General features: G+C 36.8%; 1 protein-coding gene across 2 annotated transcripts; it reads right to left on the bottom strand.

Moving 5' to 3' along the window:
* Positions 1-24,647: 24,647 nt before the first annotated feature.
* lhx1a (LIM homeobox 1a) lies at positions 24,648-57,509 on the bottom strand. 2 transcript variants are annotated; one of them, XM_061926010.1, is made up of 5 exons: positions 57,092-57,509; positions 53,302-53,525; positions 49,066-49,349; positions 30,995-31,160; positions 24,648-25,948 (listed from the first exon to the last, which is right to left on the bottom strand). In XM_061926010.1, exons 1-5 carry the CDS (start codon positions 57,259-57,261, stop codon positions 25,569-25,571), a joined length of 1,224 nt encoding a protein of 407 aa, XP_061781994.1. In that variant the 5' UTR covers positions 57,262-57,509; the 3' UTR covers positions 24,648-25,568. The 2 variants fall into 2 exon arrangements, with proteins under 2 accessions (XP_061781994.1, XP_061781995.1); XM_061926011.1 differs by having other exon boundaries at positions 24,648-25,837.
* Positions 57,510-62,500: the final 4,991 nt, after the last annotated feature.

The following is a 62,500-nucleotide window of genomic DNA, read 5'->3' as shown; positions in this document are numbered from 1 at the left end:
CGATTTTCTCTAAAATCCCGAAATTTCCAGGAAGTTCCCATTGAAATGAATGGGATATTTTTCCAAGTTGCACAATTCCCACATTTTTCAAGCTATTGAAAGCATTCCAACATCAACACATTCCACTCATCCTGGACATTCTAACTAACACTTTCCCAACTTCCAGACCGAATTCCAGTTTTCCTGGAACTTCAAACTCTTCAACATTGAAACTATTCCTACATTCATACTACATTCTGTCAGCATTTCACTTCCACTTCAGCATTGGAGCATTCACACATCATCTAGTTATTATCATTTTTATTATTCTACATCTTTCCTCATGTTGTCCACCAGATGGCAGCACAAAGTCTTCCTGCATCATAAACTTATGAAGATGATCACGTGACCATCATCCATCACTTTCATAACAATACAACACATCAAAAGTCATTTAACAAATGACCTGAAGAAAAAGGTGTTGTCTTAATAAAACATCTCATTAATAATACCAATAAAAACAGTTCAACAATCAAAGTGTTCATAAAACAACAAAAAAGTGCCCCGAGCCACACTTTGAACACCCGCACTACAATTAAGTTGACTACTGAATATTTGTCAACATATTTTCTGCACCTTGTAAAAAGACTTTTGCATAAAGTACATTTATTTTGTGTATCTTAGTTATGATCCCAGATGATGAAAATTCAATAATAGCAAAAACTGCCATGATTAGAAAAATGTAAAAGTGCGGTCGTACTTTCCTTCTGCAGTTTTCACTTTGGATGTGAGCTTCTTTGGTTTCAAGTGAGGACCTCCTCTTTTGTAGGTTCACACCTTGTCCACATCCATCACAGGCTTGGATGCCATGGACCGGCTGGGGGAGGGAAGGATGGATGACAGAAGGATGGATGCGAGAAGGATGGAGGACAGAAGGATGAAGACAGAAGGATGGATGACGGAAGGATTGAGGATGGCAGGATGGATGACTGGAGGATGGAAGGATGGATGACAGAATGATGGAAGATGGAAGGATGGATGGCAGAAGGATGAAGACAGAAGGATGGATGACAGAAGGATGGAGGATGGCAGTATGGATGACTGGAGGATGGAATGATGGATGACAGAATGATGGAGGATGGAAGGATGGATGACAGAAGGATGGAGAATGGAAGGACAAAGGACAGAAGAATGAGGACAGAATGATGGATGAGAGAAGTATGGATGAGAGAAGGATGGAGGACAGTAGGATGGATGAGAGAAGGATGGATGAGAGAAGAATGGATGAGAGAAGGTTGGAGGAAAGAAGGATGAAGACAGAAGGATGGATAACAGAAGGATGGATGACAGAAGGATGGATGGATGGAGGACAGAAGAATGGATGAGAGAAGGATGGATGAGAGGAGGATGGAGGACAGAAGGATGGAGGAAGAAAGGATGGATGACAGAAAGATGGAGAATGGAAGGACGGAGGACAGAAGAATAAGGACAGAATGATGGATGAAAGAAGTATGGATGAGAGAAGGATGGAGGACAGAAGGATGGACGAGATAAGGATGGATGAGAGAAGGATGGAGGAAAGAAGGATGAAGACAGAAGGATGGATAACAGAAGGATGGATGACAGAAGGATGGAAGGATGGAGGACAGAAGAATGGATGAGAGAAGGATGGATGAGAGGAGGGTGGAGGACAGAAGGATGGAGGAAGAAAGGATGGATGACAGAAGGATGGAGAATGGAAGGACAGAGGACAGAAGAATGAGGACAGAATGATGGATGAGAGAAGGATGGAGGACAGAAGGATGGATGAGATAAGGATGGATGAGAGAAGGATGGAGGAAAGAAGGATGAAGACAGAAGGATGGATGCGAGAAGGATGGAGAACAGAAGGATGAAGACAGAAGGATGGATGACAGAAGGATGGAGGATGGCAGGATGGATGACTGGAGGATGGAAGGATGGATGACAGAATGATGGAGGATGGAAGGATGGATGACAGAAGGATGGAGAATGGAAGGACGGAGGACAGAAGAATGAGGACAGAATGATGGATGAGAGAAGTATGGATGAGAGAAGGATGGAGGACATAAGGATGCATGAGAGAAGGATGGATGAGAGAAGGATGGAGGACAGAAGGATGCATGAGAGAAGGATGGATGAGAGAAGGATGGAGGAAAGAAGGATGAAGACAGAAGGATGGATGACAGAAGGATGGAAGGATGGAGGACAGAAGAATGGATGAGAGAAGGATGGATGAGAGGAGGATGGAGGACAGAAGGATGGAGGAAGAAAGGATGGATGACAGAAGGATGGAGAATGGAAGGACGGAGGACAGAAGAATGAGGACAGAATGATGGATGAGAGAAGTATGGATGAGAGAAGGATGGAGGACAGAAGGATGGATGAGAGAAGTATGGATGAGAGAAGGATGGAGGACAGAAGGATGCATGAGAGAAGGATGGATGAGAGAAGGATGGAGGAAAGAAGGATGAAGACAGAAGGATGGATGAGAGAAGGATGGATGACAGAAGGATGGAAGGATGGAGGACAGAAGAATGGATGAGAGAAGGATGGATGAGAGGAGGATGGAGGACAGAAGGATGGAGGAAGAAAGGATGGATGACAGAAGGATGGAGAATGGAAGGACGGAGGACAGAAGAATGAGGACAGAATGATGGATGAGAGAAGGATGGATGAGAGAAGGATGGAGGACAGAAGGATGGATGAGAGAAGTATGGATGAGAGAAGGATGGAGGACAGAAGGATGGATGAGAGAAGGATGGAGGAAAGAAGGATGAGGACAGAAGGATGGATAACAGAAGGATGGATGACAGAAGGATGGAAGGATGGAGGACAGAAGAATGGATGAGAGAAGGATGGATGAGAGGAGGATGGATGAGAGAAGGATGGATGAGAGAAGGATAGAGGAAAGAAGGATGAAGACAGAAGGATGGATAACAGAAGGATGGATGACAGAAGGATGGAAGGATGGAGGACAGAAGAATGGATGAGAGAAGGATGGATGAGAGAAGGATGGAGGAAAGAAGGACAGAAGGATGGATGAGAGAAGTATGGATGAGAGAAGGATGGAGGACAGAAGGATGCATGAGAGAAGGATGGATGAGAGAAGGATAGAGGAAAGAAGGATGAAGACAGAAGGATGGATAACAGAAGGATGGATGACAGAAGGATGGAAGGGTGGAGGACAGAAGAATGGATGAGAGAATAATGGATGAGAGAAGGATGGAGGAAAGAAGGACAGAATGATGGATGAGAGAAGTATGGATGAGAGAAGGATGAAGGACAGAAGGATGGATGAGAGAAGTATGGATGAGAGAAGGATGGAGGACAGAAGGATGCATGAGAGAAGGATGGATGAGAGAAGGATAGAGGAAAGAAGGATGAAGACAGAAGGATGGATAACAGAAGGATGGATGACAGAAGGATGGAAGGGTGGAGGACAGAAGAATGGATGAGAGAAGGATGGATGAGAGGAGGATGGAGGACAGAAGGATGGAGGAAGAAAGGATGGATGACAGAAGGATGGAGAATGGAAGGACGGAGGACAGAAGGATGGATGAGAGAAGTATGGATGAGAGAAGGATGGAGGACAGAAGGATGCATGAGAGAAGGATGAATGAGAGAAGGATAGAGGAAAGAAGGATGAAGACAGAAGGATGGATAACAGAAGGATGGATGACAGAAGGATGGAAGGATGTAGGACAGAAGAATGGATGAGAGAAGGAGGGATGAGAGGAGGATGGAGGACAGAAGGATGGAGGAAGAAAGGATGGATGACAGAAGGATGGAGAATGGAAGGACGGAGGACAGAAGGATGGATGAGAGAAGGATGGATGAGAGAAGGATGGATGAGAGAAGGATGGAGGGCAGAAGGATGCATGAGAGAAGGATGGATGAGAGAAGGATGGATGAGAGGAGGATGGAGGACAGAAGGATGGAGGAAGAAAGGGTGGATGAGATGAGGATGGATGAGAGAAGGATGGAGGATGAAAGGATGGATGAGAGGAAAATGGAGGACAGAAGGATGGAGGACAGAAGGATGGAGTATGAAAGGATGGATGACAGGAGGATGGAGGATGAAAGGATGGATGAGATGAGGCTGATGACAGAAGGATGGAGGACAGAAGGATGGAGGAGAGAAGGATGGATGAGAGAAGGAAGGATGATGTGGAGATGAGAGGAACATGATTGAATTCTGCACGTACTTCTACCTCTCGTGTTGGTTAATGAGCAAGGCAGCACAGAAGTGGACGGTTAAAAAGTATATACTCAAGTTGGTACTTTTCTGTGTACTCAAGTCTGTCAGTACTACCAAGTATGATTGATTGAAGTATCTCATCTTTGTCATATTCATTTGCAGACCATAAACACTTGGCGGGTAAACAAGCAGAAAAGACTCAGCCTTACTTTGCCATTAGATTTCTACAAGCTATTAATATCAATAATCATCATAAAAATAGACACACGCGTAAGAATAATATAACTGCTGCACTTTTCAACAACAACAACAACAACAACAACAAAATAGAATATGTAAATGTGACTGTGATGTTACTTTTGGTTCAAGTTGTCTATTTGTCGTATTACAATGACATTACGAGGAGAATATGTTGACGAAAACATTTCATTAGAGACAACAAAAGATGTTTTGGTTCAGATTTGTCATTCCAAAGTAGATTGAAGGTAAAACAAATAAAATAATGATCTTCTCCAAAGAACAAAAGTTAAATTTGATGTGTGGAAATGTTTGCTGACTCATCACAATGAAGCTTGTTATTCTTTATGAGTCAAACTTATGGATGGTTGGAGATGGAACTTTCAGGAAGAGTCAGAAATGGAATAAGGAACAACTGCTTACATTTCGGTGCTGATGTGGATCACCGTCGCCATGGTAACAGGTAGCAATGACTTTAACATCATGGAGGACACATCTACTCTATTACTCAGCAAACTGATATCGCTCTTTTGAGGAAAAAATTAAAAATTATATATATATATATATATGTATATAGTTATATAATTATTTGCAGTTTTAGTTTAGTTGCCCTTTTTAATATAACTTTCATATCTGGAAGTTCAATTAGGTTTTAATGTAATTAATAATACTTTAAAAGAGCAATACATTAAATATCACCAATTATGTTATAATATTTTTTAATTGTTGTATATACTCTACTGTAATTTCCCATTACACATAATAATAATAATAATAATAATACAATTAAAAATCTATTATTATCATTAAGAAAAACACATATTGAAATGTTGAAAATAATATAAATAATGTACATATTAATGAATATAATATTATTAAATATAACATAATAATGATATTGATATTTAAAACAACATGAGGATAATTACATTTTTTCCCAAGAATATATTCTATTTTTTAAATTATTGTATATACTCAACTGTAATTTGCCATTACACATAATAATAATAATAAAATGTAAAAAATATATATATATTATTATCATTATTAAGAAAAACACATATTGAAATGTTGAAAATAACAAAATAAGATAATAATAATAATACAAATAATGTACATATTAGCCCTGCGATGAGGTGACGACTTGTCCAGGGTGTACACCGCCTTCCGCCCGATTGTAGCTGAGATAGGCTCCAGCGCCCCTCGCAACCCCAAAAGGGAATAAGCGGTAGAAAATGGATGGATGGATATTATAATATTATTATTATTGTTGTTATTATTACTATTATTATTATTATTATTATTAATGTTGTTGTTATTGTTATAATAATTGTCAGTATTGTTATTATTATTATTGTATACTCATTGATAGGTGGAGGTGCGAGGGCTCACATGTTAGCATATGTAATGTTTAGCGCCTGCAAATGGTAGTGATATTGTCACACGTCGCCGTGGCAACAGCGTCCTGCGGTGTGAAAGGTTAATAACGTGGACCGCAGGGACAAAGTTTGAGTGACGGCAACATTTGTTTTAATCAACTCCTTTAGTTGCACTTTTCATTGCAATTAACCTCCAATTAACCTGAGCGCCAGCACGCCTCCACCTGAGCATCTGGTTCTGGATGGGGGGGGCGGTACAAGGGTCAGCTGGGGTCAAAGGATCAAGGACAAAATGTGGTCACGTGACCAGCAACAACTTCCTGTTTCATTTTGTCTGATGAAGAACAAAATCCTCTTAACTTTTGTATGTAATAACATATGTCTCTTACACACACACACACACACTACTAATTATGTACATCAGTGTGTGAATGGGTGAATGTGGAAATAGTGTCAAAGCGCGTTGAGTTCCTTAAAAAGGTAGAAAAGTGCTACACAAGTACGACCCATTTACCATTTAATAATACAGTTCTATAAATGTGATGTTTACTACTAATAGGATATATGTGTTGTTTACTAATAATACACATCAATACTTTGTTGACTATAATAAAATAATGACATAGTAAATAAAACAAATACAATTGAGGATGGATGACAGAAGGGTGAGGACGGAAGGATGGATGAGAGAAGGATGGAGGACAGAAGAATGAAGATCGGAAGGATGAAGAGTAAAAGGATGGAGAATGGAAGGATGGAGGGTGGAAGGATGGAGGATGAAAGGATGAATACAGAAAGATGGATGAGAGAAGAATGGAGATTAGAACAATGGAGGATGGAGGATGGAAGGATGGATGAGAAGAGGATGGAGGACAGGAGGATGGAGGACAGAAGGATTGATGATGGAAGATGGATGAGAGAAGGATGGAGGATGAAAGGATGGATGAGAGAAGGGTGGAAGAGAGAAGGATGGATGAGAGAAGAATGGATGAGAGAAAGATGGATGATAGAAGATGGATAAGAGAAGGATGGATGATGGAAGATGGATGAGAGAAGGATGGAGGATGAAAGGATGGATGAGAGAAGGGTGGATGAGAGAAGGATGGATGAGAGAAGGGTGGATGAGAGAAGGATGGATGAGAGAAGGATGGATGATGGAAGATGGATGAGAGAAGGATGGATGATGGAAGATGGATGAGAGAAGGATGGAGGATGAAAGGATGGATGAGAGAAGGATGGAGCACAGAAGGATGGATGACAGAAGGATGGATGATGAAAGGATGGATGAGAGAAGGATGGATGATGTGTAGATGAGAGGAACATGTTCAGTGCAGACTGATTGAATTCTGCACATTCAGGCTGACTTAGGCCCCGCCCACACTGTACAAGTCAAAGCTGACTCAGGCCCCGCCCACACTGTACAAGTTAAGGCTGACTCAGGCCCCGCCCACACTGTACAAGTCAAAGCTGACTCAGGCCCCGCCCACACTGTAATCCCCATGTAGAAAGTATAAATATGTAAGTAGAGATGGACTTTGACGTGAGGATTAAGAAGGAACATTTCATCCACACACACACACACACACACACACACACACACACACACACACACACACACACACACACACACACACACACACACACACACACACACACACACACACACACGGAGAGAGACAGTGTAAAGCCGACTTAGAGGAGGAGAGACATGGCAGTAGGAGGGCATCATTGTCCTCACTTCCTACTTGCAGACGTGACATATTTGCATAATTATAATAATAATAATTCTTGCAGATATGACATATTTGCATAATTCCAACACTTGTGCTGCATGAAGGAAGAAAAAGTCAGAGCTGAAAATGAAACATGCTAACACGCTAACATCTGATCTGCTCTCATGTTGACTTGGAGAAATAAAACTAATTGCCTTTTTTTTTCAACAAGCAGTCAAGTTGTCACGTGGTGGAAATGATCAATTAAATCCTTTTCAACTTATATTCAATAGAATAGACTGCAAAGACAACATATTTCATGTTCACACTGAGAAAAAAAATTTTCAAGGTAAAAAATGATTTTCAAGATACAAAAAAATTTTCAAGGTAATATTTTTTTCAAGGTAAAAAATGATTTTCAAGGTACAAAAAAATTTTCAAGGTAAAAATCATAGAGCTCGAAGACCTCTATGAAGAACACTAACAAAGGACCCAGATTTCCCTCGCCCGGACGCGGGTCACCGGGGCCCCCCTCTGGAGCCAGGCCCGGAGGTGGGGCACGATGGCGAGCGCCTGGTGGTCGGGCCTGTCCCCATGGGGCCCGGCCGGGCACAGCCCGAAGAGGCAACGTGGGTCCCCCCTCCAATGGGCTCACCACCCATAGCAGGGGCCATAGAGGTCGGGTGCGATGTGAGCTGGGCGGCAGCCGAGGGCAGGGCACTTGGCGGTCCGATCCTCGGCTACATAAGCTAGCTCTTGGGACGTGGAACGTCACCTCGCTGGGGAGGGAGGAGCCTGAGCTAGTGCGTGAGGTGGAGAAGTTCCGGCTAGATATAGTCGGACTCACTTCGACGCACAGCAAGGGCTCTGGAACCACTTCTCTTGAGAGGGGCTGGACTCTCTTCCACTCTGGCGTTGCCGGCAGTGAGAGGCGACGGGCTGGGGTGGCAATTCTTGTTGCCCCTTGGCTCAAAGCCTGCACGTTGGAGTTCAACCCGGTGGACGAGAGGGTAGCTTCCCTCCGCCTTCGGGTGGGGGGACGGGTCCTGACTGTTGTTTGCGTTTACGCGCCAAACAGCAGCTCAGAGTACCCACCCTTTTTGGATTCACTCGAGGGAGTAATGGAGAGTGCTCCCCCGGGTGATTCCCTCGTTCTACTGGGGGACTTCAACGCTCATGTTGGCAGCGACAGTGAAACCTGGAGAGGTGTGATTGGGAAGAATGGCCGCCCGGATCTGAACCCGAGTGGTGTTCTGTTATTGGACTTTTGTGCTCGCCACAGATTGTCGATAACAAACACCATGTTCAAACATAAGGGTGTCCATATGTGCACTTGGCACCAGGACACCCTAGGCCGCAGTTCCATGATCGACTTTGTAGTTGTGTCATCGGATTTGCGGTCTCATGTTTTGGACACTCGGGTGAAGAGAGGGGCAGAGCTTTCAACCGATCACCACCTTGTGGTGAGTTGGCTGCGATGGTGGGGGAGGATGCCGGACAGACCTGGCAGGCCCAAACGCATTGTGAGGGTTTGCTGGGAACGCCTGGCAGAGTCTCCTGTCAGAGAGACTTTCAATTCCCACCTCCGGAAGAACGTTGAAAATGTCACGAGGGAGGCGCTGGACATTGAGTCCGAGTGGACGATGTTCCGTGCCTCTGTTGTCGAGGCGGCCGATTGGAGCTGTGGCCGCAAGGTGGTTGGTGCCTGTCGTGGCGGTAATCCTAGAACCCGTTGGTGGACGCCGGCGGTGAGGGATGCCGTCAGGCTGAAGAAGGAGTCCTATCGGGTTCTTTTGGCTCATGGGACTCCTGAGGCAGCAGACAGGTACCGACAGGCCAAGCGGTGTGCGGCTTCAGCGGTCGCGGAGGCAAAAACTCGGACATGGGAGGAGTTCGGGGAGGCCATGGAAAAAGACTTCCGGACGGCTTCGAAGCAATTCTGGACTACCATCCGCCGCCTCAGGAAGGGGAAGCAGTGCAGTGTCAACACCGTGTATGGTGGGGATGGTGCTCTGCTGACCTCGACTGCGGATGTTGTGGATCGGTGGAGAGAATACTTCGAAGACCTCCTCAATCCTACCAGCACGTCTTCCTATGAGGAAGCAGGGCCTGTGGAATCTGTGGTGGGCTCTCCTATTTCTGGGGCTGAGGTTGCCGAGGTAGTTAAAAAGCTCCTCGGTGGCAAGGTCCCGGGGGTGGATGAGATCCGCCCGGAGTTCCTTAAGGCTCTGGATGTTGTGGGGCTGTCTTGGTTGACAAGACTCTGCAACATCGCGTGGACATCGGGGGCGGTACCTCTGGATTGGCAGACCGGGGTGGTTGTTCCTCTCTTTAAGAAGGGGAACCGGAGGATGTGTTCCAACTATCGTGGGATCACACTCCTCAGCCTTCCCGGTAAGGTCTATTCAGGTGTACTGGAGAGGAGGCTACGCCGGATAGTCGAACCTCGGATTCAGGAGGAACAGTGTGGTTTTCGTCCTGGTCGTGGAACTGTGGACCAGCTCTATACTCTCGGCAGGGTCCTTGAGGGTGCATGGGAGTTTGCCCAACCAGTCTACATGTGCTTTGTGGACTTGGAGAAGGCATTCGACCGTGTACCCCGGGAAGTCCTGTGGGGAGTGCTCAGAGAGTATGGGGTAACGGACTGTCTTATTGTGGCAGTCCGCTCCCTGTATGATCAGTGTCAGAGCTTGGTCCGCATTGCCGGCAATAAGTCGGACACGTTTCCAGTGAGGGTTGGACTCCGCCAAGGCTGCCCTTTGTCACCCATTCTGTTCATAACCTTTATGGACAGAATTTCTAGGTGCAGTCAAGGCGTTGAGGGTATCTGGTTTGGTGGCTGCAGGATTAGGTCTCTGCTATTTGCAGATGATGTGGTCCTGATGGCTTCCTCCGGCCAAGATCTTCAACTCTCACTGGATCGGTTCGCAGCCGAGTGTGAAGCGACTGGGATGGGAATCAGCACCTCCAAGTCCGAGTCCATGGTTCTCTCCCGGAAAAGGGTGGAGTGCCATCTCCGGGTTGGGGAGGAGATCTTTCCCCAAGTGGAGGAGTTCAAGTACCTCGGAGTCTTGTTCACGAGTGGGGGAAGAGTGGATCGTGAGATCGACAGGCGGATCGGTGCGGCGTCTTCAGTAATGCGGACGCTGTATCGATCCGTTGTGGTGAAGAAGGAGCTGAGCCGGAAGGCAAAGCTCTCGATTTACCGGTCGATCTACGTTCCCATCCTCACCTATGGTCATGAGCTTTGGGTCATGACCGAAAGGACAAGATCACGGGTACAAGCGGCCGAAATGAGTTTCCTCCGCCGAGTGGCGGGGCTCTCCCTTAGAGATAGGGTGAGAAGCTCTGTCATCCGGGGGGAGCTCAAAGTAAAGCCGCTGCTCCTCCACATGGAGAGGAGCCAGATGAGGTGGTTCGGGCATCTGGTCAGGATGCCACCCGAACGCCTCCCTAGGAAGGTGTTTCGGGCACGTCCGACCGGTAGGAGGCCACGGGGAAGACCCAGGACACGCTGGGAAGACTATCTCTCCCGGCTGGCCTGGGAACGCCTCGGGATCCCCCGGGAGGAGCTGGATGAAGTGGCTGGGGAGAGGGAAGTCTGGGCTTCCCTGCTTAAGCTGCTGCCCCCGCGACCCGACCTCGGATAAGCGGAAGAAGATGGATGGATGGATGGATGGATGGATTTTTTTTTCAAGGAAAAATTTTTTTTTCAAGGTAAAAAATGATTTTCAAGGTAGAAAAAAATTTTCAAGGTAAAATTTTTTTTTCAAGGTAAAATTTTTTTTTCAAGGTAAAAAATTATTTTCAAGGTACAAAAAAATTTTCAAGGTAAAATTTTTTTTCAAGGTAAAATTTTTTTTTCAAGGTAAAAAATGATTTTCAAATTTTTTTAATTTTTAAAAAATGTTTTTAATTTTTTTTATTTTTTTTAATTTGTAAATTTTTTTAAAACAATTTAAAACAATTTTAAATGTTTTTAATTTTTTTTAAACAATTTTAACAATTAACATTTTTTTTAGGGTTAGGGTTAGGGTTAGGGTTAAGATTAGGGTTAGGGTTAGGGTTAGGGTTAGGGTTAGGGTTAGGGTTAGGGTAACATTTTTTTTTTAAAAGTTAAAAAAAGTTAAAAAAGTTAAAAAAAGTTTACAAAAATTTTTAAATTTTTTTTTTTTAAATTTAAAAAATTTAAAAAATTTAAAAAATTTAAAAAATTTAAAAAAAAATTTAATTTTTTTTTTAAAAAATTTAAAAAATGTAAAAAAATTTAAAATATTTTTTAAATATATGTCCTCTATATTAAATATGTCCTCTATATTAAATATATGTCCTCTATATTAAATATGTCCTCTATATTAAATATGTCCTCTATATTAAATATGTCCTGTATAGTAAATATATGTCCTCTATACTAAATATATGTCCACTATATCAAATATATGTCCACTATATTAAATATATGTCCTCTATATTAAATATATGTCCTCTATATTAAATATGTCCTATATATTAAATATATGTCCTCTATATTAAATATATGTCCACTATATTAAATATATGTCCTCTATATTAAATATATGTCCACTATATTAAATATGTCCTCTATATTAAATATATGTCCACTATATTAAATATATGTCCTCTGTATTAAATATATGTCCACTATATTAAATATATGTCCACTAGATTAAATATGTCCTCTATATTAAATATGTCCACTATATTAAATATATGTCCACTATATTAAATATGTCCTCTATATTAAATATGTCCACTATATTAAATATATATCCACTATATTAAATATATGTCCTCTATATTAAATATGTCCACTATATTAAATATATGTCCACTATATTAAATATGTCCACTATATTAAATATATGTCCACTATATTAAATATATGTCCTCTATATTAAATATATGTCCACTATATTAAATATATGTCCTCTATATTAAATATATGTCCTCTATATTAAATATGTCCTCTATATTAAATATGTCCACTATATTAAATATATGTCCACTATATTAAATATGTCCTCTATATTAAATATGTCCACTATATTAAATATATGTCCACTATATTAAATATGTCCTCTATATTAAATATATGTCCTCTACATTAAATATGTCCACTATATTAAATATATGTCCACTATATTAAATATAGGTCCTCTATATTAAATATATGTCCTCTATATTAAATATATGTCCTCTATATTAAATATATGTCCACTATATTAAATATATGTCCACTATATTAAATATATGTCCTCTATATTAAATATATGTCCTCTATATTAAATATGTCCACTATATTAAATATATGTCCTCTATATAAAATATGTCCACTATATTAAATATATGTCCTCTATATTAAATATGTCCACTATATTAGATATATGTCCACTATATTAAATATATGTCCTCTATATTAAATATATGTCCTCTATATTGAATATATGTCCTCTATATTAAATATGTCCACTATATTAAATATATGTCCTCTATATTAAATATGTCCACTATATTAAGTATATGTCCTCTATATTAAATATGTCCACTATATTAAATATATGTCCACTATATTAAATATATGTCCACTATATTAAATATATGTCCTCTATATTAAATATGTCCACTATATTAAATATATGTCCTCTATATTAAATATGTCCACTATATTAGATATATGTCCACTATATTAAATATATGTCCTCTATATTAAATATATGTCCTCTATATTGAATATATGTCCTCTATATTAAATATGTCCACTATATTAAATATATGTCCTCTATATTAAATATGTCCACTATATTAAGTATATGTCCTCTATATTAAATATGTCCACTATATTAAATATATGTCCACTATATTAAATATATGTCCTCTATATTAAATATGTCCACTATATTAAATATATGTCCACTATATTAAATATATGTCCTCTATATTAAATATGTCCACTATATTAGATATATGTCCACTATATTAAATATATGTCCTCTATATTAAATATATGTCCTCTATATTGAATATATGTCCTCTATATTAAATATGTCCACTATATTAAATATATGTCCTCTATATTAAATATGTCCACTATATTAAGTATATGTCCTCTATATTAAATATGTCCACTATATTAAATATATGTCCTCTATATTAAATAAATCCACTATATTAGATATATGTCCACTATATTAAATATATGTCCTCTATATTAAATATATGTCCTCTATATTGAATATATGTCCTCTATATTAAATATGTCCACTATATTAAATATATGTCCTCTATATTAAATATGTCCACTATATTAAGTATATGTCCTCTATATTAAATATGTCCACTATATTAAATATATGTCCACTATATTAAATATATGTCCTCTATATTAAATATGTCCACTATATTAAATATATGTCCACTATATTAAATATATGTCCTCTATATTAAATATGTCCACTATATTAGATATATGTCCACTATATTAAATATATGTCCTCTATATTAAATATATGTCCTCTATATTGAATATATGTCCTCTATATTAAATATGTCCACTATATTAAATATATGTCCTCTATATTAAATATGTCCACTATATTAAGTATATGTCCTCTATATTAAATATGTCCACTATATTAAATATATGTCCACTATATTAAATATATGTCCTCTATATTAAATATGTCCACTATATTAAATATATGTCCACTATATTAAATATATGTCCTCTATATTAAATATATGTCCTCTATATTAAATATATGTCCTCTATATTAAATATATGTCCACTATATTAAATATATGTCCTCTATATTGAATATATGTCCTCTATATTAAATATGTCCACTATATTAAATATATGTCCTCTATATTAAATATGTCCACTATATTAAGTATATGTCCTCTATATTAAATATGTCCACTATATTAAATATATGTCCACTATATTAAATATATGTCCTCTATATTAAATATGTCCACTATATTAAATATATGTCCACTATATTAAATATGTCCACTATATTAGATATATGTCCACTATATTAAATATATGTCCTCTATATTAAATATGTCCACTATATTAGATATATGTCCACTATATTAAATATATGTCCTCTATATTAAATATATGTCCTCTATATTGAATATATGTCCTCTATATTAAATATGTCCACTATATTAAATATATGTCCTCTATATTAAATATGTCCACTATATTAAGTATATGTCCTCTATATTAAATATGTCCACTATATTAAATATATGTCCTCTATATTAAATATGTCCACTATATTAAATATATGTCCACTATATTAAATATATGTCCTCTATATTAAATATATGTCCTCTATATTAAATATATGTCCACTATATTAAATATATGTCCTCTGTATTAAATATGAGTCATCTACATTAAATATATGTCCTCTATATTAAATATGTCCACTATATTAAATATATGTCCACTATATTAAATATATGTCCTCTATATTAAATATATGTCCACTATATTAAATATATGTCCTCTATATTAAATATATGTCCTCTGTATTAAATATGAGTCATCTACATTAAATATATGTCCTCTATATTAAATATGTCCTCTATATTAAATATATGTCCTCTATATTAAATATATGTCCTCTATATTAAATATATGTCCTCTATATTAAATATATGTCCTCTATATTAAATATGTCCTCTATATTAAATATATGTCCACTATATTAAATATATGTCCTCTATATTAAATATATGTCCACTATATTAAATATATGTCCTCTATATTAAATATGTCCACTATATTAAATATATGTCCTCTATATTAAATACGTCCTCTATATTAAATATGTCCACTATATTAAATATATGTCCTCTACATTAAATATATGTCCTCTATATTAAATATGTCCACTATATTAAATATATGTCCTCTATATTAAATATATGTCCACTATATTAAAGTTATTATCATAAATATCTGATGTATGACACCTGAAATAAATAAGTAGATATAATGAAACCACAAATCCCTTCCCCATCAACAACATTACAATTACTTTGGGGGAAAATGACGATCCAGAACCTTATATTTTTGAGCCCGAACCCAAAGAGGATGAGCAATGAGTTTTGGAAGGCGAGTGATGGATGTAGCTTTATTGTGACAATGTAGCATTAGCATCATTGCTAGGTGCGAAACATTCAAACTAGCCATAAAAAAACAAAAACACTTCCTGTAATATTTCCACTCCACCACGTAGTTGTGTTTAGATAAAGAACCAATCACCATCCTCACAGAGTGAGACCTCCTTCTTCCTGTTTGAGAGACAACAAAAGGTGAGGCTGGACAGTTGTGATTGTGTCACTCAGATGGACAAAAGGTGAGGCTGGACAGTTGTGATTGTGTCACTCAGTCAGCTGGCACATACTTCTCACATGCACTAAAAAAAACAACACAAATTAGTGCTTGCAGGACAGTTTTAGTCTTGAGAAATCACATACACAAATAGTGCAACTGCGAAGTTCACGTGCAGGGAAAACAGGAACCAGGAACCAGGAACCAGGGACCAGGAACCAGGAAACACAACCAGACGTGAATGTGACAGATGGTCACAGTACCCCCCTTTAGGGACGGATTCCAGACATCCCCAAAAAAAAGCAAATTACAAAAGTCACGGGAGGGTGGAGGGTGGTGGGTGGTGGGTGGAGGGTGGAATGGCGGAGGGTCACCAAACTGCGCCCCTGCTTCAAGAGCCCCACCAACAGTCCAGGCCATGTAATGACGGGCATTCCAGAGCTGGAGCAGCAGGCGGCTGGGCTGTCGGCGTCTGAGGTGGTCTCACTGGGAGAGGTGAGAGCTGTCCTTAGCCCCGCCCCTCAAGGGACGGATCCCAGACGTCTGCATGTCTGTCTACATGTCTGTCTGTCTGTCTACATGTCTGTCTGCATGTCTGTATGCATGTCTGTCTGTCTGTCTACATGTCTGTCTGCATTTCTGTCTGCATGTCTGTCTGTCTGTCTGCATGTCTGTCTGTCTGCATGTCTGTCTACATGTCTGTCTGTCTGTCTACATGTCTGTATGCATGTCTGTCTGTCTGTCTACATGTCGGTCTGCATTTCTGTCTGCATGTCTGTCTGTCTGTCTGCATGTCTGTCTACATGTCTGTCTGCATGTCTGTCTGTCTACATGTCTGTCTGTCTGTCTGCATGTCTGTCTACATGTCTGTCTGCATGTCTGTCTGTTTACATGTCTGTCTGTCTGTCTGCATGGTTGTCTGCATGTCTGTCTGCATGTCTGTCTGCATGTATGTCTGCATGTCTGTCTGTCTGTCTGTCTGTCTGTCTACATGCCTTTCTGCATGTCTTTCTGCATGTCTGTCTGTATGCATGTCTGTCTGCCTGTCTGTCTGTATGCATGTCTGTCTGCCTGTCTGTCTGTATGCATGTCTGTCTGTCTGTATGCATGTCTGTCTGTATGGATGTCTGTCTGCCTGTCCGTCTGTATGCATGTCTGTCTGCATGTCTGACTCCATGTCTGTCTGTCTGTATGCATGTCTTTCTGCATGTCTGTCTACATGTCTGTCTGCATGTCTGTCTGTCTGTCTGCATGTCTGTCTGTCTGCATGTCTGTCTACATGTCTGTCTGTCTACCTGCATGGCTGTCTGCATGTATGTCTGCATGTCTGTCTGTCTGTCTGTCTGTCTACATGTCTTTCTGCATGTCTGTCTGTATGCATGTCTGTCTGCCTGTCTGTCTGTATGCATGTCTGTCTGCATATCTGACTGCATGTCTGTCTTCGTGTATGTCTGCATGTCTGTCTGTCTGTCTGTCTGTCTGTCTGTCTCTTTGTCTACATGTCTTTCTGCATGTCTGTCTGTATGCATATCTGACTGCATGTCTATATGCATGTCTCTCTGCCTGTCTGTCTGCATGTGTGTTATGTTGTATTTGTGATGCAGGACATGAGCTCCACATCAATCAATGGTAATAAATATGCAAATGAGCGTGTCAGTGGTTGTAATTAGACTGACCAGGAGAAGGAACACAAAACATTTCATTGTCAGGGAGGAAGAAATTCTCTTTTCTGTCAGCTTTGATTACAAAACATCTTTTACAACCTTCTAATGTGGGAATATTTCTCACAAAGTATATCTTCCTTCATTTATATATATTTAATATCACTCTTTCAGTTCATGTACCTGCATAAAGGAGAACGGAACTGAAACTAAAATGATGTCATAGTTTGTAAATGATGAGAATGCTGATGTGTAAATATTGTACATTCAATTAATGTACATTAATTATAATATTGTACATTCAATTATAATATTGTACATTAATGATAATATTGTACATGAAATTATAATGCACATTATAATATTGTACATGAAATTATAATATTGTACATGAAATTATAATGCACATTATAATATTGTACATGAAATTATAATATTGTACATTCATTGCAATATTTGACATGGAATTATAATATTGTACATTAATTATAATATTTTACATTCAATTAATGTACATGAATTATAATATTGAACATTAAATATAATATTTTACATGAATTATAATATTGTACATTAATTATAATATTGTATGACTGAACATGAACATGCTACATTTGTTCATTCTTCTGTTAATTCATTCATTAAATCATTAATTCATTCATCTGTTTATTCATTCAACCAGCCATCTTTTCATTCATTCAATCATTAATTCATTCATTCATCTGTTTATTCATTCTTCTGTTAATTCGATCATGCATTCGTTTGTTCATTCATCTGTTTATTTGTTCATTCATTCTTTTGTTATTTCATTCATCTTTTCATTTATTCAATCTTTAATTCATTCATTCATTCATTCGTTTCTTAACTTATTCAAACTACATTGCATTCTCAGTACTAAACCACATGCATTCATATATTTAGTCATTCATTCATTTATTTGTTTGTCGCTTCATTATCCATTCATTCACTTGTCCATTTGTCAACTCGTTTGTTCATTTGTTCATCCATGTATTTATTTGTTCATTCATCCATTCATCAATATGTTGATTTATATTTCATAAGAGATGTGAAGCCTGCTTAACTATCTACTGGTTAGTTATATATTGTAGTATAATATTCATCTACTGGTTAGTTATATATTGTAGTATAATATTCATCTACTGGTTAGTTATATATTGCAGTATAATATTCATCTACTGGTTAGTTATATATTGTAGTATAATATTCATCTACTGGTTAGTTATATATTGTAGTATATATTTAGTATATATTTTAGTTATTGCTATGTGAGCAGGACTCACCAAATATGATTTCTTCTTCTTGTGGATGAATGAGTGATTATGTTGTTGTGGATGAATGAGTGAGTAATTATGTTCATGCTGGGTCACATCAAAAAGGTATTTTCCTCCTCTCATAACAACATGTTGATCCTCCTGTACTGCAACAGTACTGCAACTGTAACATCATATTCTGCTGCTCGGCTTTCTCCATTATCATCTTTATTATCATCATCATCATCATTATTATTATTATCATGAGCATTATTATTGTCATCATCATTATTATTGTTATTATTATCATCTTTAATATTATTATCATTATCGTTATTATTATTATCATGATAAATAATATTGTCATTGTCATCATTTGTATTATTATCAATATCATCATCATTATTATTATTATCATCATCATTATTGATATCATATTTTTTAAATTATTGTTATTATTGTCATCATCATCATCATCATCATTATTATCATCGTTTTCATTATTATTATCATCATCCTTATTAACATTATTATTGTTGTTATAATTTTTTTATTATTATCATCATTATTATTGTAATTATCATTTTCATTGTTATTATCATCATCTTTATTATTATTATTATTGTTGTTATTATCATCATTTGTTGTTATTATTATCATCATTAGTATTATTATTGGTATTATTATCATCATTTGTGTTATTATCATAATAATTGTTATCATCATTTGTATTATTATCATCTTTATTATTATTATTGTTAATATCATTATCATCATTATTATTGTTATGATCATAATTTTTTATTGTAATCATTTTTATTATTATTATTATCATCATTATTATTATCATCAGTATTATATCATCCTTTTTATTTCGTTATTACTATTTTAGTTATATTATTATTGTTATTATTATCATTATTATTATTGTTGTTATCATGATCATCATTATTATCATCATCGTTATTATCATTATTATTGTTATTATCATTATTATTATTATCATCATTATTATTACTGTTATCATTGTTGTTATTATCATCATTATTGTTGTTATAATCACTATTGTTGTTATTATCATTATTATTAACAATATTACTGTTATTATCATCATCATTATTATTATTATCATCGCCATCATCATTATTAATATTATCAGCAATTATTATATTATTATTATTATCATTATTGTTATTATTGTCATCATTATTATTTTTTATCATCATTATTATTATTATTGCTATTATTATCATCATTATCATTATTATTATCATCATTATTATTATTATCAATTATTATTATTATTATCATTATTGTTATTATTCACATTATTATTATTATTATTATCATCATTATTATTATTGCTATTATCATCATTATTATTATTATTATCATCATCGTTAATATAATCATTATCATTATTATTATCATCATTACTATCAGTGTTATTATTATTATCATCGTTTTCATTATTATTAACATCATTCTTATTAACATTATTATGGTTGTTATAATTTTTTTGTTATTATTATCATCATTATTATTGTAATGATCATTTTCTTTATTATTATCATCGTCTTTATTATTATTATTATTGTTGTTATTATCATCATTTGTTGTTATTATTATCATCATTAGTATTATTATCATCATCATTTGTGTTATTATCATAATTATTGTTATCATCATTTGTATTATTATCATCTTTATTATTATTATTGTTAATATCATTATCATTATTATTGTTATGATCATAATTTTTTATTGTAATCATTTTTGTTATTATTATCATCATCATTATTGTTATCATCAATATTATATCATCATTTTTATTTCGTTATTACTATTTTAGTTATATTATTGTTATTATTATCATCATTGCTATTATTATCACCATTATTATTGTTGTTATCATGATCATCATTATTATCATCATCGTTATTATTATTGTTATTATTATCATTATTATTGTTATTATCATTATTATTATTATCATCGTTATTAGTATTACTGTTATCATTGTTGTTATTATCATCATTATTGTTGTTATAATCATTATTGTTGTTATTATCATTATTAACAATATTACTGTTATTATCATCATCATTATTATTATTATCATCGTCATCATCATTATTAATATTATCAGCAATTATTATTATTATTATTATCATTATTATTATTGTCATCATTATTATTTTATCATCATTATTATTATTATCATCATTATCATTATTATTAACATCATTATTATTATTATCATTATTGTTATTATTCTCATTATTATTATCATCATCATTATTATTATTGCTGTTATTATCATCATTATTATTATTATTATAATCATCGTTAATATTATTATTATCATCATTACTATCAGTGTTATTATTATTGTTATTATTATCATTATCATTATTGTTATTATTATTTTAGCTACATTTCCAGTATTGAATGAAAACTCTCTCGCAGGCTGCATGAATGATAATAAACATAAAGATAATAAACATAAAGATAATAAACATAACAACAATGGTCACATTAATTCACAGACAAAACAGATATATTAATATCATAATCATAAGTGAAATAAAGAGAGTTCCACACAATCAGTGCCATTTGCTTCCAAGGAAATAAATAAAATGTCAAATGCATGATTTATTTACCTCATGGATATGATTGCATATTTAATAAATCAACTCACTTCAAGACCAAAAATAGCACGAGTTGACAAAATTAAAATTGGCCGTGAAAATATAATAAACTGTTGAGAAATGTTGCATTTTTTCCATTAAAAACAAATGTTATGTTTATGTTCTTCACAAAAAAATAATGAAATTTAAATGTACATAATGTGGAATATAATCTTGTAATTTATTATTGTATTCCACAAGTCACATGGTGCACAGGAAGTTTGCTTCCTGAAGAACAATTCATTGTATTCATTGTTGTTGATGTTTATTCCATCAAATGTAATATTGCCAACATTAATGTTGTTTATTTCAAATATGACATATGATATTAGGATAAATGCTGTGTCGCTATAATTCATATTTGGTGTATTTTAACTTTCTCACTCCTGTTGCCAGAATGATCCATCTGCATTTTAGGACTAATAGGATCCCAGGTCAATGGCACTGATTGGGCGGAATGACCAACACCTGAAGGCTGGTGGTCAGCTGACCCTTGCCAAGGTAAATGTGAAACTGAACGTATATCCAGGAAGATGAATATTTGTAATGTTTTAGTGCGACTACAAGAAGTCTTTCATTGGATGAGAAGTAGCAGCTTCGATATGCAAATTGTTTACTCCTTACAGACACGCTAATGAGGACTTTTAACAATTCCTGGATCCTTGAATAATATTTGTGCTATTCTTTTATTTGGCAACTACTCCGCTGGATGCATGTTTTCTTTTGTAAACAACATTTCGTACAAACTAGCACAGTGAAGCAAAACCCCGGCGAGTGTCGTTTCTTCGTACAAAACAAAGGAAATCAATACAAAAGTTTGGTTGGTTGCTCGCAAGGTTTTTTTTTTTGACGTGGACGGCGTTCTAAAACACAGTCCTCTGGACTCCTGAATGGTTCATGTAGACCACGTAAACACTCGACTGTTCCAAGTCCAGGTGTTTTTAGAAGCTGGACTTCAAGTTGAAATAAAGGGTTGGCAATCCGTTGAGGGCTCGGGTCTTGGCCTTTTGAAGGCGGCGTTCCAAGGACTTGGTGGACGTTTTGACAGCAAAAGAAGAACAGGGACAAAGGGACGGTAGGACAGTCAATATGGCAGACCTACAGAGTCCGAGGCGTAGGGAATAAATACAATAAAATACAGAGTCTGTGCGTAAAGCTATTCAAGTCTTTGACAGAAGCTAAGGATGTTGTTCATGGTCCGAACATTTATGGGATGTGGAAACGTCTTTTTCCGTGTTTGGTCACTAAGCCCAGTCCCTAGCATGAAACCATCGCCATACCGTTATCATTTCCTGTTTCCGCTCGCAATTCTTTGTTTTATTGTTGCCATTTCCTGTTTCCACTCGCAAATTCTCGCAAGCGAGTCAAGTTTTTTGAATGGCTCTTTTAAGCGAATGACGAGAACCGATTAGCAGTCGCCGGCCATTCGTTAAGGAGCCGCTTGAAGCCACCTGACTGGACTGGCGTCTTGCCCACTGAAATGAAATACAAAAATGAGCCGGAGTCAAAGGGAATGAAGCAACATTTGGAAGTACTTTTCTGGTGCGTTTCGTAGCTGACGCCACGTTTATTTGGTACAATGTCACGTTTCCTGCGCATGAGCCTCAGTTCACATTAATAATAATAATACCTGGGATTTATATAGCGCTTTTCTAAGTACCCAAAGTCGCTTTACATGTAGAACCCATCATTCATTCACACCTGGTGGTGGTAAGCTACTTTCATAGCCACAGCTGCCCTGGGGTAGACTGACGGACATTGAAGTCACATGTTTTTGCTAAAGTGAACAACTCCATTAAAACATCAATTTACCCCAAAATTGGAATTTGTCATTAAACCCCGCAGTGTGAACGTAACCAGACAAGTTTAGGTGTGCACATACCAGGTGGGGTAGTACAATGTTGCATTCACATCTGCTCATTTCCTCTTTAGTTTTATTGATTTACTCTTTAGGTTCGAGGTTATTTGTAGCCTCTGTAGTTTAAATTGTTCCACAACATTTCTGAGGGGGAAAGAAAACTCTAAATAATAATCTCAGTGTCCAAGAACGGGGATAAGGTAGCACATTGTGGAATGTTTACAATCAAAACATGCATCCATCCATCTTCTTCCGCTTATCCAAGGTCGGGTCGCGGGGGCAGCAGCCTAAGCAGGGAAGCCCAGACTTTCCTCTCCTCAGCCACTTGGTCCAGCTCCTCCCGGGGGATCCCGAGGCGTTTCCAGGCCAGCCGGGAGACATAGTCTTCCCAACGTGTCCTGGGTCTTCCCCGCGGCCTCCTACCGGTCGGACGTGCCCTAAACACCTCCCTAGGGAGGCGTTCGGGTGGCATCCTGACCAGATGCCCGAACCACCTCATCTGGCTCCTCTCCATGTGGAGGAGCATCGGCTTTACTTTGAGCTCCCCCCGGATGGCAGAGCTTCTCACCCTATCTCTAAGGGAGAGACCCGCCACCCGGCGGAGGAAACTCATTTCGGCCGCTTGTACCCGTGATCTTGTCCTTTCGGTCATAACCCAAAGCTCATGACCATAGGTGAGGATGGGAACGTAGATCGACCGGTAAATCGAGAGCTTTGCCTTCCGGCTCAGCTCCTTCTTCACCACAACGGATCGATACAGCGTCCGCATTACTGAAGACGCCGCACCGATCCGCCTGTCGATCTCACGATCCACTCTTCCCTCACTCGTGAACAAGACTCCGAGGTACTTGAACTCCTCCACTTGGGGCAAGATCTCCTCCCCAACCCGGAGATGGCACTCCACCCTTTTCCGGGCGAGAACCATGGACTCGGACTTGGAGGTGCTGATTCTCATCCCAGTCGCTTCACACTCGGCTGCGAACCGATCCAGCGAGAGCTGAAGATCCTGGCCAGATGAAGCCATCAGGACCACATCATCTGCAAAAAGCAGAGACCTAATCCTGCAGCCACCAAACCAGATCCCCTCAACGCCTTGACTGCGCCTAGGAATTCTGTCCATAAAAGTTATGAACAGAATGGGTGACAAAGGGCAGCCTTGGCGGAGTCCAACCCTCACTGGAAACGTGTCTGACTTACTGCCGGCAATGCGGACCAAGCTCTGGCACTGATCATACAGGGAGCGAACTGCCACAATCAGACAGTCCGATACCCCATACTCCCTGAGCACTCCCCACAGGACTTCCCGAGGGACACGGTCCAATGCCTTCTCCAAGTCCACAAAACACATGTAGACTGGTTGGGCAAACTCCCATGCACCCTCAAGGACCCTGCCGAGAGTACAGAGCTGGTCCACAGTTCCACGACCAGGACGAAAACCACACTGTTCCTCCTGAATCCGAGGTTCGACTATCCGGCGTAGCCTCCTCTCCAGTACACCCGAATAGACCTTACCGGGAAGGCTGAGGAGTGGGATCACAATCAAAACAATCCAGAATATATTGGAATGAATATTTCCCACAAATAGAATCCAAAAACTTGAATTATTTATATCCGAATCTTTTCTTATAACTGCTTCAAGTTATTATATAAACACGTGAACAAATTCTTAGAAGAACCAGAACAAGGATCCGGTCTTTTGAACGGTTCTTTGAAAGGATCCGCTCTTTCTCGTTTATTGTTTTTCGGATTTACCTCGAACTATTCTTCAGTAAGCTCTTCTATTCTGCTATTTCCTTCGGGTTAAAATGTCGGTATTTTATGGATGCTGTCACACTTTGAGCGTTGTTTCCCACAAAGCCATCCATGTCCTGAGACGGAACGATCCGGCCTCTGCCAGCGCTAAAAAAGCCACGTTAATTACTGAGCGGTTTGCCTCGTAGCCCCGCCCACCGCCGACAAATACGTCATCTCGGGAAGAAAGAAAGCGTGAAACAGGAAATGACGAGAAGAAAAGCGACAGTGTCAGGGAGATGAAGGCCGTCGTGTCCAATCTGGTTCGTACCAATAAATAATAAATAAGAAATGATACAAAAAATACTCCTGTGGTATCGACCAAACCCTGTTGGTATCCATGTTTGAATCCAGCCCGCCGCGCGAGACCCCAGTTAGCGTCCGGCCTGGCAAAGAGCTACCACACAGTGGCTTCGTTCATTTCCGTGGGCGGGTGTGACAAGTGGTTGCTGTACCCGTTGGCGTTTAGAGACAGCGAGGTGAAGGGCGGGCTGGGCCCAAACACCTCGGAGGGCATACTGTGCAGGGTCCCCGGCATGCCGGGCTCGGGGCTCGGAGAGTCCCCGGGGTGGTGGGACATGATATCGGAAAAGCGCTGCACTTCGCTGGATGGATGGTGGCCCGGAAGGGGGTGGTCCATACCTCCCAGGGGTGTGCCCGTGGGGCCTGAAGAGGGCACAAAGGGCAGATCAACTGGGGTCTGGGCTTGCGACGAAGGTGGGCCCTGAGGAAAGAAGTCATAGTTCCCTCCTGGACCGTAATACTCGCTTTGATAATCTGCAGATTGACAAAATGAAGATGGATGAGCGGGGAGAAGAGAAATAACATTGAAGAAGGCATGTTTGAATAGTCATGTCGGCTACATTAGTCACAGAGCCGCTTGCTCTTAATTCATTCTCGGCTGCACTTGGGTGGCTAGAACACATCCAGGCTGCAGAATTAATTAAAAGTCGGTCCATTTCGTCGGCAATTCTACAAAAGCAATTCACTCCATCCGTAAAATATCAAATATTTGACTGATTTTAAACCCACAAGGGCTAACTTTGGTCACCAAGCTCGAAAGCTGACAACTGTCTTCAGAAACAAAGTGAAGATGTTCATGTTTTTAGAAAATACTACTAATTAAAGGTTTATGCTGGGTTGACCTGACACAGTTAAGTGTGTTGCTTTCCTTGGTGTTACTAATCCGTGTCATTGGCGTGTGACTCGCCGACTAGACTATAATAAAAACGTAATCTAGTGTTGAATATCAGGGAGGTAAGGAGTGGAATGCTGTCTCCGTGAGAGTTTGTCCGTTGTAATCATTCTATCCCAGAACTCCCACCCGCCTCCTCCCGAGCTACACAATGTGGAGACCACCATGTGAAACACCGACTAAGTCTGCAAACTATGCTAACGCTAGCTAGGATGACACATACACCTAGAACGCGTGTCATCAGCTTGTGTTGTTGTGGACTACACCACCCGTGTAGGATCCAGGTCAGGTCAACGTAAGTTCTACATAAGACCAGAGTAAGATCAATGTCAAGTCCATGTCAGATCGATGTCGGGTCCTATTGTCATATCAAAATATGATCAGAGTAAGATCGATGTCATGTCGACATAAGATCAGAGTTAGATCAATGTCGGGTCCATGTCAGATCGATGTCAGCTTGACATAAGATCAGCGTGAGATCGATGTTAGGTCTCTGTCAAGTCCATGTCAGATCGATGTCGGGTCCGATTGTTATATCGAAATATGATCAGAGTAAGATCGATGTCAGGTCGATGTAAAATCGACATAAGCTTAGAGTAAGATCGATGTCAGGTCGATGTCAGATCCACATAAGATCAGCATAGGATCGTGGTCAGGTCCATGTCAGGTCTATGTGAAGTCCATGTCAGGTCGATGCAAGATTGACATAAGATTAGAGTAAGATCGATGCTAGGTCCATGTCAAGTCCATCTCAGATCAATGTCAGGTGGACATTTGATCAGAGTAAGATTGATGTCCGGTCCATGTCAGATCTTTGTCATGTCAACATAAGATTAGAGTAAGATTGATGTTAGGTCCATGTCAAGTCCATCTCAGATCAATGTCAGGTTGACATTTGATCAGAGTAAGATTGATGTTAGGTCCATGTCAAGTCCATCTCAGATGGATGAGGAGTCGATGTAAGATCGACATATGATCAGCGTAAGATTGATGTCAGATTGATGTCAGATTGATGTAAAATCAGCATAGGATCGTGGTCAGGTCCATGTCAGGTCTATGTGAAATCGATGTAAGATCGACATAAGATAAACGTAAGATCGATGTTAGGTCCATGTCAGGTCGAAGTAAGATCCACATAAGATTAGAGTAAGATTGATGTCATATTGATGTAAAATCAGCATAGGATCGTGGTCAGGTCCATGTCAGGTCTATGTGAAGTCCATGTAAGATCGACATAGGATTAATGTAAGATCGATGTTAGGTCCATGTCAGGTCGAAGTAAGATCCACATAAGATTAGAGTAAGATTGATGTCAGGTCGATGTAAGATCCACATAAGATCAGCATAAAATCGTGGTCAGGTCCATGTCAGGTCTATGTAAAGTCCATGTAAGATCCACATAAGATCAGCATAGGATCGTGGTCAGGTCCATGTCAGGTTTATGTGAAGTCCATGTAAGATCGACATAAGATCAATGTTAGGTCCATGTCAGATCGATGTAAGATATAAATCAATATACAATGTACATGCAAAATGTATGTCAGATTGATGTAAGATATATGTAAGATAGATGTAAAATAGATGTAAGATATAAATCAATATACAATGTATATGTATGTCAGATCGATGTAAAATCGATATAAGATATATGTAAGATCGATTGTTAGATACTGTATATGTAAGATTGATGTAAAATATATGTAATATCGATGTAAAGTAGATGTAAGATACATGTCAGATCGATGTAAAATAGATGTAAATATCGATGTAAAATAGATTTAAGATCGATGTAAGATATATGTAAAATATATGTAAGATATATGTAAAATATATGTAAGATATATGTAAGCTATGTGTAAAATATATGTAACATATATGTAAAATAGATGTAAGATCGATGTAAAATAGATGTAAGATCGATGTAAAACAGATGTAATATACTGTATATGTAAAATATATGTAAAATAGATGCAAGATATATGTAAGATATATGTAAAATAGATGCAATATATATGTGAAATAGATGTAAGATCGATGTAAAACAGATGTAAGATAAATGTAAAATATATGTAAAATAGATGCAAGATATGTAAGATATATGTAAAATAGATGCAAGATTGATGTAAGATATATGTAAGATAGATGTAAAATAGATGCAAGATTGATGTAAGATATATGTAAGATAGATGTAAAATAGATGCAAGATCAATGTAAGATATATGTAAAATATATGTAAAATAGATGCAAGATATATGTAAGATATATGTAAAATAGATGCAAGATATATGTAAGATATATGTAAAATAGAAGCAAGATTGATGTAAGATATATGTAAGATAGATGTAAAATAGATGCAAGATTGATGTAAGATAGATGTAAAATAGATGCAAGATCAATGTAAGATATATGTAAAATATATGTAAAATAGATGCAAGATATATGTAAGATATATGTAAAATAGATGCAAGATTGATGTAAGGTATATGTAAGATAGATGTAAAATAGATGCAAGATCGATGTAAGATATATGTAAAATATATGTAAAATAGATGCAAGATATATGTAAGATATATGTAAAATAGATGCAAGATATATGTAAGATAGATGTAAAATAGATGCAAGATCGATGTAAGATCTATGTAAGATCTATGTATGATTTGTGTAAGAACAATGTAAGATATATGTAAGATTGATGTAAGATATATGTAAGATATATGTAAAAAAAATAGATGTAAGAATGTTAGCATTACATTAAAATACTGTTCATAAGTGTATAAAATAGATGCATTTAATTAAAATACTGGTCATAAGTGTATAAAATAGATGCATTAAATTAAAATACTGGTCATAAGTGTATAAAATAGATGCATTAAATTAAAATACTGGTCATAAGTGTATAAAATAGATGCATTAAATTAAAATACTGGTCATAAGTGTATAAAATAGATGCATTTAATTAAAATACTGGTCATAAGTGTATAAAATAGATACATGAAATTAAAATACAGGTCATAAGTGTATAAAATAGATCGATGTAAAACAGATGTAATATATATGTAAAATATATGTAAAATAGATGTAATATATATGTAAAATAGATGTAAAATAGATGCAAGATATATGTAAGATATATGTAAAATAGATGCAAGATCGATGTGAAATAGATGTAAGATCGATGTAAAACAGATGTAAGATATATGTCAAATATATGTAAAATAGATGCAAGATATATGTAAGATATATGTAAAATAGATGCAAGATATATGTAAGATATATGTAAAATAGATGCAAGATTGATGTAAGATATATGTAAGATAGATGTAAAATAGATGCAAGATCGATGTAAGATCTATGTATGATTTGTGTAAGAACAATGTAAGATATATGTAAGATTGATGTAAGATATATGTAAGATATATGTAAAAAAAATAGATGTAAGAATGTTAGCATTACATTAAAATACTGTTCATAAGTGTATAAAATAGATGCATTTAATTAAAATACTGGTCATAAGTGTATAAAATAGATGCATTAAATTAAAATACTGGTCATAAGTGTATAAAATAGATGCATTAAATTTAAATACTGGTCATAAGTGTATAAAATAGATGTAAGGGTATTTGCATGAAATTAAAATACTGTTCACAAGTATATAAAATAGATGTAAGGATGTTTGCATTAAATTAAAATACTGTTCATAAGTGTATGAAATAGATGCATTAAAATAAAATACTGTTCATAAGTGTATAAAATAGATGCATTAAATTAAAATACTGTTCATAAGTGTATAAAATAGATGCATTAAATTAAAATACTGGTCATAAGTGTATAAAATAGATGTAAGAATGTTTGCATTAAATTAAAATACTGTTCATAAGTGTATAAAATAGATGCATTAAATTAAAATACTGTTCATAAGTGTATAAAATAGATGCATTAAATTAAAATACTGGTCATAAGTGTATAAAATAGATGCATTAAATTAAAATACTGGTCATAAGTGTATAAAATAGGTGCATTAAATTAAAAATACTGTTCATAAGTGTAAGAATGAAATGAAGTTGTGATTTAGACAAAGCAAGTGTGTGCTTCATGTTAAGTTGATGTTATAGAATGTGCTTATAAAGATTGTACACTTTTTGTTGACAATCATTCAAAAGGTCACAACTTTAGGAGCCTTTTACTTCATAATATATTTTTGTTTTTTTAAATCCTTACTTGAAAACAACTTGACACCGCTTTGTGCTTATTACCACAAATTGAACAAAGAACATTTACATTGAAAAACATTGAAAGCATTTATTGAGTGTCTTATTTGCTGTTGTGAGGTTTTTGCTACAACAGTCAGACTTTCTGAGGTGAAAAGCCTGACTGTGATATTTTCTTAGCTTCTTTTCTGTTGAACTGTAATATTCTATTAAAACATTACGACTGTTAGCAGATTTAAAACGAGCTTTAGTAGTAATTGACATGACACACTGCTAGTTTAAGAAAGTCCACCTCTCCTAAATGGTTGCTATACGTCACTGAAAGACTTCATGAGTAGAAGTCAAGTACAAAACTGGACAGGACGTATTTGAGGACATTTGAAAAGTTACTTTGTCACGCATTTGAAGAAGAAAACTCACCTCCGTAGTAAGAGAAAGGTCCATTAGGGATAAGCTCTCCTGGTTCCAAGCGGTCCACCAGGGTCCTCATCCGCCTGGGGCTCCTAAAGAAGGCATGCCTTCGGGCCCCCAGAGCACTCAACTGCTTCATGCGTCTCTCTTTGGAACGACGGTTCTGGAACCACACCTGAAACACACCAGGTCTCTCTTACCAATCACATACAATTCATCTCAGACGCTGAACCTCGTTAAACGTCTATTTCGCCTAAAAGTGCCCCCATGACACTTTTTTTGTTTTATTCTAGAAAATACTCATTTATATCCAGTGACATGTCTTCAGTCCCTGACCACGTTAGTTAGATATGATATCTAACATATGGTGTTTGTAATCAGGGCCGGCCCGTGGCATAGGCCGTATAGGCAAATGCTAAGGGCGCCGTCCATGAGGGGGCGCCACGCCAGTGCCACAAATGTTGGAGAAAAAAAAAAAAAAGAAAAAAAGTTGGTACTATTATTTCTAAATACAAAAAATAATCCCACGTTAATTAAAATGCAAAGTAAAGCCTATTTAATAGAAATATTATTTGTTACAACATTACGCCCCCCCTCCTCCCCCCGCACGGTGCGCCCCCTCCCTTCCCGTATCATGACTCTTTTTGGACGTCACCACATCAAAAAATCAACACAAGATGTCAAAACGGCCAAAACTGTCAGGTGCCCAGGGAAGAAAAAAGAGAAAAGAAGAGGAGGAGAAACGAGAAAAGACAGAGGTAGCAGGTAGGTGAGCCGAACATGAAATTATTTGTCTGTTACAGAATGTGATAGTAACCCGGCTTTTTAGCATTAAGCTAATGTCACATGATTCGGCAATTGCCAATCAATAAATAGCTAGTTCTGTTTTAACGTCGGGTTAATATTGTGGAGGGGGCTAAATTGTTATGGAAAATAATAATGTAACGTTAGGTAATTACAGTACTCCCACCTTACATTTTTCAGGGACATTTGTGTTAGATCTTTTAAGCAGCTGTTTTTTGTTTACATTGTTATTGCCTTCTGGTTAGCTATGTTTGCCCTGCAGGTAATAGTCACTTTTCCACCCCTTTATATATTAGGTATAGTTGTAAGTAAAAAAAAAAAAAAGGTCAAAGACAAAGCTATTCGGTTTCTTGTGAGTATATACACTTCACTGCCGATGTGGGGGGGGCGCCACCCAAAATCTTGCCTAGGGCGCCAGATTGGTTAGGGCCGGGCCTGTTTGTAATGTACACATAATATGCAATCACTGCACAAAACAGGTGTAATTTCCTTAAATAAATTAAAAACAATGTTGAATATTCAAAATAAAAATGGTATAATTCATTATAAAGAAAAAAGTACATATTAAATCCTACATTTTAGATATTCATTTAATATAAAAGTATAATAAAAGCATTTTAACTGATTTTGTATGGATTTTAATTGTTGCTACATATGTAATTCAAATATGTTATGTATTTAATGTAAATTGTACAATATATTCTTGCACATTTTAGTTTTTTTTATGGATTTTTATTATTGCTAAATCCTGTAGAACAGGTGTGTCATTGAGGGCCACATTGCAGTTATGGCTGAATATTATTACAATGTGAATGTACAAGGAGTCGCCTTATATATAATATCACACATTTTATTATTATACATCATTTTTGACGTACACGGTAAATAAAAATATCTGTGGTATTTCCCACAATTATCCCATTAAATTGACCTTGTTTTTTGTTTTTTTTTACAGCATCACTGTATTTAACAGTAAAATTCCGGCAACTGAGCTGCCAGTTTTTTTTTTTTCCCGTACAATCTATCGTTTTTGTTATAATGCACAATTTAATGAGTAATATAAGTCAAGTAGATATTTAAGTATTTATTCAAATTTTATGCTATTTTGTGGAATGTAAGCTAATATATTAGTTGCCGTATTAGACAATATTAATGTTGAAAAGATATGATGTACATGAAGAATTAGATGAAGTACTTTATTGATGCATATTATTTCCAGACTTTTAGCGGGCCAAATAAAATCATATGGCGGGCCAGATGTTGCCCACGGGCCTTGAGTTTGACACCCGTGATGTTTTTTACTATATCATTTAAATATATAGTATATGTAAATAATAACAATTGTCTGATATTTGCATCTTTTAGTTTTCCTAATGATTGTTGCTAATAGTCAAATACCCTCATTTGTTGTTAATAATTTATAATAATTTGTTAATAATATTAAAGTCACTAGTGACATTAATTACATATTATGTGAAATCATTAAATCTAATGCAAGTATATGAAATATATTGTCATGTCTGTGTAATCATGTTTTGTTTTAAGTCATGTTTTGTTTAGTTTCTGGCTTTTCACTCCCTTGTCTTGTTTGCATGATTACCCATTAGTTTCACCTGTTCCACGTTTGGACTCATTGTGCACTCTTGATTGTCACCATAGCAACCCATTAGTTTTCACCTGTCACGTCACGCACCTGTTTCACGTCTTGAGTCACGCACCTGTTTTCGTTAATCATGTCTGTAGTATTTAAGTTCAGTGTTTTTCAGTTTGTCTTTCTGACGACATCACCACATTTATGCTCTGTCCATGCCTGATACTTATTTCCATGTCCATTCTTCATGCAACTATTTTTGTCCAAGCCAAGTAAGTTTTTGTTCCATGTTTATAGTCTTTTTGGTTTCATAGTTTGTTCTCCGCCATTGTGCGTATTTTTCGTTTGTACTTTTTTGCTATAGTCTTTTGGTTTCATAGTTTATTCTCCGCCACTGTGCGCGCTTTTCGTTTTTTTTGATATAATAAATAAATCATGTACCTTCATTCCCGTCTCGCCCGTGCCAACTTTCCGTTGCATCCCGGAAAAGCAAACACCCAAGACCAAGTCTTGACATATATTCCTTAAGTCTGGGTTTGTAATGTACACATAATGTGCAATCACTATGCAAAAAAAAGGTTCTTTTTTTCCTAAACACATTAAAAACAATGTTGAATATTTATTACAAAATAAAAATATTTAAAAATAAGAAATGATGTATTGAATCCAAAATTGTAAATATTATTTTCAAAATAACATTATAATATAAACATGTTAATTGTTTTTGAATGGATGTTAATTGTCGCTATATCATATTTTGATACATATTTTTTTTTATAATATATCCATGCACATATTAGTTTTTCCAATTGATTGTTATTGTTGAATATTTTTCTATATAATTGAAATGTTTGGAATATTTTTAAAACATAATTGTCTAATGCAAGTATATGAAATATATTCCTTAAGTCTGGGTTTGTAATGTACACATAATGTGCAATCACTATGCAAAAAAAAGGTTCTTTTTTTCCTAAACACATTAAAAACAATGTTGAATATTTATTACAAAATAAAAATATTTAAAAATAATAAATTATATATTGAATCCAAAATTGTAAATATTATTTTCAAAATAACATTATAATATAAACATGTTAATTGTTTTTGTATGGATGTTAATTGTCGCTATATCATATTTTGATACATATTTTTTTATAATATATCCATGCACATATTAGTTTTTCCAATTGATTGTTATTGTTGAATATTTTTCTATATAATTGAAATGTTTGGAATATTTTTAAAACATAATTGTCTAATGCAAGTATATGAAATATATTCCTTAAGTCTGGGTTTGTAATGTACACATAATGTGCAATCACTATGCAAAAAAAGGTTCTTTTTTTTCCTAAACACATTAAAAACAATGTTGAATATTTATTACAAAATAAAAATATTTAAAAAATAAGAAATGATATATTGAATCCAAAATTGTAAATATTATTTTCTAAATAACATTATAATATAAACATGTTAATTGTTTTTGTATGGATGTTAATTGTTGCTATATCATATTTTGATATATATTTTTTATAATATATCCATGCACATATTAGTTTTTCCAATTGATTGTTATTGTTGAATATTTTTCTATATAATTGAAATGTTTGGAATATTTTTAAAACATAATTGTCTAATGCAAGTATATGAAATATATTCCTTAAGTCTGGGTTTGTAATGTACACATAATGTGCAATCACTATGCAAAAAAAGGTTCTTTTTTTCCTTAACACATTAAAAACAATGTTTATTACAAAATAAAAATATTTAAAAATAAGAAATTATATATTGAATACAAAATTGTAAATATTATTTTCAAAATAAAATTATAATATAAACATGTTAATTGTTTTTGTATGGATGTTAATTGTCGCTATATCATATTTTGATACATATTTTTTTAATAATATATCCATGCACATATTAGTTTTTCCAATTGATTGTTATTGTTGAATATTTTTCTATATAATTGAAATGTTTGGAATATTTTTAAAACAAAATTGTCTAATGCAAGTATATGAAATATATTCCTTAAGTCTGGGTTTGTAATGTACACATAATGTGCAATCACTATGCAAAAAAAAAGGTTCTTTTTTTCCTAAACACATTAAAAACAATGTTGAATGTTTATTACAAAATAAAAATATTTAAAAATAAGAAATGATATATTGAATCCAAAATTGTAAATATTATTTTCAAAATAACATTATAATATAAACATGTTAATTGTTTTTGTATGGATGTTAATTGTCGCTATATCATATTTTGATACATATTTTTTTTTATAATATATCCATGCACATATTAGTTTTTCCAATTGATTGTTATTGTTGAATATTTTTCTATATAATTGAAATGTTTGGAATATTTTTAAAACATAATTGTCTAATGCAAGTATATGAAATATATTCCTTAAGTCTGGGTTTGTAATGTACACATAATGTGCAATCACTATGCAAAAAAAGTTTTTTTTTTCCCTAAACACATTAAAAACAATGTTGAATATTTATTACAAAATAAAAATATTTAAAAATAATAAATTATATATTGAATCCAAAATTGTAAATATTATTTTCAAAATAACATAATATAAACATGTTAATTGTTTTTGTATGGATGTTAATTGTCGCTATATCATATTTTGATACATATTTTTTTTATAATATATGCATGCACATATTAGTTTTTCCAATTGATTGTTATTGTTGAATATTTTTCTATATAATTGAAATGTTTGGACAATTTTTAAAACATAATTGTTTAATATATGCAAGTTGTGGTGTTTTGTTGACATATTATGATAATGTTGTGATGTGTCTGAGTTATTCATTGAGAGGAGACAATGGGAAGAAGAGCCATGAAAAAGGTCTGAAGCTCATCATCTTGGCTTCAAATGCTAATCTTGGCTAAATACGATCGCACAATCCTCAGCTGTGCCAAAACTCCCGGCAGCCAGTTGGCGACTTTGCCTCGCCAAGTGCGCCAGGAATTTTTTTTTTTTTTTTTTTTTTAAAGGAGGCATATAAATTACCCATTTCCTAATCAACCTCACCAGTCGGCCAACTATTTTTTTCCCCCTTGTAAATGAAATCCACGTTCAATTCCAGTGGAGGAGGCCGCTTGTAAATTGGGGTGACGAATGTGAGAGAATGGAGCCTGCACGGCCTCGCCAGTCTGGCAGCTTGTGTTGACACCTCGCCATCAAACATAAGCTGTCACATGACACCTTTTAATGAGCGCATCATGTCGGGAAAGATGCATGGTCACCGGAAGAAGCGGAGCCGCAGAATTGTACGTGTGCTACGCAGGAGAGTGTTTTTCAACCACGCAGTCTGGTGTGCCGTGGGAGATGATGTCATAAAAATTATTTTTGTTGTTGTTGAGTGTCGGTGCTGTCTAGAGCTCGGCAGAGTAACCGTGTAATACTCTTCCATATCAGTAGGTGGCAGCAAGTAGCTAAATGCTACGTGGATGTCGGGAACATGCTTTGTGGTGATCACAATATGCGGGAGGTAAAAAGGTTAAACCAAAAATAAACAAAAGGTGATTGCCGCTAAGAAAAGGCATTGAAGCTTAGAGAAAGCCATGCAGAACGGAACTAAAACTGAACTGGCTGCAAAGTAAACAAAAACAGAATGCTGGACGACAGCAAAGACTTACGGCGTGTGGAGCAGCAGACGGCGTCCACAAAGTACATTCGTACATTACAGGCCCGGCCCTAACCAATCTGGCAAGATTTTAGGTGGCGCCCCCCCACATCAGCAGTGAAGTGTATATACTCACAAGAAGCCGAATAGCTTTGTCTTTGACCTTTTTTTTTTTTTTACTTACAACTATACCTAATATATAAAGGGGTGGAAAAGTGACTATTACCTGCAGGGCAAACATTAGCTAACCAGAAGGCAATAACAATGTAAACAAAAAACACCTGCTTAAAAGATCTAATACAAATGTCCCTGAGGAATGTAAGGTGGGAGTACTGTAATTACCTAACGTTACATTATTATTTTCCATAACAATTTAGCCCCCTCCACAATATTAACCCGACTTTAAAACAGAACTAGCTATTTATTGATTAGCAATTGCCGAATCATGTAACATTAGCTTAATGCTAAAAAGCCAGCTACTATCACATTCTGTAACAGACAAATAATTTCATGTAGGCTAACGTTACCTACCTGCTACCTCTGTCTTTTCTCGTTTCTCCTCTTCTTTTCTCTTTTTTCTTCCCTGGGCACCTGACAGTTTTGGCCGTTTTGACATCTTGTGTTGATTTTTTGATGTGGTGACGTCCAAAAAGAGTCATGATACGGGAAGGGAGGGGGCGCACCGTGCGGGGGGGGGGGCATAATGTAACAAATAATATTTCTATTAAATAGGCTTTACTTTGCATTTTAATTAACGTGGGATTATTTTTTGTATTTAGAAATAATAGTACCAACTTTTTTCTTTTCTTTTTTTTTCTCCAACATTTGTGGCTCTGGCGTGGCGCCCCCTGATGGACGGCGCCCTTAGCATTTGCCTATACGGCCTATGCCACGGGCCGGCCCTGGTACATTACATGACAATCAACAATGTCCCCGCAAAGGACGGCGACAACTTAAATAGCCTCGATTGCTAAAACAAAGTAGATGCGGGGGGAATAGCGCTCAAAGGAAGACATGAAACTGCTACAGGAAAATATCAACAAAACAGGAAAAGCCACCAAAATAGGAGCACAAGACAAGAACTAAAAGACTACACAGAGGAAATAACTCCAACTAAGTCAGGGGGTGATGTGACAGTAGTTTGAGACAAGAACTATAGTCATGCATGCTAGGTTATGGTTTGAATTCTTATCCAACACTTGCCACAACAACTCATTTTTTTAAAGTTTTCTGTTGATGGTGTAATAACGGACTACTCACTCCCGTACATACTGTCGATGTTTGAACTTGATTACCCGTATTAGACTACTGCAACTCACTTCTTGTCAGCAAGAAGATCCAGAAGCTGCAGTTCTTACAAAATAGTGCTGCTAGGATCCTGATGAGAGTGCGGAAATACGACCACATCACACCGGTTCTCAAATCCCTTCCCTGGCTTCCTGTTCCACTCAGGATCGAATACAAAGTCTCCCTACTAACTCACCAGTGCCTCCATGGAAATGCCCCCCTCTACCTCAAAGAACTTCTCACCCTCTAAACCTCCTCCAACCTCCGAGGACAAAGCTCAGAACTATGGGAGACCGGGCTTTCTGCTCCGCCACTCCCAGTCTGTGGAACGCTCTCCCTGACCACCTGAGGGCACCACAGACTGTGGATGCTTTTTAAAAAAAGGCTTAAAAACCCTTCTTTTTAAAAAAGCCCTTTTTTAGATATATGTTTTTAAATGCACTGTAGCACTTTGAGGTTGTTAAGCTCAATGTAAAGTGCTTTTACAAATAAAATCTATTATTATTATTATTATTAGGGCCCGCATGGCCCATTGCATAAGAATGGGACATAAGGACCTATTGAATTCTAAAGGTTTTATTATTATTATTATACCGGCCGCCTCTTTGAGCTGCAATTTGACCCACTTAACATGCTTCAAAACTCACCATATTTGACGCACACATCAGGGCTAGCGAAAATTGACTTTTGATAAAAAAAACAAACCCCAAAAATAAAAATTGCGCTCTAGCGCCCCCTAGGGAAAAAAAAAACTAGACTGCCTGTAACTCCCACTAGGAAGGTCGGAGAGACATGAAACAAAAACCTCTATGTAGGTCTGACTTAGACCTACATTTCATAATAGTACATTGTCGGGCTAAAATCAACAGGAAGTTGGCAATTCCCCCTTCAAGACAAAAAAGTACTAAAAACAGTAACTTTTGCCTCTTTGAGCTGTAATTTGACCCCCTTAACACGCAAACTCAAAACTCACCAAACTGAACGCACACATCAGGACTGGCAAAAATTGCGATCTAATAAAAAAACCTAACCCCAAATTTTAAAATTGCGCTCCAGAGCAATTTTTGAATAAAACGGAGAAAAAACTGCTCCTCGGAAGAAAAAAATGACAAAACTGCCTGTACCTCCCACTGGGAAGGTCGGAGAGACATGAAACAAAAACCTCTATGTAGGTCTCACTTAGACCTACATTTCATAAATTGACAACCCCCAGCAAAAATCAACAGGAAGTTTGCTATTCCCCCTTCAAAACAATTTTTTTGTAAAAACCGGTCACCTTCCTTCAAAAACAATCTCCTCTGAGCGCGTTTGTCGTTTCGCCTTCAAACTAACACAGGAGAGAGATTGAACCCTTGTGATTACAATGACAGAAGCGCTTTTTTTCTAACTGCTCCGGTTTTGATTTTATGACCCTTCAAAGACCCGCTGCGCTGATGCTGCTGCGCTGCTGTTTTTTTAAGATGGCTGCTTAAAAGCAGGAAGCACCAATGTGCCCACACAATGCAGACAAGGTAGGTACACTAGACAAAAGTCTTGGGACACTTCAGACTAAAAGTAGACAAAAGTATTGGGACACTTATGACTATCACTGGACAAAAGTATTGGGACATTTAGGACTAGCACCTGCCAAATACGCGGGCCCGACCAATGCTGCTTGCAGCTTTAATTATTATTATTATTATTATTGATTAAATTGTGACTGTGTACGATATTCATTGTACTCTAACCAGCGTTGTCCTGGTCAAACATAAAAAGCCATGAGTGGTCTTGCGAGCGTGTAGCTGGGAGACGCTACAACTTCCTGTTTACATTGGGCACCTCACGCAAACAACCAATCACACACCTTCTTATTGGGACGCGAGTTAGATTGATCGGTGCTAAGCGTCAGAGTATTTCCGAGAGTATTTTCCGTTGGCTGCCGACACAACACGAAAAAGTAGAACGTTTAGAACGTGCTTGCAAAGTACAAAGAAGAAGAATTATGATAAACACTGTCAACATCAGCTATAGCCGCCCTTAACAGCAGGCCCGGCCGACCTGTCTGACAAGCCTGTAAATGTGTGTTAGTCATGTATGATGTCTTTTTGTTATTTTTTTTAATTTTTTAAAAAAATTTTTTTGTGTGATGTGTAATGTCTAGTGTTTAAATGTACGGCAGTGACAATGAATTTCCCCAAGGGGACCAATAAATCTAATCTAATCTAAAAAAAACATTATCTTCATCTCAGTATGTTTATCATGACTGGCTTCATGATCTATTACAAGAACGGCTGTATGAATCATTCACGGGTGTCATTGTGCGACAAAAAGAAGTCAGTAAATGAACGTATGTATTTGTAAACGCTCTGAAGTGGGGGAGGGGTAGGAATGAATAAGCTTTGCTTCTTCCTACTCCTTTTCGGACATGATGTCAAGTGAAATGATATGAAATGGTGTGATGTATATTATGCTGTAAGTGTGTTCATGTTACAAATCAACTAAAGAAAGAACGAAAGAAAGAATTATCGGTAAATTGAGTGCAGCAAAAGTATCAATTTTCTTAGGTACATCATTATTGACTGTACATAAGCGTTTAAAAAACAAAAGTGTTTTTTTTCTATTTGTCGCACTTTTATTATTTCATTATTTTTATCTTGCAATCTTACTTTTTATCTGAACCCTTTCACCGTATTTATTTTGCACTATCTTGTTTAGCTTATGCATTGTTTATGATCTTTGTTTGTTTTTGTTTTTGTTCTTTGCTCTATGCTTTTTAACCTGCAAAGCACTTTGGTCCAATTTAAAAATTTTTGTAAACGTGCTATATAAATAAAGTTGCCTTGCCTACATAATGACTGTACCGTGCGTTTTTATTTGTTCTCAGCATTTTTTACTATTGAAACATACTTTCTGTCATTTCGTCATGCTCCCGCGTTTGATAACAATAGAGCGTTCTATTTAAGAAGACATTTGATACTTTTACTCCGATAGACTAACACTAGGACACAAAAGTTGAGCTAAGGAAAATAAGGACAAGATATATGACATACCCAATTCTTCCCAAAATTAAAGAAATGCAATTTTAAATTATTAATGCAATATACCCTTCAAAGGATTTTTTTAAACTTAAATGTAACATGGAGGTTGATGGCTGTTATATATGTGGTGATGTAGAGGATGTCAATCATCTGTTTGTGGAATGTAAGGCTGAAACGACGCGTCGACGTAGTCGACGTCATCGGTTACGTAAATACGTCGACGCCATTTTTGTGCGTCGGCGCGTCGCATATTTACGTCACACTACTGTCATGGCGTAGCGCAAAGCAGACGATGCGAGCGAGGGGAAAAAAGCACGCCAAAAGTGTGGGAGTATTTCAATAAACGGCCTAATAATGTTGTTGTATGCACACTGTGTCGAGCGGAAATGGCCTATCATAGCAGCACAACGGCTATGAACGAACATTTGAAATGAAAACCCCCGACAGCGTTCTTGCCATCACCATCAACAAGTCAATCGTCCGCGTGCGTATACGTTGTCATTATTACACAAAAACATGAATGTGTCATTTGTATCTGCGTTGTAAATTCATAAACTAAAGCACTGTTTGCTCTGAGAGGCGCGTTTGGCGTGCCTGTTCAGTGTTTACAAAGACGCGCTCCTCTTTAACGCTGTGGAGAGGCGGCGGCGGCGAGCGAGCGGCGAGGCGGGGCGCGCCGGGAGCGACGCCGCAAGAGACAGGGGACGACGAGCGAGCGAGGAAGAGGAGCTGAAAAGCGAGGAAAGAAAGAGAAAAGAGTTGGAAGAGAAAAGACTTTGTGTAAAATTAAAAGATTGTAAACCTGGCAAAGCCGTCTGGCGTTCAGTCTGTCGGTCCTGAAAGAACCCCACGGCACAAGACGTGTCACAAACGCTAACGTTAATTAGTTGTGCAAATACCTTTTACAACATTAACAGTTACATATACTATGTACAAACCAACAATTAACTTTCACTTTAATCATACTATCATTGTTGTGTTCTTAAGCAAAATAAGCAATACTTTTACTTTTGTTGAAATGTTTACACTGTACACTTTTTTGTATTGGATGTTTAGCTTTATTTTTGCACATTTTAGCAAATAAGCAATACTTTTACTTTTGTTGAAATGTTTACACTGTTACAGAATATTTCCGTTTTGCACTTTTTTGTATTGGATGTTTATCTTTATTTTTGCACATTTTAAAGCAAAATAAACAATACTTTTACTTTTTAAATGCTTATACTATTCCAGAATATTAAGATTTGCACTGGATGTTTACTTTTATATTTGCACATTAAAAAGCAAATAAGCTACTTTTAATTTTGTTAAATGTTAAAAGTTTTAAATGTTTACATTGTTACAGAATATTTTGTCATGTTGTTGTCAATGTTGACTGAGTGGCCATACTTTTTTTTTTGTAAATAAAAGCCATGCCTTTTGAAAAAACTGGCCTACATTTATTTTTTCCTCTTCATTTTAAATAAAAAAAATAATCGGTAAAAGGAAAAATAATCTATAGATTAATCGAAAAAATAATCTATAGATTAACCGATTAATCGAAAAAATAATCTATAGATTAATCGGTAGAAAAATAATCGTTAGCTGCAGCCCTAGTGGAATGTGAGCGTGTACATGTGTGTGTGTGAGAGAGTGTACATGTGTGTGTGTGATACTGTACGTGTGTGTGAGAGTGTACATGTGTTTTGGGAGGAGATGAGAGATGGGCTGAGAAACAAGGGTGTGGAGATGTCCCCATCCTCTATAGAAGAGATCACCTATGGTATTTTTTTTATAAAGGACTGTAACATAGAAATGTTTGTCAACATTATTATGCTCCAGGCAAATTTTTTTCTACATAAATGTCAATTTATGAAAATAAGGCCTACATTTCCTAATTGGCTTAATGGGTTACAATTATCAATCAAATATTAGAGGATGATTAATAGTACAAAATCACTTAAATTTATATCTTTGTTAAAAACATTTAAAGTGATTTAGGTTTTTTTAATTATTATAATTGCTTTCATATTTTTTTGTATTATTACTCTATCTGTATTTGTTTTCTTTCCTTGATGTTGAAAGTGCCTTGACTTTTGTGTAAATTATAAATGTATGTTTGTTTAAAAAAAAAAAACTTGGGTCCGGTCTTTAAAATCGCTACTTCCGGTTCCGGTGTCGGGATATGAAAACACATTAATTTTGTTCTGCTTTCATTTCTGTTGATATGTTTGTAGATGTTTCTGTAGGAGTCTTGAAACTTTGTGCCACGTCTAAAGTATCTTCTTGACATGTTAGCCAGAGTCTCAGGCACACGGCACAGATCTTTATATCCGCTAGTGATGGGTTGATGAGGCGTCATGAAGCGTTTCGACACATTGCAAAACTGTATTGATACTGTGTCGATACTGTGTCACTAAATACTGACATCTGCTGGACATTAAAAATCCCTACAGGCAACCTATGGACCGACTCAACTGACACTGATTTGTTATCCTAGTACAGGGGTCACCAACCTTTTTGAAACCAAAAACTACTTCTTGGGTACTGATTAATGCGAAGGGCTACCAGTTTGATACACACTTAAATAAATAAATATATTGTCATTTGTAAGTTACACGTAAGTGTGATTTAAACAAGAATAGCTAAATAAATAAATGTATATATATAAAAAAAAAAGGGTATTTCTGTCTGTCATTCCGTCGTACATTTTTTTTTTTCCTTTTACGGAAGGTTTTTTGTAGAGAATAAATGATGAAAAAAAAACACTTAATTGAACGGTTTAAAAGAGGAGAAAACACGAAAAAAATTAAAATACAATTTCAAAACATAGTTTATCTTCAATTTCGACTCTTTAAAATTCAAAATTCAACCGACAAAAAGAAGAGGAAAAACTAGCTAATTTGAATCTTTTTGAAAAAATTAAAACAATAATTTATGGAACATCATTAGTCATTTTTCCTGATTAAGATACATTTTAGAATTTTGATGACATGTTTTAAATGGGTTAAAATCCAATCTGCACTTTGTTAGAATATTTAACAAATTGGACCAAGCTATATTTCTAACAAAGACAAATCAGTATTTCTTCTAGATTTTCCAGAACAAAAATTTGAAAAGAAATTCAAAATACTTTGAAATAAGATTTAAATTTGATTCTACAGATTTTCTAGATTTGCCAGAATAATTTTTTTGAATTTTAATCATAGTAAGTTTGAAGAAATATTTCACAAATATTCTTCGTCAAAAAACCAGAAGCTAAAATATTTATTATTCTTTACAATAATTAAAAAAAAAAATGTACTTGAACATTGATTTAAATTGTCAGGAAAGAAGAGGAAGAAATTTAAAAGGTAAAAAGGTATATTTGTTTAAAAATCCTAAAATCATTTTTAAGGTTGTATTTTTTCTCTAAAATTGTATTTCTAAAAGTAATAAGAAGCAAAGTAGAAAATAAATGAATTTATTTAAACAAGTGAAGACCCATCCATCCATCCATTTTCTACCGCTTATTCCAAGTGAAGACCAAGTCTTTAAAATATTTTCTTGGATTTTCAAATTCTATTTGAGTTTTGTCTCTTTTAGAATTAAAAATGTTGAGCAAAGCGAGACCAGCTTGCTAGTAAATAAATACAATTTAAAAAATAGAGGCAGCTCACTGGTAAGTGCTGCTCTTTGAGCTATTTTTAGAACAGGCCAGCGGGCGACTGATCTGGTCCTTACGGGCTACCTGGTGACCGCGGGCACCGCGTTGGTGACCCCTGCCCTAGTATATACAATAACATAAACCAAGTCATTGTATTTCATTTAGGATTATTTCATATCTTCATTTAAAAAAATATATATTTGTATCTTTTTTAGATACAGTCAATAAATAATGTGAACATGTATCATAACATGGAAATCTAAGAGAACGTGTTGTGGATGATTGTGGACTGGGAATTTTTTTAATTTTATTTTTTTTACACATTTTTATTTAAAAAAAAAAAAAAAAGTTTTCCCGACGTATTACATTTTAGACGATTTTTCTTAAGTTATTATTTCTCCCGCTGTAGAAAAGAGCCGCTCACAGGGCACAGAGGAGGCGTCAGTGCGACACAGTTCGCGTATCGGTCACGTGACCAAAACAGCTCAGGATCGGTCACGTGACTTTCTAAAAGCGGTACGCGCACCGACACAGGGTTTTGCTCTATGAGCTCCACGCATGCGCCGATGCATATCCGCTTTTTCAACACAATCAGGATTCCTAACACAAGACTGCTATGAACATTATTGACTACAGAGATTTAATGACACTTCTGCTCTTCTAGGACTTTTATCAAACGCTTGACTCACTGGAACATATGACCTTCTTTTAAGTTTCACAAATAATTAAAGGACTTAATAAAAAAAATAAACGCGTTATATTTCTTTTTATCGCGGCATCCAATGGCTGCACGTAGTACTGCGATGTCGTCTGCCAATCAACAACGGAGAAGAAGAAGAAGAAGGAATATGATTGGTTCTCTGTGGGAGGCGCCAAGATAAACAGGAAGTGACGGCCGGCAAAATGACTTTGACAGTGTCACTTTTTTGTGTGAGGTAAAGTCGAATTATTATAAAGTTGTTACTTACTGTTGGGATTTATTAGCAACACTTTTACGTGTACTGTAGGTAAGCGTAACTACACAATTACTTTACCGTGCGTTTTTATTTGTTCGAGGCATTTTTGCTATTTAACCATACTTTCTGTCATTTCGTCATGCTCTCGCGTTTGCTAACAATAAAGTGTTTTATTAAAGAATATATTCGACACTTTTACTGCGATATACTTACATTAGGCACACGCGTAACGTTTCTTTTTATCACGACAGCTAACGGCTGCACGAAGTACTGCGATGTCGTCTGCCGACCAACAACGTAGAAGAAGAAGATGAAGGAATATGATTGGTTCTCTGTGGGAGGCGCCAAGATAAACAGGAAGTGACGGCCCGGCGACCATGGCGGCAAAATGACCTCGACGGCGTCACTTTTTTTGTGAGGTAAAGTCGAATTATTAAGATGTGCTATTTGGATTTACACAGTATGAAAAAAAGATTTGAAAATGAATTTTACCTTTGCAACCTCATTATACTATTGGCTAAGTTTTATATTCATAAATGTAAGTGTCTCAATATAGGCGAGGGCGGACCTACGTCACTTCCGCCTGCCTAGCAACCGTCGCCATATTGAATTTGTTGAAAACAAACCAGCTCACAGCGAACACAGCATTGACAGAAAAGGCATTTAACGAGGTTTCACGGCATTTTAAACTGTTCTAAATGGCGTATGATTATGTAAATAGTCTTTCCAGTGAGGCTAGGTTAAGATACGAGTTAAAATGTTCTGTAGTCGGATTAAACGACTGCCCTTACCGCCTTCCAGCAGATGCTTGGACTGATAATCCTACACAATGGCCGGACATGGAATTTGGAAATCTTTATGTCTACCTCACAAGCGCACCAGGTCGGTTGTTAGCTTCGGTTGTTATATAACGAATAAATCACATAAAAATTGTTAAATCACCCAAGGTATGTTGATAAATGATAATAAGGATGACACGGTGGCTACCAGTATCTGTATATTTATTATATCTGTAGAGAGCTCATTCAAATTCAGTTCAGTATTATGATTTATTATTTGCTGAATTACTGGAAATAGCCTTTATACCGTATGTTATTGTTGTGCAACAACAACAACTTCAGCTGTCGAACGTTATTCAGTAAAAATTCAACGGGTTCAACATTAGCATGGACGGTATAGGCAAGTTGTGGTTAAGAAGGTGGATTTTTGTTCCTTATATTTACCAGAAACGAAGTGATCCGAACACACGACCCGGGTTTTTTGGGGGACTCCAGTGAGAACCGTCCTCGTTTTCCCGGTGTAAAGCTGCGAGCCATTTGTCTCGTCTCTGTGGGCTTTTAGCACGCTTTGGCAGAACAAAATACGACCTTTGTTTTCCCTGTTTCCAGTTGTGGTTTGCACAACCAAAAACAACACCGTTTTTTGGCATTTTGGAGGCAGAATGACGGGTTTAATCAGCGCAGGTCGACAGGTTAAAGAGTAACGGCGACGGTTTGTTTTCAACGCCAGTCAGGTTGCTATGGCTCGAAGAACCCGTATGTAGCTCAGTTGCCTGGATGTCAGCCCTGCCCTATTGGCTAAGTTTTATATTCATAAATGTAAGTGTCTCAATATACCCGACCATTTTTTTGTGCCTTTAAAAAAATAATTGGAATTTTACTTTTAAACATTTTCCACCTATAACAACCAAAAAGCTGTTAAAACTATGATGCTGTGCTCCAAATTTAAATTATTTACGGAACTTGTGTGAGCCTATGGCGTTACACACACACACACACACACACACACACACACACACACACACACACACACACACACACACACACACAGCATTCTATTTGAGTTACTTTATTGAGTTTACAACCCCCTGCCGTGGTTTTATACAGTTTCTGTACTTGGTTTTGATTATTATTACCGTATTTTCCGCACCATAAGCCGCCCTGGGTTATAAGCCGCGCCTTCAATGAACGGCATATTTCAAAACTTTGTCCACCTATAAGCCGCCCCGTGTTATAAGCCGCATCTAACTGCGCTAAAGGGAATGTCAATAAAACAGTCAGATAGGTCAGTCAAACTTTAATAATATATTAAAAACCAGCGTGATGTGGGCGCGCATGGAGTCGTATATCAACATGGACGGAGCTGCGTGAAAAAAGCCACCCGGCCTCTTCGCGTAAACTTCCCTTAACCACTCGCTCATCTTTTCTTCATCCATCCATCCCTTCGAGTTAGCTTTTATGATGACGCCGGCTGGAAAGGTCTCTTTTGGCAAGGTCTTCCTTTTGAATATCACCATGGGTGGAAGTTTCTGGCCATTAGCATGGCAAGCTAGAACCACAGTGAAGGATGACTTCTCATTCCCTGTGGTGCGAATATTCACCGTACGTGCTCCCGTTGTATCCACAGTGCGGTTCACAGGAATATCAAAAGTCAGTGGAACCTCGTCCATGTTGATAATGTTCTCTGGCCGGATCTTTTTTTCAGCTATCTTGTTTTTACAATATGCACGGAAAGTAGCCAGCTTTTCTTGAAAGTCTTTAGGCAGTTGCTGTGAAATAGTAGTCCGTGTGCGGATGGAGAGATTGCGTCTTTTCATGAACCGGAAACCTGTCGCTTAGTAGGAGCCATTTTGTGGTCTTTACAGATGTAAACACACAAAGGAAATGAAACGTAATATCCGCGCGCTTCTTCTTCTTTTACGGGGGCGGGTGGTTGCTTACAGTAGAAGAAGAAGCGCTTCCTCTTCTACGGGGAAAAAAGATGGCGGCTGTTTACCGTAGTTGCGAGACCTAAACTTTATGAAAATGAATCTTAATATTAATCCATATATAAAGCGCACCGGGTTATAAGGCGCACTGTCAGCTTTTGAGTAAATTTGTGGTTTTTAGGTGCGGCTAATAGTGCGGAAAATACGGTATTTCTTTGATTATATGTAAAAAAATAAAATACAATTTAAAAAAAAAAAAAAGTATAATTTTTATAAAGTTGTTACTGACTGTTGGGATTTATTAGCAACACTTTTACATATACTGTACTTAATATGTACTATTAATGATATATATTCAACAGATAGCAGCAGTTTAGGTGTCGATTCACTCAAGTGATTTTTGTCTTGTACCTTTACTGTCATGTTAGTGCGAGCGTGACGCTGACCTGGATGACCCTCATGTTGAGGCCGGTCTCCTGGGCCAGTTGCTCCCTGATGTGTCTGGTGGGTTTGGGGGTCGCGGCAAACGCTGCCTTCAGCGTCTCCAGCTGCTTGGCCTTGATGGTCGTCCGCGGCCCGCGCCGCTTGCCGCCCAGGTTCTGGTCGTCGTTTTCGTTATTTACAGTTTCCTTATCCGAGAGGGCGGCCATCTCCGTGTCCTTCAGGACCACGTCGTCCTGCAGGGGGTCTTGGGAGTCCGGGGATAAACTGGGGTCACTGCACGCCGTAACTGGAAATGAGAATGTTTTAAATGGAGATTATAATCACATCTGATATGCAAACAAATGACTTAAACACTTCCTGACCCTCACTCACTGTGTAGGTGTGGGAAATGAATACTCTTATAATACATGTTTCGTTACGACATCGTCCAAATATACGATCTATTCCACATATGTCCCTTCAAACTGGGGTATTTTCACAGCTGTGGCTGTAGGCAACCTCCCAATATATATCTGTTTTAATTAACTCCACAAGATGATAGAAGCTGTATTAGGAATTTGTGCATGTGCTTTAAAATGTTTAAGTAATTAAAATAAATTGGATGCATATATGGCCTATAATCTGCAATTTGGGATGAATAGTTTGCCTATTTAATCCATCCGTTCGTTTGCTACCGCTTGTCCCTTCCGGGGTCGCGAGGGGTGCTAGAGCCTATCTCAGCTGCATTCGGGCAGAAGGCGGTGTACACTCTGGACTATTTAATATGCAACATAATTAGCTTCGCATCGAAAAACATTAACCGTTGTGGCAATAGGCAACCCCCCTGATGTATATTTAAAAAGATTAACTCCCAAGATGGCGGTATGGATGTTGGAATTATCATGCAGTATCTGCACGTCCTTTACAGAGTTGAAAATAGTTCATTCTGTATGCTTGCTGTTTAAATGGTTTGTATGTCAAATTGGGCAACATAATCTCATTTTAAGTAACACCTTGTAACATTCATTTTCATTTCACAACCAAATATTTATAATGGAAATAACATGTTGCTGTGTGTTGAAAAATTAAAGATGTTGGGTTCACTTTTGACAATACTACTGCTGTCTCTGCTCCCCGGGGTCCTGTCATTTTACACAATTTTAAAATTAGTATCGACATTTTCAGGTGTATTTCTTACAGTACCGTATTTTCCGCACTATTAGCCGCACCTAAAAACCACAAATTTACTCAAAAGCTGACAGTGCGGCTTATAACCCGGTGCGCTTTATATATGGATTAATATTAAGTTTCATTTTCATAAAGTTTAGGTCTCGCAACTACGGTAAACAGCCGCCATCTTTTTTCCCCGTAGAAGAGGAAGCGCTTCTTCTTCTACGGCAAGCAACCGCCAAGGTAAGCACCCGCTCCCATAGAAGAGGAAGCGCTTCTTCTTCTACTGTAAGCAACCACCCGCCCCCGTAGAAGAAGAAGAAGCGCGCGGATATTACGTTTCATTTCCTTTGTGTGTTTACATCTGTAAAGACCACAAAATGGCTCCTACTAAGCGACAGGTTTCCGGTTCATGAAAAGGCGCAATCTCTCCATCCGCACACGGACTACTATTTCACAGCAACTGCCTAAAGACTTTCAAAAAAAGCTGGCTACTTTCCGTGCATATTGTAAAAACAAGATAGCTGAAAAAAAGATCCGGCCAGAGAACATTATCAACATGGACGAGGTTCCACTGACTTTTGATATTCCTGTGAACCGCACTGTGGATACAACGGGAGCACGTACGGTGAATATTCGCACCACAGGGAATGAGAAGTCATCCTTCACTGTGGTTCTAGCTTGCCATGCTAATGGCCAGAAACTTCCACCCATGGTGATATTCAAAAGGAAGACCTTGCCAAAAGAGACCTTTCCAGCCGGCGTCATCATAAAAGCTAACTCGAAGGGATGGATGGATGAAGAAAAGATGAGCGAGTGGTTAAGGGAAGTTTACGCGAAGAGGCCGGGTGGCTTTTTTCACGCAGCTCTGTCCATGTTGATATACGACTCCATGCGCGCCCACATCACGCTGGTTTTTAATATATTATTAAAGTTTGACTGACCTATCTGACTGTTTTTTTGACATTCCCTTTAGCGCAGTTAGATGCGGCTTATAACACGGGGCGGCTTATAGGTGGACAAAGTTTTGAAATATGCCGTTCATTGAAGGCGCGGCTTATAACCCAGGGCGCCTTATGGTGCGGAAAATACGGTACACTCTTGGTCCGTTTTTGGGATGCAACCATATGGATTGATATTGTAATATTTACTCAAAAGTGTTTATAAACAAGTACGTTGCAGTCTTTGGCGAGCAGGCTTTAGTGCCAAGGAGGATTAAGGCTTAATTAAATATGCTCCTTTGTGGGTAAAGTCTCCTGTTTAAGAACACTTGGAAATATGTCAACAAAGACAAGTGGATCACATAGAAGCCGTGTGCCGCCATTTTCAGCTCGCAACTTCTACTGGCGCTCAGTTTATTCTAAAAAATAATATGTAGTGACTATTGCTGAAAAAATATTACACTAATTAGCATACATCGTATTGCTTTTAGCATCTTTCATGTACAAAATGAACCAAAAGGTGACCTTAAAACCAAGGTCTGTATACAATAAGTGATGAGAGTTTTATAGAACATGTCATCAGTAAATAAAACCAACGACGAAAGGAGCCCTCAATCTGTTACATTTGTTTTATAGGCAATGTTTTTCGTCATAGGGTCAGACGCAGGGCAGGGTCGTACGGCTGACAACTGAATCGCGATATAAGTGTTTTGTTTCGGTTGATATCAATAATGATTGATATTTTTTATGGCTTATGGAAAATAAGGAGCTTGAGAAAAATATATTTTATTTGAAATGTAACTTCCTGTGATTATAATCCCTCAGCTATCAAGGCAGAAAGGAAATGTCAACACAAGCATGGAAAAGACTCAAACAATGTCAACAAAATAGTACAATCTCATTGAACACTTAGCAATAAGCTCTTAAAATGAAGGAATATGGATGAAATGCTTCATAAAGTGTAAGAAAACTGAACTTGTAAATATAGAGAAACCTGAGAAGAACTATTTTCTGCAGGTTTAATGCTAGGAAATAACGTCTGTGTAACATTAATTTGCCCTGTTATTCCTATTTAACTATGGACATTATTTTTTGTTTTGCAATAATTGTTTAAATATGATTAATATATCGGTCGACATCGATAATTATTGACATTTTTTATGACCTATGATAAATACGGAGCAGGATAAAAGTATATTTTATTTAAAATGTAACTTCCTGTGATTATAATCCCTCAGCTATCAAGGCAGAAAGGAAATGTCAACACAAGCATGGAAAACACTCAAACAATGTCAACAAAATAGTAAAATCACATTGAACACTTAACAATAATCTTTAAAAAGGAATGTGCAAAAATAAGGAATACGTACGAAAAACTTAAAATGTAAGAAAACTGTGAAAATGTAAACATAGAGAAACCTGAGAAGAACTATTTGTGTAACATTAATTTGCCCTGTTATTCTTATTTAAGTATGGAAATTATTTTTTGTTTTGCAGTAATTGTTTAAATATTACTAATATATCGATCGATATCAATAATTATTTACATGTTTTATGACCTATGGGAAATAGGAGCAGGATAAAAATATATTTGATCTTAAATGTATAAATAAATATCGAGGCACAAAGGAACTGTCAACACAAGCATGGAAAAGACTCAAACAATGTTAGCATTTTAAAATCAGAATACACACTTAACAATAAGCTCGTAAAATGTAAGAAATGCTTCATAAAGTGTACAAAAACTGTGAAAATGTAAACAGAGTAACCTGAGAAGAACTTTTTTTCTGCAGGTTTAGTGGCAGGAAGTTACAGCTGTGCTCTAAAGGGTGAGCGCGGCTAAGGCGGTGTGGTATTAGCAGTCCTAGTGGGGACGAGTGCCTTGCATCATGTACAGACCACATTGGTCTGACTACGGTCCCTCGGTTGGCGTATTGAACGCACTTTTTATGTATATCGATTACGTATCTATCGCAATATATATTGATATCACAAGCCCTAATTAGATGCCATACTTTATTTGATGGTCCTTGAACGCACCACAGTTACTGCTAGTCAAATATGTATCTGTAATCTAGGTCCTCTGTCAGAAGAGCGATAAAAAAAAAAGCTAATATTTAGCACGTAGATTGTGCACCGTGAACGTACCCGAGAGCAGGCTGGCGTCCTTCACGCTGGCGTTGGTGACGTAGTCGTCCTTGCACACAAACTTGTTCTCGTCGATGATGTAGAGCTCCTCGCCGGTGGAGAGCTGCTTGTTGCACATCATGCAGGTGAAGCAGTTGAGGTGGAAGACCTTGCTGCGCGCCCTCCTCACCAGGTCGCTGGGGCAGATGCCCTGCGAGCAGCCGCCACACTTGGTGCCGAACCTCCTGCGGGGGACACGCAGTTTCTTGTCATGTCGTGCACAACATGGCATGCACCTTTTTAAGCGCTCATGCAAAATGTTGACCATTTAAAACCCCCTTAAGATCTTGTCTTTCTTTTTCTTTTCTATGTTTAGTCCGCCGACCAGAACCTTTTTTTATCTTATATTTCTTAACCTTATCTTCCAAGATCCACGTGTTGGCGATGACAGGATGCAAGGAAATCTTCAGATATTATACACCGCAGGCCTTCTCAATGACGTGCTTTATCAGTATCCGCTTGCTCATTGCAGCCATTAATCCTCATCTTGTTTATATAAATATCAGCACAGATTGTTTTTTTCATTTTAGTTTTGTAGGTTAAAGTGTTTGATATTTACTGAGTTAATGTTCCTGATTGAATGTATTATTATTATTATTATTATTTTTCAGTATCAGGTGGTTCAGTCGGTCAAAAAAAAATTCTCTAAGGATTTTTTCCCCCCAATTTTTGGCAAATCATTTTCTGTACAGACCAAAACAACGTTATTTGTCGTATATATTTTTGTTTTCTTTCACACTGATATACAGTCAGATGTACAGGTTGTTGGCCATTATTGTTTTCAGGTCACATTCTGGGTTCGTTGGTTACATTTCTTCATAGTTTTTTGTTTCACCTTTTAAGAATGTGTCGCAGGCCATTAAAAAGCAATCTGCGGGCCGCAAAAGGCCCCTGTGCCGCACTTTGGACACCCACGGCCATAAGTCTATTATTCTCGCATGTTTAATATTAATATTATCTTTTGAAATAAATGTTTTTTTGTTTTCAGGTCACATTTTGGCTTCATTGGAGCCGTTAAATTTTTTCATAGTTTTTTGTATGGCGTTCTAATCCAGGCCGTGTTTATTTCCTTTTAAGAATGTGTCGCAGGCCATTAAAAAGCAATCTGCGGGCCGCAAAAGGCCCCTGTGCCGCACTTTGGACACCCCCCGGTCATAAGTCTATTATTCTCGCATGTTTAATATTAATATTATCTTTTGAAATAAATGTTTTTTTTGTTTTCAGGTCACATTTTGGCTTCATTGGAGCCAGTTAAATTTTTCATAGTTTTTTGTGTGGCGTTCTAATCCAGGCCGTGTTTATTTCCTTTTAAGGATTTGTCGCAGGCCATTAAAAAGCAATCTACGGGCCGCAAAAGGCCCCTGTGCCGCACTTTGGACACCCACGGCCATAAGTCTATTATTCTCGCATGTTTAATGTTAATATTATCTTTTGAAATAAATGTTTTTTTGTTTTCAGGTCACATTTTGGCTTCATTGGAGCCAGTTAAATTTTTCATAGTTTTTCGTGTGGCGTTCTAATCCAGGCCTTGTTTATTTCCTTTTAAGAATGTGTCGCAGGCCATTAAAAAGCAATCTGCGGGCCGCAAAAGGCCCCTGTGCCGCACTTTGGACACCCCCCGGCCATAAGTCTATTATTCTCGCATGTTTAATAATAATATTATCTTTTGAAATAAATGTATTTTTGTTTTCAGGTCACATTTTGGCTTCATTGGAGCCAGTTAAATTTTTCATAGTTTTTTGTGTGGCGTTCTAATCCAGGCCTTGTTTATTTCCTTTTTTTCAAAAAGGCCCCCGTGCCGCACTTTGAACACCCCCGCCATAAATCCTTTAATCTAGCATGTTGAATATGAATATTATCTTTTATAATAAATGTGTTCAAACGAAAAAAAAAACTTTATGGCGATAAAACTATTTTATTTAACTCTCCTCCCCTTTTTTTGTATCGTTTTTATTGCTACAAATGGTTGTATTGTTCATTTATTTAAGCCAAAATGACAAGATAATTTTATTTTGTGTGTACATTAGCAATTGTACTGATCCATTGATCAAGTAACGGATGATTATGTTTTATTGTATCATTATAATTATCATTTACTTTTTTCAAAAAAACAAACAAATTTTAACGTAATATTTTACGGCCAACACGTTTTGATATTTAGTGAGTGTTGCGTGTGTAAAATGTGCGAATGATTGAAAGCCTATTAGTCCAGGTGTGATATTTCCAACGTGTATTGTCCGTCTGATTGTTGATCTTCTCCCCAACATTGAAATGTGCGCTGCGGCGGCCCGCGGGTTCGAGCCCGAGTGCGACCTTGTTTGCTTGTTTGCTCCAAGTGTGATTTCCGCCCCGCTGCGAGCCGACACTCGTTAAACGTCGCTTCCCCCCGCGTCTTTTTCACCCCGCATAACAATCCAAATGAAGAAGCTTTTAATTAGTGCCTCCTCATCAAAGATTATTGACACGCAGTCTGCGCGTGCAAAATGCATCAATGCGCTTTTTCTTTCTTCATATATTGCCCTTTTTCACATATAAACTTATTACCAAAATGATCATATTTCTTTAATTAGACTTTTGTATTTTTATATCTCTATTATATATTGCTGCGTTTTAGTATTTTTTACTGGCAAACATGTCGATAATTAATGAGCTTTAAGAAGTTAAATCAATATTTTAAACGCTTCATTGGTTTGAACGAAAATGTAAACATTGTTGTATGATTACTTTTACTGTTATGATTGCATTATGCAATTATAGACATGTTTACTAGGCCTTCCATCAAGATGCTATTGTATATTATAATAATAAGTATTTACACCGCGTTATTAATTTCACAAGTATGTGGAAAATAATAAGTCCATTTAAATCTATATAACGTCTCATATACCCTTTTCCACAAATTAAAAATACCAAAGGCTTGATTAAACAAATACATATATCATATTTCATTTAAAGGAGGACGAAACGGATACATGAAGAAATCGTTGTATCTAAATGTATATAATGTCTCGTATACCCTTTTACACAAATGCTTGATTTAAAAAAATATATATATCATATTCAATTTAAAGTGAGGATGAATCGGAATACTAAAACTGCTGTTACATGAAGAAATCGTTTTGTTTAAATATATATAACGTCTCGTATACCCTTTTATACAAATGCTTGATTTAAAAAAATATATATATCATATTCAATTTAAAGTGAGGATGAATCGGGATACTAAAACTGCTGTTACATGAAGAAATCGTTTTGTTTAAATATATATATAACGTCTCGTATACCTTTTTACACAAATGCTTTATTAAAAAAAAAATATTTAATTTAAGTGAGGATAAATCGGAATACTAATACTGCTGTTATCGTTTTGTTTAAATATATATAACGTCTCATATACCCTTTTCCAGAAAATAAAAAATACCAAATGCTTGATTTAAAAAAACAACAACACATATATCATATTTCATTTAAAGGAGGACGAATCGGAATACTAATACTGCGGTTAACTGAAGAAATCGTTTTGTTTAAATACATATATGACGTCTCATATACCCTTTTTCACAAATGCTTGATTAAAAAAAAAACATATATCATATTTCATTTAAAGGAGGACGAATCGGAATACTAATACTGCGGTTATTTGAAGAAATCGTTTTGTTTAAATACATATATACCCTTTTTCACAAATGCTTGATTAAAAGATGATATCTTTGAGAAGGTGCCACCTGAAGGAGGACGAATCTCGTGTTACCTGAAGAAATCGTTCTTGCAGTAAAGTCTTCCGTCCCTGGAAAAGCACTTCTCCGTCAAGTTGCACTTGCAGTCCGCGCACTGCACGCACTTGACGTGCCAGGCTCGGTCCAGCACGTTGAGCAGAAAGCGGTCCAGGATGGGCCTCTCGCAGCCCGCACAGTGCACCATGACGCCGGCTCGGTACCGCGGGACGGAGTCAGCAGCAGCAGCGGCGGCGGCGGCCGAACATCCGAATCGGAACCTTCTGGGTCAGTCCGCGCGTGTCCGAATGAAGGAAGAATCGACCTTTGGATCCTGGATGGTGTTTATCCGTCCAGATAGAAGAAGACGAAACGAATATCCCAACTTCATCCGCGCCTGGACGCACCGGCGGTTCCGGTGGGTGTTGGGCTCATAGCGTCCGCCTGCGGTGCCGTGACGCGTCACGTCTGCACTGGCGGGAAGAAGAAACTCTTCCCTATACCTTTTGCTCCAGCCCGATGACGTCACCCGCCCTCGCTGGACCAATCAGCGGCGCGCCAGCAGACAACAAACCCAACCTTCGTCCGCCGAACGTCCGCTGCGAGTCGGGACTGAAAAGCCGCCGAGTGTCCGCCGAGTCTGCCGAATCAGGACCTGATGAAGACCGCGCAGGTAGCATCCTCATCCTCACTCAGATACTGACTTTACTTATTCTAGTACTCTCTCATACTGACTTTATTTATTGTAGTACTCTCTCATACTGCATGTATTTCATGTAGTACTCTCTAATACTGCATGTATTTCATGTAGTACTCTCTAATACTGCATTCATTTAATGCATTACTCTTTAATACTGCATTTATTTATTGTAGTACTCTCTAATACTGCATTTATTTAATGCATTACTCTCTAATACTGCATTTATTTATCGTAGTACTCTCTAATACTGCATTTATTTAATGCATTACTCTCTAATACTGCATTTATTTATTGTAGTACTCTCTAATACTGCATTTATTGAATGCATTACTCTCTAATACTGCATTTATTTATTGTAGTACTCTCTAATACTGCATTTATTGAATGCATTACTCTCTAATGCTGCATTTATTTAATTTAGTACTCTCTAATACTGCATGTATTTCATGCATTGCTCTCTAATACTGCATTTATTTCATGTAGTACTTTCTAATACTGCATTTATTTAATGCATTACTCTCCAATACTGCATTTATTTAATGCATTACTCTCCAATACTGCATTTATTGTAGTGCTCTCTAATACTGCATTTATTGAATGTATTACTCTCTAATGCATTTATTTAATTTAGTACTCTCTAATACTGCATGTTTTTCATGCATTGCTCTCTAATACTGAATTTATTTCATGTAGTACTCTAATACTGCATTTATTTAATGCATTACTCTCTAATACTGCATTTATTTAATGCATTACTCCCTAATACTGCATTTATTTCATGTAGTACTCTCTAATACTGCATTTATTTAATGCATTACTCTCTAATACTGCATGTATTTCATGTATTACTCTCAGATACTGCCTTCACCTATCAAATACTGCATTTGTATATGATCTCATTCTTTTTGTAATACTCAGTGCGTTTATTTCTATTTATTACTCTCAAATACTACATTTGTATATGATCTTATTCTTTTTGTACAACTTAAATACTGCGTTTATTTTATTTATCACTGTCAAATACTGCCTTCACCACTCAAATACGGCATTTGTGTGACTCAATGCTGCACTTTTATTGATAATTTGTTATTCTCAAATATTGCATGTATTCCACTACTCAAATACTGCGTTTATTTTATTTATAACTCTCAAATACTGCCTTTACTCTACTGCAATTGTAATACTCGATGCTGTAGTCTTGTTATTTCTGTAATACTCAAATACTGCATTTATTTAATTTATAAAGCTCAAATACTGCACGTATTCCACTACTTAAAAATGCCTTCATTATACTGTATTAGTAACACAATACTGCATTCATGTTCAATTTGTAACACTTGTGTTTATTTTATTTACAATAGTCAAATACTGCATTATTTTTTATTTGTTAGTCAAATACTGCATTTATTTTATTCATAACAGTCAATTACTGCTTTAATTCTACTACTCAAATACTGCATGTGTTTTATTTATAACAGTCAAATACTGCATTTATTTTATTCATAACAGTCAAGTACTGCTTTAATTCTACTACATAAATAAATAAATAAATACTGCATTTTTTCTATTTCTACTCACATTCTGCATGCATTTTAATTGAGATACTCAAACACTGCATTTAATATTCTATTTGCAATACTTAAATGCTGCATTTTTTGTTTATAATATTCAAATACTGCATTTAATATTATAGTTGTAATACCAAAATAATGCATGTATTCCATTTGTCACACTCAAATACTGCATTGTTCTACTTTTAATACGCAAATACAGCATTTATTGTAATTGTAACACTGAAATACTGCATTTATTGCATGTATAATACTTAAATACTGCATTGATTTTAATTATAACACTCAAATGGTGCATTTATTTAACTTGTAAAAGACAATTAATTGAATGTGTGTATTTATAACACGCATACTGCATGTATTCTCTTGGTTACATGTTATGTCAAGAACGTGTTTTGCTACTTTATTATAATAAGAATGCTGGTCAGAGTATAATAAAATGATTACAGGATGACAAATGCCATGCTAGTATTTTTGTATGTCATAAATGTGTACATTCGACAAGTGATTATTCCTAATTGAATCCACTTCAAGATGTAAATAAGAATCATTCGGTCTTAATTGTTGAATAAAACATGTGCATGCATTGTTTTGTTCACATGTCAAATAAACACATTGAAATATTCCCATATCCGATGGTACTTTCTTGCAGCATGCAGGGACTAGAAGTGCGTGCATAGAACCTAGGAGCAGGTTTATGGTCCTGCACGGGCGGCACACATTCACGGTCCAGCTGCCGGTTTACCGGAACATGAAGTGTGAAAACAATTGATGACTTTCGTTATCGCCTGAGCGAGCATCGATTGGTAAAGAAAGCAGCTTCAAAACCAGACCAAACCTGCACAAATTACTCAGTTTTGAACCTTTAATTAAGTCTCTTTTTGCTTGCAAATTTGGGTTTGTGATGTTTAAGAAACCGGAAACATTTAAAAATAAAATGCTGATAAATAAATACAATTCTTTACATTTACTTTGAATTGCAGAAGTAACGTATAGATGTGCAATCATGTCTTTTTATTGAGTCAATTGTTATTTTTTGTACTTTCATAAGCATTTTAATGCTATTATTGGTGATATTGAAGAAGTATTCCAATGATAAAGTCACGTGACGACGTCCTCTCTTACATAGTCCGTGTTTTTGTTCCTTGACGTCGCGCACGTGACTCCCGCGCGCCACCAAGATATTTGCGTGGAGTCCATAAAAGCCGAGCTCATTGTTGTGTAAGACGGCCCAGGAGATTGAAGGTTTATGAAGTGAAGTAAGATAATTAATCTGAGATAATGAAGGAGAGCAGGAGATGCATGCAATCATTAATTCTCACGGTGACACCTTTATTTGTCTGCACGCTCCGTCGGGGGGCTGCGTGCGTGTGCGCGTGCGCGCGCGAGAGGAGATATGACAACAACCTAAAAAGGCAGGAGTCGTGACGTCACTCCAAAGATGTTTTAAACATGTTGGTGCCTAATGACGTGACCCGGACTACGTTTACATTGCAAAGTGGAACAAATCGGACCCCCCCCCCCCCCCCCCCAAATGTGATCTCTTCCAGCTGAATGTTGAGATTACAGTACATGTGATCTTTATCAGGCTCCTCTAGACATGCACACTGGCCCCTCTGTGGCCCCCACGTCACTGGAAATGAACAAGGAAGTTACTACTACTACTACAAAATAAAATAAAAGCCTTAAAAAAATATATATAGATGAAAGTAATGTAGGGTATGCACAGGCCCGGCCCTAACCAATCTGGCGCCCTAGGCAAGATTTTAGGTGGCGCCCCCCCACATCGGCAGTGAAGTGTATATACTCACAAGAACCCGAATAGCTTTGTCTTTGACCTTTTTTTTTTTTTTTTACTTACAACTATACCTAATATATAAAAGGGGTGGAAAAGTGACTATTACCTGCAGGGCAAACATTAGCTAACCAGAAGGCAATAACAATGTAAAACAAAAAACACCTGCTTAAAAGATCTAATACAAATGTCCCAAAAGGAATGTAAGGGGGGAGTACTGTAATTACCTAACGTTACATTATTATTTTCCATAACAATTTAGCCCCCTCCACAATATTAACCCGACGTTAAAACAGAACTCGCTATTTATTGATTAGCAATTGCTGAATCATGTAACATTAGCTTAATGCTAAAAAGCCAGTGAAACGACTGGGTCGCATAGTGATGCGGGTGTGGTTCTCCCAAGGATGCAGACGGCTTCGGACACAGCTTGCAGGTAGGAAAATAATTTATTGAAAATATAAATCGTACGGGGAACGAACAAAAGACGTGCAAATAGCAAAAGGCAAAAACAAAAGGACTAGCGTGGGAGCTAGCAGGCAAAATGGCATAGCGTGAAAAGCTAGCGGGAATCAAAGTTGTCGTTATCTGTTGTATGGGAACAAACTAGGAAGCCAGACCGAGTGAGGCCAGGGCAAAGACTAAATAGCCCTCTGATTAGTGCCCGGGCAACAGGTGCGCGTCCCGAACACTAACCAGAGGCAGGTGAATGTAATCAGTTGACATGGCAACTGAACACAAACAAAATCAAGGTGCTGAAAACATGTGACTCAAACATAAACAAACTATGATCCGGGCAGCGGATCGTAACAGCCAGGTTACTATCACATTCTGTAACAGACAAATAATTTCATGTAGGCTAACGTTACCTACCTGCTACCTCTTGTCTTTTCTCGTTTCTCCTCCTCTTCTTTTCTCTTTTTTCTTCCCTGGGCACCTGACAGTTTTGGCCGTTTTGACATCTTGTGTTGATTTTTTTGATGTGGTGACGTCCAAAAAGAGTCATGATACGGGAAGGGAGGGGGCGCACCGTGCGGGGGGAGGAGGGGGGGGGGGGGGCGTAATGTTGTAACAAATAATATTTCTATTAAATAGGCTTTACTTTGCATTTTAATTAACGTGGGATTATTTTTTGTATTTAGAAATAATAGTACCAACTTTTTTTTTTTTTTTTTTTTTCTCCAACATTTGTGGCACTGGCATGGCGCCCCCTGATGGACGGCGCCCTTAGCATTTGCCTATACGGCCTATGCCACGGGCCGGCCCTGATGTAAGGTATGCATATGCGCCGATCCCGTGGGACTTTCAATCTTTAAAATCATTTTTGATCAATTAATCTTGCTGTTGTTAAACGTCGTGGCTGGCGTTGGTCCGTTTTACA

Source organism: Nerophis lumbriciformis, linkage group LG30 (genome assembly GCF_033978685.3).
Source record: "Nerophis lumbriciformis linkage group LG30, RoL_Nlum_v2.1, whole genome shotgun sequence".
Lineage (NCBI taxonomy): Eukaryota > Metazoa > Chordata > Actinopteri > Syngnathiformes > Syngnathidae > Nerophis > Nerophis lumbriciformis.
This window is presented reverse-complemented; position numbering and strand designations above follow the sequence as displayed.

Excerpts from the sequence above, each read along its gene's own strand:
- lhx1a (XM_061926010.1), bottom strand. The coding sequence starts at position 57,261 with ATGGTGCACTGTGCGGGCTGCGAGAGGCCCATCCTGGACCGCTTTCTG. Across the intron at positions 31,161-49,065 it reads TCAACATGAGGGTCATCCAG|GTGTGGTTCCAGAACCGTCG; the intron begins GTCAGCGTCACG and ends GGTGTGTTTCAG. Across the intron at positions 25,949-30,994 it reads ACCTTTCTCTTACTACGGAG|ATTATCAAAGCGAGTATTAC; the intron begins GTGAGTTTTCTT and ends GTCAATCTGCAG.